The sequence below is a fragment of the Eleutherodactylus coqui genome, chromosome 9, assembly GCF_035609145.1.
Source record: "Eleutherodactylus coqui strain aEleCoq1 chromosome 9, aEleCoq1.hap1, whole genome shotgun sequence".
Taxonomy (NCBI): Eukaryota; Metazoa; Chordata; class Amphibia; order Anura; family Eleutherodactylidae; genus Eleutherodactylus; species Eleutherodactylus coqui.
Genome location: NC_089845.1, coordinates 18,770,260 through 18,842,348, shown reverse-complemented (window position 1 = coordinate 18,842,348; position 72,089 = coordinate 18,770,260).

Below are 72,089 nucleotides of genomic sequence, written 5' to 3'. Positions count from 1 at the left end.
GCGACTGTGGACCTATTAGCGCGGTTTTATTCCGTTGGTTTTCGGAATGTGGCCAGGATTAAGTGGGCTGTGGTGGGGGGATTTCTTATTGTGTCGTTTAAGGTGAAATTCTTGGACTGCCGCCAGACGGACCACTGCGAAAGCATTTGCCAAGAATGTTTCATTGTTGGAGGAGGAGGACGGGGATGTTTTTGAGGCAGTACGTGTCCTATCCCCGTGTCCGTGGTTATATGCACCTTACCAGCCTTACCAGTAACCGCGTTGGTGCGATAGTGGGCGCGACTGTGGACCTATTAGTGCAGTTTTATTCCGTTGGTTTTCGGAATGTGGGCAGGATTAAGTGGGCCGTGGTGGGGGGCTTTCTTATTGTGTCGTTTAAGGTGAAATTCTTGGACTGCCACCAGACGGACCACTGCGAAAGTATTTGCCAAGAATGTTTTCATTGTTGGAGAAGGAGGACAGGGAAGTTTTTGAGGCAGTACGTGTCCTGTCCCGGTGTCCATTGTTATATGCACCTTCCCAGTGACCGCGTCACTGAAACGTTGTCGCGCCTGGGAAACCTAGTAGCGCGGCCTCGCCACCATCATGTCTTTGGGAAGCCTCCATTTCCACTACCCTGTAACATTGCAGTAGCAGCAGTATAGGCCGAGCCGAGAATTAGTAACATTTCAGCGGTAAGAGTATGCACAAACCCCTGTAACATTTCATTGGCAGCAGTGACAACAGACCCCACTAACATTTTATTTGCAGCAGTATGCATAGACCCCAGTAACATTTCAGTAGTATCTGTATAGACAGACCCCAGTAACAGTTCAGTAGTATAAGTCTAGACAGACCTCAGTAACATTTCAGTTCCAGCAGTATTGACAGACCCCAGTAACATTTCAGTAGTATCAGTTGCGACATGCCCCAGTCACATTTCAGTTCCAGCAGTGCAGACAGACTCCAGTAACAGTAACGTAAAAGCAGTATGGGCAAAGCAGCAGATAAACATTTCCCTGGCAGCAGTGTAGGGAGAGCAAAGTATTTGTAACATTTCAGTAGTAGCAGTATAGTCAGACCCCAGTAACAGTAACGTTGAAGCAGTATGGGCAAAGCAGCAGATAAACATTTCCCTGGCAGCAGTGTAGGGAGAGCAAAGTATTTGTAACATTTCAGTAGTAGCAGTATAGTCAGACCCTAGTAACAGTAACGTTGAAGCAGTATGGGCAAAGCAGCAGATAAACATTTCCCTGGCAGCAGTGTAGGGAGAGCAAAGTATTTGTAACATTTCAGTAGTAGCAGTATAGTCAGACCCTAGTAACAGTAACGTTGAAGCAGTATGGGCAAAGCAGCAGATAAACATTTCCCTGGCAGCAGTGTAGGGAGAGCAAAGTATTTGTAACATTTCAGTAGTAGCAGTATAGTCAGACCCCAGTAACATTAACGTAGAAGCAATATGGGCAGAGCCCACTATTAGTTACATTTCTGTTATAGCAGTATAGACCTGCCCCAGTAACATTTCCGTTAAAGCATTATGGGCAGAACCCAGTATTAGTAAAATTACAGTAGTAACAGTATACACCAACCAAGGTAACATTTCAGGAGCAGAAGTATCGGCAGACCGAAGTAACATTTCTGTTGCTGAAGTATAGTCAGACCCCTGTAGCATTACTGTGGCAGAAGTATAGGTAGGCAGAACAGAGTTACATTTCTGTAGCAAAAGTGTAGGCCAACCCCAGACACAGTGGTGTACCATGAGTGCAGGCGCAGCCCATAAAAATTACTTTGATTACATTTTAGGCGAGGGCCCAAAAAATTGGTGTACCGACAGTACAAATGTACCCCAGAAAAATTGCCCATGCCCAACCCAGAGGGCAGGTGAAACCCATTAATCGCTTAGCGTACTGTTGCTTAATTTTTAACTAGGCCTGGAGGCAGCCCAGTCTAAACAACAATTGGTTCAGGTGGAAGTTTCAATGCTTTAATGAGAATTGAAACAGATAAATATTATTTAGAAAAGTTATATGAGCCTTTTGGCCCACAGAAAAATTGCCCATTCGCGGTGATTACGAGAGGTTTCAGGAGGAGGAACCAGAGGAGGAGGACGAATATCATACACAGATTGACAAAGGTCTTTAGGTAGCGCTGCTGTCCGCTGGTGGAGAAGAGAAGTCTGGGGAAATCCAGGCTTTGTTCATCTTTATAAGTGTAAGCCTGTCGGCGCTGTCAGTTGACAGGCGGGTACGCTTGTCCATGATGATTCCCCCAGCCGCACTAAACACCCTCTCTGACAACACGCTAGCCGTAGGGCAAGCCAACACCTCCAGGGCATACAGCGTGAGTTCGGGCCATGTGTCCAGCTTTGACACCCAGTAGTTGAACGGAGCAGAGGCGTCACAGAGGAGGGTGGTATGATCGGCTGCGTACTCCCTCACCATCTTCTTACAGTACTCCCTCCGACTCAGTCTGGACTGGGGAGGTGTGCGACAGTCTTGCTGGGGAGCCATAAAGCTGGCAAAGGCCTTGGAGAGTGTTCCCCTGCCTGCGCTGAACATTCTGCCTGATCTCCGCGCCTCCCCTTCTTCTTGGCCCTCGGAACTGCGCCTTCTGCCACCTTCGCTGTCAGATGGGAAGTTTACCATCAGTTTGTCCACCAGAGCCCTGTGGTTTTACACCACTCTTAAACCCCTTTCCTCTTCGGGAATGAGAGTGGAAAGGTTCTCCTTATACCGTGGGTCAAGCAGTGTGTACACCCAGTTATCCGTAGTGGCCAGAATGCGTCTAACGCGAGGGTCACGAGAAAGGCATGCTAACATAAAGTCAGCCATGTGTGCCAGGGTACCTGTACGCAACATATGGCTGTCCTCACTAGGAAGATCACTTTCAGGATCCTCCTCCTCCTCCTCAGGCCATACACGCTGAATGGATGAGAGGCAAGCAGCATGGGTAACCTCTGCAGTCGGCCCAGCTGTCTCTTCCTCCTCAGGCTCCTCCCCCCTCCTCCTCCTCCACGCATTGAGATATAGACATGAGGGTGCTCTGACTATCCAGCGACATACTGTCTTCCCCCGCCTCCGTTTCCACCCGCAAAGCATCAGCCTTTATGCTTTGCAGGGAACCTCTCAACAGGCATAGCAGGGGAATGGTGACGCTAATGATTGCAGCATCACCGCTCACCATCAGGGTGGACTCCTCAAAGTTTCCAAGGACCTGGCAGATATCTGCCATCCAGGCCCACTCCTCTGTAAAGAATTGAGGAGGCTGACTCCCACTTTGCCGCCCATGTTGGAGTTGGTATTCCACTATTGCTCTACGCTGCTCATACAGCCGGGACAACATGTGAAGCGTAGAGTTCCACCATGTGGGCAGGTCGCAAAGCAGTCGGTGCACTGGCAGATTAAACCGATGTTGCAGGGTGCGCAGGGTGGCAGCGTCCGTGTTGGACTTGCGGAAATGTGCGCTGACCCAGCGCACCTTGCCGAGGAGGTCTGACAAGTGTGGGAAGCCTTTCAGAAACCGTTGAACCACCAAATTAAAGACGTGGGCCAGGCATGGCACGTGCATGAGGCTGCCGAGCTGCAGAGCCGCCACCAGGTTACGGCCGTTGTCACACACGACCATGCCCGGTTGAAGGCTCAGTGGCGCAAGCCAGCGGTCAGTCTGCTCTGTCAGACCGTGCAACAGTTCGTGGGCCGTGTGCCTCTTCTCTCCTAAGCTGAGTAGTTTCAGCATGGCCTGCTGACGCTTGCCCACCGCTGTGCTGCCGCGCGACACCGACTGCTGGTGACGTGCTGCTGGTGACAAGTCTTGATTGCGAGGTAGAGGTTGCGTTGGAGGAGGAGGAGGAGGAGGAGGAGGAGGAGGAAGGTTTAGTGGAGGTGGCATACACCGCCACAGATACCAGCACCGATCTGGGGCTCGCAATTCTGGGGGTGGGTAGTACATGAGCAGTCCCAGGCTCTGACTCGGTCCCAGCCTCCACTAAATTCACCCAATGTGCCGTCAGGGAGATATAGTGGCCCTGCCCGCTTGTGATTATCCACGTGTCTGTTGTTAAGTGGACCTTGCCAGTAACCGAGTTGGTGAGGGCGCGTACGATGTTGCGTGAGACGTGGTCGTGCAGGGCTGGGACGGCACACCGTGAAAAATAGTGGCGACTGGGGACAGAGTAGCGCGGGGCTGCCGCCGCCATCATGTTTTTGAACACCTCAATTTCCACCATCCTGTAGGGGAGCATCTCCAGGCTGATCAATTTGGCTATGTGGACATTTAAAGCTTGAGCGTGCGGACGTGTGGCGGCGTATTTGCACTTTCGCTCTCTCTTAGCGACAGCTGGACGCTGCGTTGAGAGACATTGCTGGATGGGGCCGAGGACAGCGGAGGTGAGGGTGTGGGTCCAGGCCAGGAGATGGTCGTGCCTGTGTCCTGAGAGAGGGGTTGGATCTCAGTGGCAGGTTGGGGCCCAGGGCGAGAGGCAGTGGCGCAAGCTGGAGGCAGTGAACGGCCTTCGTCCCACCTTGTGGGGTGCTTGGTTATCATATGCCTGCGCATGCTGGTGGTGGTGAGGCTGGTGGTGATGGCTCCCCGGGTGATCTTGGCGCGACAAAGGTTGCACACCACTGTTCGTCAGTCGTCCGCCATCTCAGTGAGAAACTGCCACTCCCTAGAGCACCTTGGCCTCTGCACGGTGGCTTGGCGCGAGGGGGTGCTTTGGGAAACAGCTGGTGGATTATTCGCTCTTGCCCTGCCTCTACCCCTGGCCACCCCACTGCCTCTTCCAACCTGTCCTGCTGCTGCAATTGCCTCCCCCTCTGAAGACCTGTCCTCAGTTGGCTTATCACACCAGGTGGGGTCAGTCACCTCATCGTCCAGCGGCCCTTTCTCCAAATCCTCTGTGCGCTCCTCCCTCGGACTTACTGCCCTTACTACTACCTCACTGATAGACAACTGTGTCTCATCGTCATCGTCCTCCTCACCCACTGAAAGCTCTTGAGACAGTTGCCGGAAGTCCCCAGCCTCATCCCCCGGACCCCGGGAACTTTCCAAAGGTTGGACATTGGTCACGATAAACTCCTCTGGTGGGAGAGGAACTATTGCTGCCCAATCTGGGCAGGGGCCCGAGAACAGTTCCTGGGAGTCTGCCTGCTCCTCAGAATGTGTCATTTTCATGGAGTGAGGAGGCTGGGAGGAAGGAGGAGCAGCAGCCAGAGGATTCAGAGTTGCAGCAGTGGACGGCGTAGAAGACTGGATGCACTTTCTGCCATCCACGACAGGACCTGCTCACACTGCTTATTTTTTATTAAAGGTCTACAACGTCGACCCAAAAATTGCGATATCAAGCTGGGGACCCCAGAAACTGTCCTCTCTCCTACTCCCGCAGCACCCAGCTTTGATTCACCTGGACCAGGAACTTGTCCTATGCCCACACCCTCACTTGGGACTCCGTGTCCTCGACCGCGACCGCGTCCACGTCCTCTGACCCTACTCCTTAGCATGCTGGATTAAGAATCGAGCAGACACAGAGCGGTGTAAAAATGTTTGTGAATTATTGCCGCGCAGTTGGTGGCTGCCAGCGGTAATATAACGCTTAAAGGGGTTGTCCCGCGAAACAAAGTTGGGGTATACACTTCTGTATGGCCATATTAATGCACTTTGTAATATACATCGTGCATTAATTATGAGCCATACAGAAGTTATTCACTTACCTGCTCCGTTGCTGGCGTCCCCGTCTCCATGGTGCCGTCTAATTTTCAGCGTCTAATCGCCCGATTAGACGCGCTTGCGCAGTCCGGTCTTCTCCCTTCTGAATGGGGCCGCTCGTGCTGGAGAGCTGCTCCTCGTAGCTCCGCCCCGTCACGTGTGCCGATTCCAGCCAATCAGGAAGCTGGAATCGGCAATGGACCGCACAGAAGATCTGCGGTCCACCGAGGGTGAAGATCCCAGCGGCCATCTTCGCAAGGTAAGTAAGAAGTCACCGGAGCGCGGGGATTCGGGTAAGTACTATCCGTTTTTTTTTTTTTAAACCCCTGCATCGGGTTTGTCTCGCGCCGAACGGGGGGGGGGGGGGCTATTGAAAAAAAAAAAAAACAGTTTCGGCGCAGGACAACCCCTTTAATGAAGCCAGAGATAAATTATAAGGAAGGATGCACGCAGGCTAGGCTGTGAACTATGCAGTTTGGATGGACGTGAAGTCCCACAGGCGACCCAGGCAAATGCACTGGGTAAGCGTTAGCCGTAAAAAGGAATCTTTTTAAAATCTCCTTATTTTACTCTGCAATGCAGGCTGAGGTTATGCAGTGTGTATTGCACTTTCAATCTATAGGCGTCGGGCAGACCGTGAACTTGTGAGACAGCACACGTATAACCGAGCGTTGTAGAAAATGTGTGGTTTCTTGGCGTACACTTAGAGGCACACTGCAGTGAGGCTACGCGAAGTGCGGACAGAAATATGTTTAAATGAAGGCTGCACGCAGGCTAGGCTGTGAACTATGCAGTTTGGATGGGCGTGAAGTCCCACAGGTCACGCAGGCAAATGCACTGGGTCTCCGGTAGCCGTAAAAGGGAATTAAAAAAAAAAATCTCCTTATTTTACACTGCAATGCAGGCTGAGGCTATGCAGTGTGTATTGCACTTTCAATCTATGGGCGTCGGGCAGACCGTGAACTTCTGAGACAGCACACGTATAACACAGAGCGTTGTAGAAAATGTGTGGTTTCTTGGCGTACACTTAGAGGCAGAGTGAACTGAGGCGACCCAAAGTGCGTACAGAAAAATGTTTAAATGAAGGCTGCACGCAGGCTAGGCTGTGCAATACAGAGGTACTACAACTCCCAGCAACCACGGAGTTAAATGCACACGGTCACAGGTTGCCCTAAGAAGAACCGTTGGGGTTCTTGTAGACAGGATTTTACACTACCACTGTCCCTGCCTGACCAATACTGCCCCTATACTCAAGTACAGACTGCAGCCTGAAAGCGCTATAGCCTGCACGCCCGATATACATTAAAAAAAAAATTGTGCAAAACTGCTCCCAGCAGCCACAACAGTAATGCACTAGGTGAGCTGTGGCCCTAAGAAGGACCGTTGTGGTTCTTGAAGACGCTAACACTGTCCCTATAGCAGCAGAAGCATCAGCAGCACTGTCCCTGATCTCTCTTAGCCTGTGTCTGTGGCGAGCCACGGGCGGGGCAGATTTAAATACTCAGGTGTCACCTGATCTCCCCAGCCACTCACTGCAGGGGGGTGGTATAGGGCTGGAACGTCACAGGGGGAAGTTGTAATGCCTTCCCTGTCTTTCTATTGGCCAGAAAAGCGCGCAAATTTCTCAGGGAAGGAAGTGTAATGGAGTCTCGAACACCCTAATGCTCGAACGAGTGTGCTCGCTCATCTCTAGTCATCAACAGGGTTGATATCTATATTGGAAAATGGCTCCTGAGCAACAAAAGTCTGGGAACTTTGAGAATAGTTGCAGAAGCATTCACACAGCGGCTGCCAATGCATTAGCAGATGATCAGTAGAGCTTCCTTTGGCAATACCCTCCGGTGATCAGTGGTCTCAGCAGGATGTGAAATGTGATTGTCCATAAAGAACGTCTCTAACTAAATAATTTTATTACTCAAAACTGTATTTTAAGTGAACAATGATGTTTTCATCTAAGCATACACTACACTTAATTAGCAGCTAGCAAAGTAATAATACTGATATATAATATAAGGTGACAATGACATAAATATTTTTTAATATCATGGACATATTTCAGATTTTGAAGAGATAGAAACATTTCATTTAATCCCCTAAACACAAACATAGAATTTTTATGCGTTATGTAATAATTTTTAATGTGAAGAAACATATGCTTTCAGCTTAATGAGATCTGAATCTTTGCCAACAATCTCATAAAATATCTGTGATAAATGTTGGAGACTGGAGCTGCACATTACATTACTCCTAAAGTTTAACTCTGCTCATTCTACTTGTGTCATATACACATTTTGGTTACACGCTTTAATACGATATCCACTCAAGTCATGAGAGCCTAACAATATCTCTTAGAAGTCCTGAAGGTCAAATACTGCGCCACATTAATATTTTTCATATTGGTTTGACCAAAATACTTTCAGCAAAAGAGTATCAAGTTCAGAGACCTTCTCATATTGTAGTTTAGGTATTTCTAGGCAAAAGCAGAATAGCGAGCTAAGGATAACCAGTTCTTCCTCCCTGCATGCATAGCATGTTATGACTAAAAGCACATTTTAGCCGGAATCACAAGCAGAATGCAAGTTCTGGGTTTTGAAATCTGATGTTGATAAAATGAAGATTGTTGGGGATTTTGTAGTATTGATGTCTGGATTTGCTATAAAGCAAATAGAGACAATTCTTCATTAGGTTTTTGGGCCCAAGTACAAGCACAGGACTTCTTCCCACCACAACCTGGTCTACAGCTAAGCATATGCTGTTTTAGAAAGTCAGGAGAAATAGCGTAAACGTAAAAGGTTTGAAACCATATGTTTGACAGTAAGATAACTTTTTTGTTCAAACATAAGCAAAAAGCACAACTATTTTACTGTGTTTCATGAGAAAGAAATGCTTTCATCGCTGCTGCACACTATCCTCCCCTTCACCTGCAAATGTTGTTTTTTTTCTTTTAGGGATGTTTGTTGACTTATCTTTGTCTGGTTTCCAAAGAACATTATGTATATAATTGAAGGGCACAGTTACTCTATCTCTGATATGAATAAGACACATTCATTCATTTCACAGTCATTCTACATGTATTACATGAAATGTTTACTTACACATTGCATTTTATTGACATGTCTTTTGTACATGCTTTGCTACCTGCTCACTGCCTTATTGCTTTGGTTTTTTTTTGCCTTCCTCTGGATCAACAAGGGTGGGTGGGTGGAAACAGGCTGAACTAGATGGACATTGTCTCATTTCAGCCCAATATATTATGTTACCATGTTATCTCTGACTTGGTGATGTCATTACATTTTTTTATGCATATACTATATGCAGATGTGGCAACTGTCAAACAAATTATTCAGTGCCCTACATTAAGGGCTTCTTCAAATGACTGTGATTTTGTCCCATTTTGTGGCTGTGAAGATCATGGCCGGAAAACGGGATGAAACAAAACCATAGATTTCAATGGTTTCATTTTCATTAGCAGTATTTTCGCAAGTTAATACTACGCAAGAGAAAAGATAGGACTTGCCCTATCTTTCTTGCACTTCGTTTTTCTATTTTTGAGAAAGATAGGGCAGGACCTATTTTCCCACTTTTTTTTTCAAACTAGCGCACAATAGCATTGAGTTTGAATAGTCAACAACCCCCCCAAAAAAAGAAAAACGGGTTCACGAGCTAATATGCTCTGTGGCGGGAAGCATAATAGTGCTTGCACCTTTTTGTTTAAGCCCTAATAGTATAGAGCTCATACCATATTTGGGTGGCCAGACCATTCAAACACTAGGTGAGTGAGTAGCATGCTACACTATTAGTGTAGGTGTGCTGCATTAATTGTACAACCTGCCACACTGGTTGGGTTGGTGGCTGCTTCATCTGTATATGTTGCCTGTACATTACTTTATTGTCGCCTACTGTTCAGTGCTGAAATGTGTACCCTCAATGATCTGATCTCTTTACCATCAAAAACTGTATTTGTTCCTCCAACATCCATATCTTTCTTGGCTTTTTATCTTTCAACTTAAATTCAAAAAGTTATTCTTGCCAAAATGGCATACCAGTGACATATTCTACTGATTAAGGGTGGTTTCACATCTGTACTTGGGAGTTCCGATTTCCTGCTCCGTAATGGGAAGATTTACTAAGTTAAAGAGATTCTGTCAGCTACTTTTAGCCCTGGAAGCTACGTTTAGGAGCTGAAAGTAGGTGACCCACTGAGTTTGGGGGTGTAAGTTTTATACTCACCTTCGCTGTCTTTTCCCTGGTGTGAGCATGGAAAGTCGCTGCTGAATGCATTGAGCAGTGCTGCTAAGTAGTTCGCCGGTTTTAATTTTATATTGCAGCTTTCAGTGCTCACACTTGGGGATGTGGCTTAGAGCAGTCTTAAAATACACCAAAAATTGCTCCAAAATTTTAGCTAAAAAAATTAGTATAAGTAAGAGAAAAATGTTTAAAATAGCTATCAAGATGTGACGAATCTATCCCACTGTGTCCATGTCTGTTATAACGTTGGTGCATCCTCTGTCTGTCTTGTCTTTATTTTAAGACATTATTAATACATTTTCCCCATTGAGTATCAAACATAATTAATTTTGGAAAAGTTGTTAAATTTGACAACCTTGCCTATTTTCTTACCTGACTTCTTTAGGATGGAAAAAGCCACACGAAGCATGTAGAGTACATTGTATAATTCTTGGCCCAGGATGAATACCTTCTTGGCACTCTTTATTATCAGAACTTTGGATTCTTACTGTTTATTGACATATTTGTTAAAGTCTGTGGCAGTGTGGAGAGTGGTGGATGTTCCTCTTTTGAAATATTTGACTAGCAAACCTCTTTAGTTTTCTTATTTATTATTTCAATTGGCTAGGAGAAAGCGGGACTTTGTGGCCTCCACCACTACAACTCAACCACCTCAAAGCTCTAGTTCACATGCAGGTGTACCTATAAGTAGCTGTAGATGTAGAAGTTGTCCCCAGACTACAGCGCCTGAAAAGGTCCCACTGCCATTTAAGAAGATACTAGAATTTTATAATTAGTGTCACATTGAGGAATCTGTAACAGATTTTTCTGCATGGATTCTGCCTCCGAATCCACAGCAGAAATCCACAGCTGAGACGCTGTTTTGTCAGTTTGAGCTTGACTGTCATTTGGTCGTCTTTGACTCTGATGGGTGTGTCGGCTGTTGGTGTACACCTGGGGCAATTAGGGAGGGCTTTTAGTTCCCTCCTGACCTGGATTCTATGCTGGTCAGTTTCAGTGCACTCTCCTTCAGCTGTGGAGTGAGGACATCTCTGGATCTTGTTTCTGTGGTTGTTTTAGTGGCTCTTCAGATAAGTTGTGATATATATTACTGAGATTTATTCTTTAGGATTTTGGTTTACTCTTATGGTTGTTTTTCCTTTGTCATTTATAAGGGTTAGTGAGTGGCACAGGCATGAGGGTGGATGCGTCATTATCAGGGCAGGCCATCCACTAGTAGGCAGGGGTTGTCACCCTCTAGTTCCCCTTAGGGAAAGTTTCCCTCCTTTGTTTTTTCCCTTGTACTGCAAGGGGGTCCCGGTAGAGTGGTGTGAACATTGCCAGAGAGTTAATATTTTTGTTTGCAGTCAAAGATGTGAAAGAAGCTAATTTCTGCTGCAGATTTGCACTTACAGTTTACCGTGGACCCACATGTGGTTTTAACTCTTTTCAATGGGGCAAATCTGAGAGCAGATTTCCCAATGCAGATTTTGTGCAGAGTCACTCGGATTTCAAATCAATGCACTAATATATTTTGTGCTGTATAGACTATGGCAAAGATTTGCATTAGAATGCATTAAATACTGTTGGATGTGGATTTTATTTGCAATGCATGCAGATTCCATGTCAAATCCATGGCTAATCCATCATGCTAACACGGTCTTATTACTTTTTCTGTTCTGTTGCAGTGGCCCTTTTTGCAAAAGTGACAACAGGAATTTCAGACACATTGTTTTCAAACAGATTTAAATGTCTCTGTACGTAAATAAAAAGTAATTGCAAACTTTGGAGATCACTCTAAACTTCTGATTTAACATTTTGTGGACATTCTTTTCATTATGGCTGGGAAAGAAGAAATGTGTTCTATATGTACAGTAAGCAGCATGGGCTCATCACCATCAAAGCTGCTGAACTGGTTGGAAAACAATAGCGCTGAAGTGCTAGAACATTTCTGTTATTGAAAAGTCTGAGTTGTTTGAAATTGTTCTTGTGAGTGACAATCTGCCAAGATGCTTAACATGTCATTTATTTGTGCAGGTACAAGCAAATACATACAAAGTAAAATTATAGACAAATTCTAAGAAGCTGTCGGCCTAAAAAGCTTTGTGAACAGAAATGACTGACCGACGGATAAGGAATACACAAATGCTTCTTGTAATAAGTGGAAATCTTTTCTAATGTTGAATAAATCTATAATCTCATGAATACCTGAGTGAATGTCCACTTGTCTGGTGCTAGATGCTGGGGAATGATTACTTATCAGCTAAGGTCACGAGTACATGTGCTTTCAACACAGATCTGTGGATTTAAGATTAGCTATTGTACAGCACATTCAAAACGTGCCCCTTTAGTCCGACGTGTCGCACTCTCCTTGTGTGCGCAGAAGATTTCGGCTCTAATCCCTGCTAGTTGAAAAGGAATAAATCATTTATTTTGCTTCTTAGTTCTGTTGGACGTTTCAAGCACATTGTAGACTTCATGCAATATTCTAATTGTATCTTCTTGTCTCATCAAAATGTAAAAATTAGGCTGCTTTCACACCAGCGTTAGGCCCCCTGCACACGGGCAGAAATTCCGCAGTGGGATCCGACCCGGCCGTCTGCAGGCGGCCTTAGGGTCAGTTCAGGGTTTCCGCTTTTCTGCTCCATTTTTGTAAGGGAGAAACTGAAATCAAGCTGCGCTAGTGTTCCGTACCAAAAAATGGAAACGCGATGGAAGCCTTTCCTTTTTTTTTGAAACCCACCTTCCATTGGAATCAATCGAGAAATAAAGAGAGCAGAGAGATGGAAAACCTGAACTGGCCCTAAGGCCGCCTGCACATGTCAGAGTCGGATTCCGCACACGGCGACCCAGCGTTACTGTCATTCTTCTTCTTTTCTGTACCACAGATTCCTCTTCTTTTCAGTGCGCAGCACAGATTCTTTTTTAAGCTTCTGCTTTTCCCGCGGAATCTGCGACCTGTCAGCAATGCCAATTGCGGATGGGACGAGGATCGGATGGCTTCCATTGGCTTCAATGGAATCTGTCCATGCAGTCGCCACAGGAGTATGGAGCATGCTGCCATTTTTCTTCCGCGAGCGGAAACCATAGTTGGTTTCTTCTCGTGTGCAGGAAGAATCACTTTTCCATAGCAGTTATGGGCAGTATTTGCTGCAGATTCCGGAGGTGGACACCCGCTGCGAATTCCGCAGTGAAAATTTGGCCCACGGGCAGGCGGCCTACCGCAGGTGTGAAAGCAGCCTCACAACGGTTTCACTCGAGTGTTTTGGAGTGTGTAAAATACACAGAAAATAGCAGCCATTGTTTTCAATGGATTTGTTCACATGCGTGTATTTGGCATGCACATTTTGGTCATGTAAAAAATATGCATTTTCTTTTCTCCTGCACATTTGTACAGGGAAAGAGAACATAAACTAAAGGATTGCTCATATGAACAGTATTTTTCATCAGCATTTTGTGAGCCAAAACCAGAAGTGGAGAGAAAGTTTAATGGAAAGATTTACATTTCTTCCGTATTTTGGACCCGCAACTGGTTTTGGCTCACAAAATACTGATGTATAAAATGCAGTTTGATTAAGCCCTGAGGCTGAAGACCCACTGCTGCGGGCGCAACAACTACGCAGGCAGTACAGAGCATAGCGGCACCTGACCAAGAGCGCAGGAGCTTGAAAAAAGAGGCGGGTAGACAGCGGCAGCCCGATCTTCCCCGCACAATGTGTTTACTACGTCCGGGGAAGATAGGGCAGGAGAGGAATCCCCACACTGAAAACAAAACTGCTGAACTCCTATTGATCAATGCTTTCCTTTTGTACCATTATGCGGCCATGATTATCATGGTGACACATAAGGGGAGAAAAACACATTTGTCTGAAACTGCACTGATTTTTTTTGCGCACAAATCGGCGTATTATACTGCACTTTTTGTGCCCACAAGGTATGTTCGTTATCGCGTAGCAAAGACACAGCGATTGAAATAGCTAATTAGTCTAATGAGTTCCAGTTTCGTTCTTTTTCCTGTGCATTTACTCTGCATTTCACGCATCTCCTAGTATATTGTGCTCACATTTGCGCGCTCCCATTGACTTTTATAGAGCTGGCCGTGTTTTTCTTTTGCATGACCAAAATGCACAGCAAATACACGGGTGTGTAAATGAACCCCTTGAAATCAATGGGTTCTATTCTCTGCATGTTGTGTGTGCATTTACACCCTTGTAAAGGAGGCCTTCAGTGAATTCACACTGACGTATTTATGCGCTTATTTGCGTGCAAAATACGCAGAGAATAGAACGCATTGATTTCATTGGGTTTGTTTTCAATTTTCTTTTTTGCTCACACATTCCATGAGGGCAAAAAGGAAAGGAACTGCTATAATCTTGTGTGCAATTGTGCAGCAAAGCTCCCAATAGACGTCTATGTGAGCTGCCCGAATGCGCATGCCATATGCAAGGGGATGTGCAATAAGCTGCGCAAAACTGCAGGGAAAAGAACACATCTGGACCTCACTAGGCTTTTAAATCAGGACGGGGGGTGCCAGGGCAGGGGCGCACATGTGAACTAGGCCTGCATGCACAAAAACATACAGTACTATGTACAGACAAGTGTGCAAATCAACCTAGTTCACTGTGCAAATACGTTGCTCTGAGGCGAGCATATTTGCGTATACGCTCGTCTGAAGCTGCAAATAGACTACATAAATATGTTATAATAATATGATCGAGCTGTGACATAAATGCTATAGTACGTGTCAGCTGTCTTCCCGCGGTTATTTTCAAACTCCTGTGGTCTGTTTGAAAATTTGCACACCAAAGACCTGCATGCACATCTGCCCACTCGGGTATGCGCTAAATGCAACGCATACCTGAGATCACTGATGCCTTAGGCAAATTAGCCTTTTAAATCAGAGCAGGGTGATTTCCCTGTCTGTGTGAATGAGTGGTGCCTGAATTTGAATTCAATGAATGGCCAAGCACTGTCTGTGATTAGCTGAGCGCTGTGACCAATCATAGGCAGCGCTCAGCTGTCATTCAATTAATGGCTGAGCGCTGCCTATGAGTGGCTTAGCGCTCAGCCAATCAAATACAGCCCTTTCAGCAGGCGGGGATTGGGAGAACATTGCGATCTTCTGCCACAGCTGTCACAGGTGTGGCAGGGGATTCTTTACTCCCTGAGGGGGGTCCCCTTGTCACTGAACACTGTGAGAGTGCTGTCACAGTGTTCAGTGACAAGGAGACTCCCTACGGGGAATATTGATGCGCAGCAGGTACCTATGTGCATGCATGTCCTATCTTTTGCAGGTGTGCACGTTTGCACGCCTGTAAAACACGAATATGCGAACTCTCCATAGTGAACCAATGATTCTAGTAGAGACGTGGTTATGTGCGCACGATTGTACACACATAAACACGCTCATCTGAATGAGCCTGAACTATCACCAAGAAGGCTTCCATTCCTTTGTAAAGTCACAGTCCCACATATGAACTGCAGGACACTGGGGCTTGCCAATCAGCTGACCTGCAACACAGATGAACATATACAGTGCAATACAAATATTCAGTACGTGACATCAGCTATAGGCGCTGGAGCCGTTTCTAGTTAATGCCTGTCTATTTAAAGTCCCATGCAACCATTACAGTTTATAGACAGGTGCAGTCTACAAGCTGCTAAAGGCAGTGTTCAATTTTCACCCCACCACATACGTTTTTCCGAAAACCTACAGTTGAGACACCTTAACCCTTTAAGAACCGGGCTGTTTTATACCTTAAGGACCAGCCACTTTTTAGGGATTTTACCCATGTGGTGTTTTAACTGCCCTATATTTTTCCTTCAGCTACCAAAATAATTTTTGCTGCGTCTTTTTGGATAGATGGGAGAGAAAAACAAAATATCACTGACAGATCCTCCGCATACTTCGGCCAAGTAGAACAATATATGTACTGTATGCGTATATAAGTGAACCAGTTTACTAATTAGTAAAAGGCGTTTCCTATCATAGAATTTTTTTAAGTGCAAATTAATCACATCATGTCTGTGCCTTGTCATATATATGTATGTATGTATATATATATATGCATGCCTCTTCGGATCTGTTTCATTATGCCTGAAAGAAGAACCCTGAGTAGGTTGGAAATCTCACATTAACATCATGTATTTTTGTTGGCCAGTAAAAGGTATAGAACAATCACGTTTTGCATGAACGAAATGCTCAGGAAAAATACGTTCATGTGAAAGAACCCACTGAAATCAATGAGTTCTATTCTCTGCCCATAAATTTTACATCCATGTGCATCTAGCCTGAAGACGGATTCAAATGGCCGTAGGCACAACCACGCTCGGCAGTGCAGAGAGTAGTTGCTCCTGAATGAGTGAGATTTCTTCTCCCTCGCCAGCAATTCAGACTCCTTGTCAGAGCTAAGCTTCCACCCCCTTGTTCGCAGCCAGGAGGGGGTGGAGTGGGGCAGAGCTCAGCTCTGCGCCCCGCCCCTTCCCATTGCAAACAGCCAGAGGGGAGGACAGAATGGGGAGGGAGTTTAGCAGTCACGTTGCTAAACTCTCTCCCACATCCCTTCTCTAGCTGCTGTCATTGGCTCCTATAGGAGTCTATGCAGCTGCCGGGCAGAAAGATAGTTCCAGGACTTTCTCTGCTGTCTGGCGTAAAAGCGCCCGCTGTTATATTGACCTTTAACGCTGCGGGAATACGCCTGTGTGATCTGATGCATTGGAATCCAATGCATCAGATCGTAGCGTATATCGTCCCACTGTGAAAACAGCCGCTGATATACGCTCGTGTAAAGTCCTAAGGGTGGTTTCACACACAGGTTTTTGTGGAAGTTTTTATGTGCATTTATGAAGCAGTTTTTTAAACTAAAGTCAGAAGTGGATTTAAAAGATATGGGAAATGTAAAGGAAAAATTCTTCTTCTGCTGGATCCATTTCAGGCTTTGCTTAAAAAACTGCATTAAAAACTGCCACAAAAACTGGCTTAAAAAAACACCTTTATGTGAAACCACCCTATCTGCAGAAAAGTAGTATATAATACTAAAAGTAAATTGGAATGTGTGTGATATGTAAAATGAGTAATACATGTTATAAATTCCAGCGGATTTTAGAGTAACACAAGGATACGTTACTAAATAGCATTTAAAATCTATCCGCTATGTTGCAGCAATGAAGAGGGAATGGCTGCACAAGCCGCATAATGCCATAAACATCGCATTCAGCCAGGAGTTGGGTGCATTTTCTTTCATAGCTTTATCTTTAGAATAATTTAGGACAGCAGATTATACTGTCAGCTTCAAAGAAGTGAATGTTTATATATTGTAGCAGAGAGCCTATAAGTCACACAGTAAAAATGCTATGTGCTGGCTGCTAATCCTTATGGCACACTATTCACCTGTGATAGGCACTGAGGAATGCTTCTTCATCTTAATATACTGCATGGTCTATGAAATATGGCTTCTGGAAAAAGGCTAAGTAGATTGATTGAGGACTTACTGCGGGCAAAAGATCTATCAGCAGGTTCCAGAAGGAACTTATTAATATTGAAAATAATACAAATAAATTAATAGCCAAAGTTGTGTTTTTCCAGAGTTTCATTTACACCAGTAAAATCCTAAAAACTGCTTATTGCTGAAAAATACATGAATGTAAATATTAGTACTTTACTTTTCAGAATTGCAAGCCTGTATTAATATATTCAGCTTACTGTTCTCTATTGAAGTACATTTTATGTGCATTTCAATATTGATTTGACACTTCAAAGTCTCTTATGAATTAGCACAATATGTTCTGCTGGCCTCATTTTTTTTTATATTTGTACTTTTTTTGTGAGTCACGCCAGACTTCTTTTAAGTGACAGAATTTAATGTAACTTCTACACATCAGATAAGTAAAAATGGTAAATTGTACCTGGACAATCAACAAAGTACAGGTCAAGGCCTTTTACATGGGTCATACCGTGTTAAAAGGGCCCTAATTGACGGACTTACGAGGGAATTGGGTCCGGAATTATTTCAGCCCTAGATCACCAATTAACAGACCAATAGAATAGTGAGAGAGATGTCTCCTTCAGACTCGCATATTTTACCCCTGTTTACTGATTTTGTATCCACAGATAAGCGGATCATTTTTATGCCATAAAATCAGATCACTGGTTTTACTGTAAACCTTAGAAATGTTCACTATGTAGGTTGTCCTATATTGTAAGCAAACTACAGTATCACTGCATGTACAGCATTTACATCTAATCTAAATATGTACCAACCTCAGGTGATGCAAGATCATTGGTTCCTACTAAAGATGAGCGAGCATACTCATTAAGGACAAGTACTTGAGCGAGTATCGTCCTTTTTGAGTATCTGCCTGCTTGTCTGCAAAGATTCGAGTGCTGGCGGGGGTGAGCGGTGGGTTGCGGGAGTGAGTAGGGGGGAGCAGGGGGTAGAGAGAAAGATCTTCCCCCTGTTCCCCCCCGCTCTCCCCGGCCGCCCCCTGCCGGCACCCGAATCTTTGCGGACGAGCAGGCAGATACTTGAAAAGGACGATACTCTCTCGAGTATTCGTCCTTAACGAGTATGCTCGCTCATCTCTAGTTCCTACTAAAACGGTAAAGGGACCATATCACCGAAATGTGTTTATAATTTCTAACTTTTCTCATTTGCTTTAATTTTATGATGGTAGAATTCTTTATTCTGTTTTCTGTACATGACTATGAGGGCGGCCATCTTTCCCGAGCTACATTTAACAGTGCTTAGAGCATTTAGTGATTTGCTTTTACAGCAGCTTCATGGGCCATTTACACAATGAACAGGAGAAGAGCCCTGGAGTCTATAGATTAGTTAAAAAGCAGCACTACTACAGCAGCACTACTACTTGTGCTGCTTGTAAACTAATCTATGTCTGTATTAAGGGTCAAGTGAAGTCCATACCCATTTTGAGTGTGCACAACAGGATTTATTTGGCCCCCTCACCTATGTGGATTTTTTGATTGTGCTGCTGGGAACTGTTTTTTCTGGACACTTGTATGGGAATCTAGTCTAGACATGTAGAGAGGTCATTTTGCAGGGAGGGGAGTAAATAGTAACAGTATATTACCTATTCCAAAGAAAGTAGGATGTGACAGTAGCATACGACACGTGATGTGCAGTGAAAGGAGGCAATGACAGCCAATGCACACCAGCGTGGGGACACAGCATTTGCATACGGCAGAGAAATAAATCGCAGCATGCACTATTTCTCTGCGTTTGATACAAAGCCCTTCTATGGGCTCCATAACGAAATGCTGCCCCAACGCAGGCATTACGAGAGGGCAGCATTTTGAAATGCATCCCCGTTCTGAACAGAGCAGGGAATCTGGAAAAACAAATCCCACTGTCCATGTCCTTGACGTTAGATTCCCAGACATGTGCAGTGCATACTCAGCCAATACACGGTTTCAGATGGCTGTTTGTGATGGAGATCCTGCCCCCCTTGAAGCAATTTATAATGTTGGAGATTTATAAACTATGAGCAGATTTCTCTCATTTCCTATTTTCATGGTGTATGAGTACTTTGAAGTGTAGATTTTGTGAGTTTTTTATACAATTGATGCTAGTACTGTGTATTATACTTCTTCTCTACATATATATATATGATGATTATCCGTCCAGTCACGTAGAACCTTCGGTTACTCTATGGATCAATGTTCTCCACGCGTTTCTGTCTTTTTTACCACATCTTTCAGTTCCATGATTGACATGTTTGTGGTGACCTTGATTGTATCTAGCCATCTTGTTCTTTGTCGTCCTGATCTTCTCTTTCCACTGGCTTTGCCAATCATCAGTTCTGTTTCCAGTGATTTAGTGCCAATATATACATATATTTATTTATTTATATATATACTTTATATTCATGCCATATGTAGTCTTATGGCTTCTTCAGATAGACAGATTTGCTCAAGATTGCATATGCAAAACATAAAGAATAGAACCCATTAATATCAATCGGCGCATTCTCATTTCCCTTTTTGCAAGCGCATTTCTCACACCCACAAGTAAAAAAAGAACCTCATCTGAAGCCGTCCTTAGGCATTTTTTTTCCATTCATTATCTACCCAGTATATGAAAGTCAGCTAGTGTTGCCTTGATTAGTTATTCCTTTCTATCTGAAACTCCTGTCCTCTTTCTCCCCAGATGGTCCTGTGATCTCAATTCTGACCAGCTCAGATGTACGTACGTTTATGCTGTCTAAAGCTAGTCAGCTTCACAGTCTATTAGGGCTCCTGTCCACGGGCGAGTTTTCACTGTGTTCCCCGTGGCGATAATTCGGCAGCGGGGAACGCAGTAAACACTTTCCATAGCATTGCTATGGAAAGGGCAACCCCTGTGTCCACAAGCAGAGAGTCATAGCAATTCTCCACTCGCAGCCGGCAAATCACAGCATGCTGCAAATTGCCGTGATTCTCAGTGGTGAGCCTATCTGTCAGATAGGCTCACCGCGGAGATCCATCAGCTGGCTCCTGCTCCCCGGAGGCGGCTCCTGCAGCAGGGATCTGCCACGGGATATCGTAATGCCCGTGGACAGGCAGCCTTATACTGTTGCATGGTATGTATGACAGAAACGTCCTAAAGCGGGACACAAACATTCCTGTCACAGTTATGATGATGATCACACAGCTTCTGTTATACAGTTATAATAAGGACTAAGTCACACGGGCGCATCCGCCGGCAGAAAGAACACACGACCAGCTCCATTGCCGGTCATGTGTTCTTTTCACTGGCGCTGCAGAGAGTCGTCTGCACTGCAGGTGCGGCCGTCTTCTTCGTGCAGGAAGACAGGTGCATCGGAGCCCGGATGCGCCCGTGTGACTAAGCCCTAAAGGAGATCACAGCTAAGCCTCCTGACTGGATACTTAGCTTATTAATGGTCTGTAGCTTATTTAGGTGAATATAGAAGGTAATGATAATTAAACTGCTCCCCAGCAGGCAGAAATAATACAGCGTTTAGCTAATCTGTGCTGGTGCATCATGTGATTGACTTAAAACTGAAAGTAAAAAATCTGTCTGGTGACTGATAAGCATCAGACAGGAGGCTATACTGCATGAAAGTTTGTGCAATACGGGGGATATCTCCAGAGTGTGACAGACAATCAGGTGAGGGGAGCAGGGATGGCAGAATGTGTTTTGGCTGGAGTGGCCCTTTAAAAGAACTCAAAACTCAAAAAACATTGATTTTCTTAGTAAACATAGTAAAATAATAACCAGATTCTGTAATTAACCTTGAGCACACATATAACTGAAATGCTTGGCTATGATCTCCAGCCACATTGAAGTCGGAGAACAAGTTCTACAATAATTAGCTGTGATTTATCTTTCAGTTTCTGGTACATTTCTGACTGGTAATTAAGACTTTGAACTCTGTTGCTGTTTCTGTTAAGGCTGTGATCACACTGCTGCTATTCATTTTCTGTCAGAGATTCTGGCATTTTTCACAGTAAGACTAGTGTAGGCTATTCTTACCGGTGTAAGTGCCCGGACCCCGATGGACATCTGATGGAAACCATTTTGAGTCAATGTGATTTTCAGATTTGTTTGGAATTGGTTCAAAAATCCAACATAGCTGTCATCTCTCCATTGAAAATGGAAGGCATGTCACTGGTAGGAACAGAACGTAACCCTGTGGGTACTTTCCAATGAGGGAACCAGGTAACAAAACATGGATCTGACCTTTTTGAATACAGTACATGGCTACTTAACATTTGTTCTTTTTTGCATGTACGGTGAATTATCACTCATTGTTATAATATTAGTCAGAGAACTCGTATGCATATCCATTTTTGAGTAGACTAATTGGATATCACCTTTAACCCAAACACAAGGTGTGGTCAAAAAGACTAATTCAGCGCTGTATCTCAATACTGGTGTCCTATATTGAAATAACAATAGCATACTTGAATAGGAAGACATGGATGAGCTACATGATGGCATGGCACAGGGGCCCGGGACATGGATTTAGGTTTTGTGTTGTGGCCCCTGTCATAGAGAGAGTAGTAGCCAATTGCAAAGTTGAAGAGTAGCGAGAAGCAGAAATCCGCTTCCCAAGTCTCTGTAAGTTCTGTGGAACCACTGCTATGACTGAAGTAAGGAAAGCTTACTCAAAGTGACCTCCTTCTACGACAATACATACATGGAGCCATTCACAGTGCAGTCCAAGGCTGACGCTACATTACGGGACCGTGTTAGTGAATTCAGTGCCGATGCAATGCACATTACCAGTAAGAGCAGGAGCCAATCAGAAGACAATGCTTTTTTTTGTGTGAATGGATGGATTTGTACCTGATTCTCCTGCAGACAATGGTGGATGAATTCCTGAATTTTCTATCCCTATTGTAGCAGAAGGAGGCAACTTTGAGTCACAGCAACAGTCCCCTGCGACTAAGAGAGGCGTGGAAAGCAGAATTCTGCTCCTCACATCCTACTTTTCAACTTTGATATTGGATCTTAAGGCCCTTTTAGACCCAACGATTTTCACTCAGAAATCGCTCAAAGCCATCTTTTGAGCAATAATTGTTGTGTCTAACTGCACTGACATCACTCAGTTTTTGTTAAGCCGTTGCTGATCTTTCAGCATGCTGAAAGATGCGTGATCAGTTATCAGGAATTCACAGCAGGATACAGCTAATACTATTGTTTCAGTTGTATCCGGCTCCCTGAAGACAGGCGGGGTATGAAGAACAAAGAGGTTCAGCTGTGTTCTTCATACCCCGCTCGGAGCGCTCGGCTGTATAACAACCGGGCGCTCCAAGCAGAGAACAGCTGGATGCAGAAGACATGCGGCCCCACTTGTCTTCTGCATCCCCCGGTCAGAGCACTCAGTTGTATAACAGCCGGGCGCTCTGAGCAGGGAAAAGCTGGATGCAGAAGACAAGCGGCCCCGCTTGTCTTCTGCATCCTCAGCTCGGAGCGCAAGGTGATTGCTCAACGTTTGAACTATCATCTTGCGCTGTAAAAAAGCACACAACGATTATCGCTCAAACATAGCCCAACAAATTTTTTGAATGATAATCGTTGTGTCCAAACCAGGCTTAACTCTCTCTCTCTCCTTAGGAGCCACAACACAAGATTGAAATCCATGTTCTGGGGTCTCCAGGGGCCTGTGCACCATACCATTGTGTAGTGCATCCATGTCTACCTATTCAAGTATGCTATTATTTTAATATAGCACACCTGTATTGAGATATAGTGCTGGATCCTGCTTTTTGACTAGCCTGTATATGGATTTCATGGGATGGGTTTGTCTTTAAATGATTTAAAGGGGAGTTTTTGTCATATATTGGTTTGTCAACATGTATACTGTATGTTTATTTAATGGTGTATGGTGTGTACTTATCCATAGTATGATATTTATGGTTATAACTGTGTATAGTGTATGTTCAATAAAGTATTATTAGTCTATGATAAGTAACATTTCTTAGTTAACATTTCTTATCAAGGGGCCACCTGATGCCACCATTCCTCCAAGTACAACTAAAATGACAGATATTGTAAAAGTGACAAGTAACAAGCAGGGTTTCTAATATAAAGTTGCTTGTGATAAAACTCCATATAAAGTAGGCACCAATCAAGAATCCATCCATGAAATTCAAAATGAAATGCTCCGGCTCTCCCCTTCTGTACAAGACTGTACAATATGTCTATACTTACCGGAGTTTGTAATCAGAGCGAAGGAGGCATTTTAAATTCATAAGGTATGGAGGGAAGATCACTCAACTGCTCCAATACTTACATGGAATACTTTCACTAATGACAGGGTATTAGAGTTGTCAACTCCAGACATACTGGGAAAGATTGTAACTAACTTTAATCTGAGGATGAGGATTGGGGATTCGTTAAGCATTCAACCTCATAGAACTTCTTGTTCCTCATCTTTTCTCAATAATCACTTCAGGAAAGAGAGGATGTCAAGTTATACCATAGCACTCCATTCTCATTAGATATATATACCGTAAGCTGTCTACATAGTCTTCATTACCTCATCATCAGTATGATCGTTAGCATCGTCAAGCACTCTGTAGGCACACCTGACAACTATGCTCTAATTGGATGTCTCTCCTGCCTTGTCCTTGCATAATATAAAAAGGAGGTAAGTATGTAATAGTATAATTTTGCTGGCATCTTTGTTTAACATCTTAATGACCAAGCTTGGTTGGGTCTCAATGACTTGTTTTTTGCCTCTTCACATTTTGGCAGCCATAACTTACTTTCTCCAGGGGCTCCACAGAACACACATTCATGACCCTAAAATCGTGCCAACATAGAATAAGGCCAACTAATGACTGCTGTAAAAAGGTGTATTAGCAGTCAATAAGGGTTTAAAAAGTTTCTAGATATTTCACCAATGATTAAAAGTGTGTACAACTTTCATTGAATACTTTTTAGTGCACTAAAACTCCTGTAATATATTTGGCATCTGAAGCTTAGAGACTGAATGAGACATCAGTGGATGATACTCTGAGGAGCATCTCTGAGTAGGGTACTCTTGGGGTGTCTGGGGTCATGGCACTGTGTTACCAAATCTGTGACTGATATGGTGATAGAGATGTCTGAGGCACTTAGAGTTTTGGCTCTTAGATCTTCAAGTGCTGGAAGGTATGAAAATGGTCAGGTCTTTGTACTAGGTCCACTAACTTTTTAAAACAGCTCTGAGAAAGGGGTCTCAGTTCTAAACATTAGCATGCTCTAGTAGGGCATAACACCATTTATGCTTTTCCAAAGCATAGGGGCATTTATCTGCAAGGACACAGTAGTTATATGTTAAACTGGTAATTATTAGGGAATTTTAGTACCAGTGTTTCTGGTGGTACAATGCTCAACACAGCTCTGCAACATTCACATCACACACACAGCTCTGCTACATGCATGCCAAACACAGCTCTGCTACATGAACGTCACACACACACAGAGCTCTCCTATGTTGCTTTCGCATATGAGCTGCACAGGATTTACGAGCTTAAGCTGCTCGCTGAGGAGACATGTTTACTTGTAGCTTTCGCATATCTTCTGCACGCGATCTACAAAGTTCAGCTGGTGACTGAGGTGAAATCGTGACAGTCATGTAAGTTGCATTAGCTTCATTGCAGTGTTGAACGCTCAGTGGTGACTTGTTTGCATGACAGTGATGGTTTGTTCCAACACTGGACAATGGTAGACGATTAGATAAAGGCTATACTGGTGTTGGCGACATTAGCACAAGAGATGACATGATATCACATTCAGGAGATGTGAAGATAGTGGGGAAGAACTATGCATCAATGTTGTTGGTCAATATGCACTGCGAGCTATGTATGTGGATATTTGTGAGGTGTCATTTATTGGAGTCTCCACACAGGTGTGCAGCTGTCTAACAAACAAACTGCCAGACTGAGTACTGCTGTATCCATAGCAAGTGAGGCCACGGTGGTTTGTAAGGAATGAAGTCCGCCCATAATCCCTCATTCAGCTCAGAGACCATGTGACTGATCATAAGACAGTGACATCCTCATAGGTGCTAAAAATAATATAAAGGAGTGGCAGCATAGACAGTAAAAACTAGATAAAAGAATAACCTTTATTACTTCATGGTCTTTAAAAAGGCAAGCTATGTTTCGGCCTATAAAAAAGGCCTTTTAAGCTTCCATGTACATACACAGTATAACACTTAAATAACAAAACACAAGTTACATTTCAGAAATCACAGAAAAGTATACGCCCACCATAACCAATACACAATTACATGCAGCTGTAAACCAATGCCACATACCACATATGGTCTGATATTATGTCCAGGGTGGCATACGATGTCTCCTCTGCCACGTCATATGCCATAGCGTCCAAAAAATGCCAGTGCACATGCACGAAATCAAGTAGTTATCGCGATGTATCCATACACCAGCTATTGATGCCTAGCGCACATACGCCCTCAACCCAGCAACCAAAGGATGCCGGAAGAATACCGGAGGAACAAGATGCGGGCAAATGAAACCATCATCACGGGACCAAAGCTGTCACATGATGTATATATAGTGAAGGGTAACAACACCATCTCATGGTGTGGAGCCTCTACTAATGTTCACAAAAAAGGCATATATAGTAAGGAGCGGGCTGATCCGCGGGTGCAAAATATACATTAATTGCCAAGTGTACACAGTAGAGGATGCACAGAATCTGGCAGAATTGAACAAAGCACATAATGTTAACAATCAGGAGTATATGTCACCCTACCCAAGAATATGCAATATAATAAAAAAGATCACATAATAACAAAATCATCATATGCTAGGGGTGTATGCACATACCACTAGAGATGAGCGAACGTACTCGTCCGAGCTTGATGCTCGTTCGAGTATTAGGGTGTTCGAGATGCTCGTTACTAGAGACGAGCACCACGCGATGTTCGAGTTACTTTCACTTTCAGCTCTGAGACGTTAGCGCGCTTTTCTGGCCAATAGAAAGACAGGGAAGGCATTACAACTTCCTCCTGTGATGTTCCAGCCCTATACCACCCCCCTGCAGTGAGTGGCTGGCGAGATCAGGTGTCACCCGAGTATATAAATCGGCCCCTCCCGCGGCTCGCCACAGATGCATTCTGACAGAGATCAGGGACAGTGCTGCTGGTGCCGGAGCTGCTATATGGAGAGCGTTAGGAGTTATTTTAGGCTTCAAGAACCCCAACGGTCCTTCTTAGTGCCACATCTGACCGTGTGCAGTACTGTTAAGGCTGCTGTGAGCAGTGTTGCACATTTTTTTTTTGTATATCGGGCGTGCAGAGCATTGCGTCCTCAGTCTGCAGTAATCTTACATAGTATAGGGCCAGTAGTGGTGAGGCAGGGACAGTGGGAAAGGTGAAAGAGATATACTGTCTATATAGGCAGTGGGCTTTTTCAAACAAATTTGGGAAAAATACTATCTTTGGGCTGCCTGTGACCGTCTTGAGTGTACTGCGTCTCTGCTGGGGGTAGTAGTCCTAATTAATACGCAGCTAAGTGTTACACCAGGCTTGCACAAAATTCTTTCCTGGCTCTGCATTGCCCGTTACATCACCACCGTCATCCCGTCCAGAGGGAAACAGTATACATATATACGCTGCCTACAGTATCGTCTGCTGTCTCAGCTCAGCCTTTAAAAAAATAGAAGCAAAATACTTAAGGCCTACTAGTGGCCTTTGGACACTTGACTCCTTCTGCGCTCTGATTCCACTAGCTCAGTCATACGCACCTACGTCTCACTACAGGCTTGCGCAAAATTCTTTCCTGGCTCTGCTGTGCGTTCCGTAAGCGAAGTCAGCCTTCAACCACAGGCCAATAAGCGGCACATTTAATTACAGCGTTCTGTTTCTGCACTACTGGTAATACACCATGCTGAGGGGTAGGGGTAGGCCTAGAGGACGTGGACGCAGGCGAGGACGCGGAGGCCCAAGTCAGGGTGTGGGCACAGGCCGAGCTCCTGATCCAGGTGTATTGCAGCCGACTGCTGTGGGATTAGGAGAGAGGCACGTTTCTGGCGTCCCCAGATTAATCTCACAATTAATGGGTCCACGAGGTAGACCTTTATTAGAAAATGAGCAGTGTGAGCAGGTCCTGTCGTGGATGGCAGAAAGTGCATCCAGCAATCTATCGACCACCCAGAGTTCTACGCCGTCCACTGCTGCAACTCTGAATCCTCTGGCTGCTGCTCCTCCTTCCTCCCAGCCTCCTCACTCCATTACAATGACACATTCTGAGGAGCAGGCAGACTCCCAGGAACTGTTCTCGGGCCCCTGCCCAGAATGGGCAGCAATGGTTCCTCTCCCACCGCAGGAGTTTGTTGTGACCGATGCCCAACCTTTGGAAAGTTCCCGGGTCCGGGGGATGAGGCTGGGGACTTCCGGCAACTGTCTCAAGAGCTTTCAGTGGGTGAGGAGGACGATGACGATGAGACACAGTTGTCTATCAGTCAGGTAGTAGTAATTGCAGTAAGTCCGAGGGAGGAGCGCACAGAGGATTCGGAGGAAGAGCAGCTGGACGATGAGGTGACTGACCCCACCTGGTTTGCTAAGCCTACTGAGGACAGGTCTTCAGAGGGGGAGGCAAGTGCAGCAGCAGGGCAGGTTGGAAGAGGCAGTGCGGTGGCCAGGGGTAGAGGCAGGGCCAGACCGAATAATCCACCAACTGTTTCCCAAAGCGCCCCCTCGCGCCATGCCACCCTGCAGAGGCCGAGGTGCTCAAAGGTCTGGCAGTTTTTCACTGAGAGTGCAGACGACCGACGAACTGTGGTGTGCAAGGTTTGTCGCGCCAAGATCAGCCCGGGAGCCACCACCACCAGCCTCACCACCACCAGCATGCGCAGGCATATGATGGCCAAGCACCCCACAAGGTGGAACGAGGGAATGGCTTATATGTAAAGTCCTTCCCTGAAAAAGAATTCAGGTGTGCCAGCGGACCATTGTCTTCAATGGAGTCGCCGGCAGCAGCAGCAGCTCCATTGAAGAGAATGCCTGCATTTTTATTCTTTTTTACACTAAAATCTTTCTTTTTCAGGTAAGGGCTTATATATTTAAGCCCTTCCCGACAATTCATCCCGCGATCGCCGGCAGCCCATTGCTTTCAATGGAGCCGGCTGTATTGCTGGCTCCATTGAATTCAATGGTCAGTGCTCGTTTAATCGAGACGAGTACCGCGTGGTGCTCGTCTCGAGTAACGAGCATCTCGAGCACCCTAATACTCGAACGAGCATCAAGCTCGGACGAGTATGCTGGCTCATCTCTAATATTTAATATGCCATGTAATGTATTAGAAATTTTTTAACGTTTTTAAGTGGAGTGAAAAAAACTAAATTCTGCAAACTTTGGGAAGGTTTTGTTTCTACGGTGTACACATTGCAACAAAGATGACATGATAACTTTAGTCAATGGGTCAGTACGATTACTACGATGCCAAATTTATTTAGGTTTTTTTGCTGTACTACTTTTATTTTTCCAAAGATATATATTAAAGATGAGCGAACACCAAAATGTTCGGGTTCGCGTTATTCGAAACGAACTTCCCGCGATGTTCGGGTGTTCGTTTCGAATAACGAACCCCATTGAAGTCAATGGGCGACCGGAACATTTTTGTATTTCGCCGATGCTCGCTAAGGTTTTCATGTATGAAAATCTTGGCAATTCAAGAAAATGATGGGAACGACACAGCAACGGATAGGGCAGGCGAGGGGCTAGATGTTGGGCTGCATCTCAAGTTCACAGGTCCCACTATTAAGCCACAATAGCGGCAAGAGTGAGATCCCCCCCCCCACTGTCAGCATAACGATCGTTCTCCTCTGCCACAGCAGAGAAGAACGATGTTAGCCGTCAATACAGCCGACTCCACTGAATGCAATGGGCTGCCGGCGATCGCGGGATGAATTGTCGGAAAGGGCTTCCCTGCTGCCCCTGAGCCAATCAGAGGCAGCCCTCACTCACCCATTCATGAATTCATGAATGGGTGTGAGTGAGGGCTGGCCTCTGATTGGTCAGGCTGTGACCAATCAGAGGCATCTTATTCAGCAGGCGGGGATTTTAAATCCCCGGCTGCTGAATACTACTCACAGCTGTTCAGAGCAGTTCAGGAGAACTGCAGCCTGCCGCGCTGAACTCCGTCTGCCGGCACCAGGTGAGTATATATATATTTTTTATTTTTACACATTTCTGGATGAATTGCAGGGAAGGGCTTATATATTTAAGCCCTTTCCGACAATTCATCCCGCGATCGCCGGCAGCCCATTGCATTCAGTGGAGTCGGCTGTATTGCCGGTTCCATTGAATTCAATGGGCAAACATCGTTCTTCTCTGTCACAGCTGTTACAGCTGTGGCAGAGAAGAAGGATTTGTCTTCTATATGTTCTCAATGGGGTTGGCGCTGCTGTCGCCGGCCCCATTGAGCGCATATAGAAAAGATTTCTCAGGGAAGAAAGTTAAAGTAACCCGAACATCCGAACATCGTGTGGTGTTCGTTACGAATAACGAACATCCCGAACACCCTAATATTCGCCCGAGCATCAAGCTCGGACGAGTACGTTCGCTCATCTCTAATATATATATATATATATATAATTAAAAATCTGCTGCCCATCAACATAGTAGTGCGAGGGCTTATTTTTGGGGGGACATCCTATAGTTTCTATTGGTACCATCTTGGAGCACATACAACGTTTTAATCGTGTTTCAATCCATATTTTCTTGCTGACAGGGTGACCAAAAAAGCACAATTCTGAGGCTGTTCATTTTGTTTTTGTGACGACCTTCACCATGAGGGGTAAATAAAGTGTTACGTTGATAGATCGGAGTTTTACAGACTCAGCAATACCAAATATGTTTTTGAGTTTTATTTTTTAGATTCTTTTATTATAAATTTGGCAAAATGTTTTTTTTTTTTACTTTTATTACCTTTTACTTTTTTTTATTAATTAATTAAACTTTTTAAAACTAATTTTATATTTTTTTTAGTCCGCAGAGGGGACAAGAACTTGCGATGCTTTGATCACTCCTGCAGTATGATGCAATGCCATAGCATTACACTATACTGCGATCAGACAGAGAATCTATTAAGCCATGCCACATGCACAGCTTGATAGGCAATCTCCAATGGCAGCCCTGGGGCCTTTCAGAAGGCCCCCAGCTGCCATGACAACTGCACAGTAACCTGCGATTTCATCAATTGGGGCATTTAAAGCATTAACAGCTCCAATCAGCGGTGCTGCGTGTCAGAGCTGTTACGGGCAAGTGTCAGCTGTAAGGAACTGCCAGTACCCGCATTATATAGAGTGGGATCGACCCCCAATCCTCCTCCATACAAAACCCAAACCTCTAGGATGTAACTGTACATCCTGCAATGTTAAAGGGGTTAAATAGACAAATTATATAAAAACACCCCACAATTGTGTTTGTGGTGTCACATTATTTATAATTGACAACGGCAGCTCATTGAAAATTCCCTGTTTTCATTACACAATAATTTCCTGGTAATTTTAATGTTTTCATAGATATTAACAGCAAAGTGAGACTCGCTTGACCCCAAATGTCACCAAGTTATGTTGAATATTTTTTCAGGCTCCTCTTTAATTAAGATTTGTCATTTGCCTGACTGCTGTATGCAGCACATAATTCAAGGCAGAAATCTCTGTCAGATGTGTTCTGTTCATTGCCGTGTCAATACTTAAAATTTACATCGGCATCTTGCTGTCAAAGCCAAGTAAAATCGAGAATGATTAGTTACCTGTGGATTTTTTTACTTTCAGCAAATTGAATGCCGTAATGAAATTTATTCTCATTGTGAACTGTAAATATATGGTAATGTCATGCAGATTGCAACAAATCCTTTTCCTTTTTCATTGTTTGACTCTATTGTGATACATTTTCTTGATAGCACTTACGAAAGGACAAACTTACATTTCTAAGGAGCGTTCAAAACATAGTCATTGTGTAAAAGGTTATAAAATTGTCAATGCAAATGATCTATAATGAGTAATATCTATAAAAAAACCTTTATTCCTCATAATAAGCAACTTTATTTATATAGCGCATGCATTTATTGAGGAGAAGGAGGAGGAGGAAGTTGGAGCATGGTGGCTCAGTGGCTAGTATGGATGCCTTGGAGTACTGTGGCCCTGAGTTCAAATCTGACCAAGAACAACATCTGTAAGGAGTTTGTATGCACTTCCTATGTTTGTGAGTTTCCTTCTGTAAGTATGAATTCATTTTTTATGGTTTCAAGATTCCAATTAATAGGTAACTTTTATCAAACATGAACCAGGAGTGTATGAGAGTCCAAATGTAAGGGAATATTGCCTAGGATTGGTATGCACATACAGTCTCTGTCATCAATGGCCGAAGACGCAAACACAAGCCTTGAAAATCAAGGAGCACCTTGTGGATTTTGGGGCCTCCTTTTCACTGCGCCAATTTTTTATTGGCGATAGGCCCTGCCCCCTCTGGTTCAGTACCTGGTTGGGAGGGGGAGCAGAGAGATAGCAGATCGGCACTCACCAGCACCAGCCTGACAGTGCCTTTAGCACTGTTTCAGAGGCTTCCCTCCACCAACCAGAGCCATGACTGGGTAGGGGAGGCATGGAGGAGAGTTCAGGTGCATGTTGGCGCCATGTTATTGAGTACCGGGAGACATCATTTTGTCATAGCCTCAGCGAGGTTGAAAAGAATGGGTTCCGCTTTCAATGTTGATACGGGGTGTGACGTGAATAGCGTGTCACCACTGAGAGGACTTGGCCCAGGATAGAGATTAGTGCGGGAGAGATTTTGACACCATAGGTGCCCCAATAAAGGGTTGCTGACCTGCATTACAGTGTAAAGAAGGCACAGGCTGAGGAAAAAGGCACAGACACAGCAGAGCTAGCATAGGGCATCTGAGGACGTAGCAACAGCCCTACCAGGTGCAGAGGAGTGATGTGAATGCTGTCCCAAGGTTGCACTGGAGCAAGATCGTAGGCAGCAGAGATGGAAGACTTTGAGAATAGAACGTTGCTTAACCCCTTCCTCTCCCTGAAACTGGAGGTTTTACAGTGCAGATTACAATTTAGCAATTGGGATGGCTGTGGCCGCCTTGGAGTCACAGTCCCGGGGCTGTTGCCCTAATCGCCCCTGTTAGGACACTCTAAGGCTAGTTTCCCATGGGCGAGAGCGATGTCAGGCTGTGAATCACAGCCCAATATTGCCCTCACCATCCATGTGAAAGTCCTAGAGATGCAAAGCGTTTTCATCCTGGCATCACTGTGGGCATTCCCTTCATTCCTGCCGCGGCTGTCTAAGCCGCTGCAGATGATTGCGGAGCTCACCCATTGTTTTCAATGGGGCCGGCGCTGCTGTTATGCCGACCACTGGTTCTATGCATTCATTTACTCAGTACAGCCTGTCTGGACACTGCTACAGTGGTGAGTAGAGCGGGCCACATTTGTCTATCACAGGATTGACCAAAATGTGCTTGTCGGAGCCCATGATAATCGCTAGTGGAGCCCCAAGAGCTCTGCAGAGAACACTTTGGGAAACCCTGATCTAGACCTCACTATTTTATTTAAATCCCGGAGTCCTTTGTGCATGCAATGTTAAGATTTGATCAAATTTTAGTAAACTACTGATCTTTTATTTCACTTTGTTATTGTTCATGTATTGATTATTCATATGTTCTTATTTTGTGCTTTATTTGATTTATTGTTTATTCTTATATCTTTATTTTATGCTATTAATACTATTAGTGTTTTTGTGTTTACATTTTTTATTCATTACAATCTCTGAATCCACTATTATATGCCTCCACACACCAAAAACATACTAATAGATGAATACAGATTGTGAGCCCCAATGGTGACAGAAAATATTGAGTGTTGTAAAGAGCTGTGTAATATGTATATGCTAAAAAGTAAATGTCATTATTATGAAACACAGGGAGAACATACGAACTCCATGGAGAAGTTGTCTTGATTTGAACCTAGGACTCCAGAGTTGTAATGCAACGATGCTAACTGCTGAGCACCACCGGCTTCTTTTAGTGGGTTCAGCCGGTATAAGCTGCCCAAGGTGCGCTCCAAACTGAACTTATAACAAATTCTTCCCGAAATTGGATTTGAAAAGTTTGGATCGCTCAACACTAGTCATTGATGATGAACGAGGGTTCATTAGGACTCTGGTTCACCCAATCATTGACCTATTTAAACAGGGCAACGATCAGTCGACAAATGAGAAAACACTTATTTTCGGTTGATTTAATTTTTTAGGCAGCCTAAAAATAATTGTTCTCGACATCCCATTTAAGCATATTTACAGGAGATTAAAGTGAATGGGGGACAAATGATCATATGATCATTTATCCTTCAATAGCGTTTAATCAGCCTGTGCAAAGGCTGAGGGAAATGAGAGCGAGTCTTGATAATCGGTGCTCGTTAACATCAATAGACAGCCTGTGCAAAAGGGGTATAAGTTAACATGCAAATATCATATAAGACCTCTGGGGGTCCTTCACTTTGTCTTTTTCTTTTTTCAATTTCATACTTTACTACTGCTGCTGAGGCATCCATAGGAAAACATCCTTCTGTAGTGGCCAAGCTGATCTGGGTCTGTTAGGACAAAGCTCTGCTGTGACAGAGGGCAGCCGTCAGTCATGTGATCGCCGGGTCGCATAGTGGAAGTAATACTTCTAATTTCACTTTTTAGTACATAGTGCTGATTGAGTGCTATGTAGCCCAGAAAGCAGAAGGGAGAATCTGTTAAAAACCGCTTCTCCTCCGGGTTTTCGGCTGTGTCTGACAACAAAGGACCTGACCTGCTTGATTGCAGGAGCAGAGGCTTTAATCCCACACCGTACTTTTGCTATTGGCCGGGAGTAAAGCTCAGGACCAAGCACCACATATTTACTGCGTTTGGTCCCTAAGGGGTTACATTATTTTTAGCATTTTTATTTAATTGAAAAGCTATTCTAAACTGATGCCCATATACCAGGTTCAGCCGCAGTTACATAATTAACCCTGTATTACATAGTAGTATTTAACTGTATTACACTGATCAATGACCTTGCAAACCATAACCATTTTTGTTTGCTTGATTTGAAAATAAAATATGTCTTTACTAACCTTCCTTCTGCTTCAGCATGCAACGAAGGAATAGGCTACACTCTGCCAAGACATAAGCCTTTGCACTTAGGCCAAGTCTCTGTAAAATGATATCTGTAATAAATAGGCTGCATTAAGTCAGTGTTTTTGGCTGAACCTCAATCGTCCTATGAACGCTTCTGTAATCTCCCTTTTCAGACAGTTCACAAGCATTTTTTCTCCTTTTTTAAAATGGTCGTTATTATAATTCTCTCTTTGCCATTGGGAAGATTTCCAGGACTGGAACATTTACAGAATCTTCTATTTACCACTGTGAAGAAAAAAACATTTTATTGCTCATAAAAAAGATTAATGTCTGTACGATTATGAACTCTTCCTTACCTACTATTGCGGATAATTTCCCATTACTGTTTAATAAATCCAGTACATTTTCTAACATGCATTCTGCATAGACTTATCATATTATGGGCCAACAGAAAAATGTCTTGAGTTTTAGCTGGAAATTATATATTTCACATTTCCCCAAAGTATTTCATAAAGTAACGAAATTTTACTACCAAATTTTGTGTAAAAGTGTTCCAGCTTTTTGCTGCAATTGAAATGCAGCGACTGGCACAGTGCAGAGGCGTCTGAGTAATGGCTGGATAGGAAAATGACCCTAGCTGCCGCATTTAGTATGGATTGGAGTGGAGCGAGTCTGGTGTGGGGAAGGCCGATGAGTAACGAGTTGCAGTAGTCAAGTCGGGAGTGGTTGAGGGCGACCACGAGTGTCTTTAGCGTGTCCATGGTGAGGAACAGCCATATTATAGCAATATTTCTAAGGTGCATGTGGCATGTTTGGGCCAGAGATTAGATATGGGGGGTAAAGGAGAGATCAGAGTCCAGTGTGACCCCAAGGCAGAGGGCATGCTGTCTGGGGGTTATGATGGTGCCAGACACTGGAATGGAGATGTTGTGGAGGAGTTGGAAGGTGGAAAGACCAGGAGGTCAGTTTTTGAGAGGTTACATTTGAGAAAAAGGGAGGACATAGTGTTACAGACTGCGGACAAACAGTTGGTGATATATTGGAGGAATGGTCCAGAGATCTCAGGAGAGGTGGTGTATAGTTGGGTGTCATCAGCGTAGAGATGGTATTGGAGACCAAATTTGTGGAGGGTTTGTCCAATTGGGGTAGTATAGATAGAAAAGAGAAAGGGACTAAGGACCGAGCCCTGGGGTACCTCAACAGCGGGAGGAAGTGGAGAGAAGATAGAACCAGCAAAGGAGACACTGAAAGAGCGGTCAAAGAGGTAGAAGGAGAACCAGGCGAGAGCAGTGTCCTTAAGACCAATAGTGAGGAGCATAGTGAGAAGGAGGTCATGGTCGACAGTGTCAAATGCAGCAGACAGGTCAAGAAGGATTAGTAGGGAGTAGTCTCCTCTCGACTTTGCCATCATCAGGTCATTTGATACTTTTGTGAGGGCAGTTTCGGTCGAGTGCAGAGAGCGGAAACCAGACTGGAGGGGGTCGAGCAGGGAGTTTGTAGAGGGAAAGCGTGTGAGGTGGGAGTAGATCAGGCGTTCTAGTAATTTGGAGATGAAGGGGAGGTTTGAGACGGGTCAGTAGTTGGCAGCATCAGTCGGGTCCAGGGTTGGTTTTTTTAAGCAGAGGGGATATGATGGAGTGTTTAAATGAGGAGGGGAAGGTATAAGAGGTTAGAGAGAGGTTGCAGATTGTGGTGAGGTAAGTAATGAGAGCTGGGGAAAGGGACCGGAGGAGGTGAGAGGGGAGAGGGTCACTAACGCAGGTGGTGGGGCGAGCAGCAGGAAGGAGCCTGGAGAATTCTTCCTCTGTCATTGGTTCTAACATAGAAAGTGAGTAAGTGCTGGAGGCAGTGCTGAGGAAACTGGGATCGGGGCTAGCAATGCATTTTCAGAAATTTCTTTTCGGATGTTGTCGATTTTTTCTTTGAAATCGGCAGCTAGTTCTCCAGCAGTCAGGTCTGTCACAGGGGCCTGTTCTTTGGGGCTGAGGAGGGAGTGGAAAGTTTCAAAGAGTTGTTTGGGGTTGTGGGATAGTAAGGAAACAAGGGAGGTGAAATAAGCTTGTTTGGCATGGTGAAGGGCTAGGTTATAAGTTTTAAGCATGAATTTGAAGTGGAGGAAGTCTGCAGGCAGCTTTGATTTTCTCCATAGCCGCTCAGCACACCTAGAGCATCGCCGGATGAAGCATGTTTGGGACATGAGCCAAGGTTGCCGTGGTCTGTGGTTGACGGCACGGGTAACAGGCGGTGCTGCTTCATTCAGGGCATGGCTGAGGGGGGTGTGGTAGTGTTCGGCTGCCAGGTTAGGGCAGGGGAGGAGAGAGATAGGGGACAGGGAGGACTGAATGGTCTCGGTGAACTGTTTGGTGTGGACGGACTGGAGGTTCCTAGAGGTGTGATAGATAGGAGGGTCAGGGAAGATGCTAGGGTGCCTGATGGCGAAAGAGAGGAGATTGTGATCTGAGAGTGGAAGGGGGAGTTAGTAAAGTGAGAGGCAGAGCAGAGACAGAGGAAGACTAAATCTAGAGTGTTGCCATCTCTGTAAGTGGGGGAGTCAGAGATTAGTGATAAGCCGAGGGAGGAGGTAAGCGTTAAAAGCCGTGAGGCAGATGAAGAGCTGGGGTCGTTAGTAAGGATGTTGAAATCATCAAGGATGAGGGTTGGGATTTTTGTAGGATTGGAAGTGGGGGAGCCAGGTGGCGAAGTGGTGTAGGAACAGGCAGGTGGGACTTGGGGGCCAGTAAATAACTGCAACACGCAGGGGCAGTGGGCAGAAGAGTCGCAGGGTGTGGACTTCAAAAGACTGTAAGGTAAGCGAGGGAGCTGAGGGAATGACCTGGAAGGTACAGTTAGGCGAGAGGATGATGCCCACTCCTCCGCCGCACGACTACTGTATCCAGGTTTCGGTGAGAACGAGCAGGTTAAAGTGTTTGGTGGCGAAGAGGTCATAGATAGTTGGGAGTTTGTCGCATGCGAATTGAGAGTTCCATAGGGCACATTTGAATGGGGCCCAGGGGGCATTTTGGTAGAGAGCAGTATGGGGTGAATGATTGCCACTCAATAGTTATCATGTAGCACTTTAGAGACCAAATTGAGTATGGCTAACTTAGAAAAGCCTGCCTTGGACACCATGAGAACTTGCCTTGCCTCTACTAATGTATACTGCTAAAGAGAATTTCAAAACGTCTCCATGAATACCCAGCAGATACAGGTTATTTTTTGACTACTGTAAATGCTAAACATTGAAAGTTTAACAAATAGTTTAATATATAAACAAGAGTTTTTTTTGTTTGTAGCCTTAACCTAAAACTTCCTGGTATTGTGTAGCTCTACGGCAGCTATTCGTAGAAACAAAAAAGCGGAAAAAGACCACTCGTTCCATCTAGTATTCTTTTGTATTATTCTATCTTATTATATTTTCTTATACCAAATACTAGATTCTGATTGGTTGACGTGAGGCCCAGTGTCTATATAAGAACACTGTCAGAACACTGGATCTGGGAGTTTTGTTGTGCAAATACAACTGAACAGATCCTTCTCAAAGGTTGTCTCTAGCAGATATGGGGCAAGAGAAGGTTTGGGTAGTTGGATTTCAACACACCCTATCATTTTGTTGCCAATTAGAGATAAGCCCGCACCAGAGGAGTTCAGTAGAGGAATCTCATAGTGGTATACTTTCCTCTTACCATTGAGAACACATGCACACTCAGACAAGCAGAAGATGCATGTGTATGGGGGGATAGTGAGGAATAGCTGTCGGGTGAACAAGCATTCAATTAACTGCTGTCTAATGCATATTGCCCACATAATGGCACTTTTACATGGGCCAGGAATCTCATGATTCTTGTTTGCCCAATGGAACGAGCTGGTGACATTATCCCCAGGTTGTTCACGCTTGGGCAGCTCATTTAGTCTGCATGATTCTTATTGAGAATCATGCAATTCCTATGTCAAGACACTGAATCATCAAACCGCACAAACGGTTCAAACAGATTAGTATGGATTACGCCGTACACCGATGTCTGAATAGTATTTAGTTATACAGTACAGTACAATAGTCAGGCATAATTGGTTTGAACCTAGCATGTGTATAAGGCCTAACAGGTTTAACCCCTTAGTGACGGTCAATATGCCTTGATAAAGGGGGGATGGCGCAGTCCTAACCACCAAATATACATTGCAGAATCACCCCTTGTTTTATCCATCCATTTTTTATACTTGTTTTATTTATTTTAATTTATTTTATTGTGTTTTATAATTTTATTGTGTTTTTATTGCTGTAATCTCTAATAAACATGTTTTCAAGATTCTACCGCTTTTATTGTCAGTTCTGGTTACTTCAAACCACATTATTTGAGTACTACCTTTCAAGACACAGGCAGTTGACAGAGGTCCGCATGGGGTGATGGTTTTTTTGTTCCTGGTGAAGTAAGTTACTTACCATTTAGTTTTTATCAGTTTGTTCTTAAGCACTTTTTTTTTTTTTTTTACTTGGGCGCTGTTCTTTTTCATATATTTATTTGTCCATTTCTGGAAGAGACAGGGCTCAGCTGTATATTGACAGCTAAACTCTCTCCAACAGCCAAGAGCGGAGAAATGTGTTATCATTTAACCCCTTATACACCAGAGTACATAGCAATTGCAGCATTGAAGTGGTTCCCATGTCTCCTTCTATTATCCATTGGCACCCTGTGATGCAATAGCCTGACAAAGGCATGCCTGTCATTTATTCCAGTTTGTCAGGGCCTAATGGGCTGCTATCATAGGTAAAATACACTGCCTTACGCAAGTTGCGCAGGACCTCTATCAAGCAGCTGTTCCCGAGGTAGTGCACTCATGTACTGAGCTGATTTCATCATGAAGTAGGCAGCTCCATTCTCACCGCAGCGGCCTGGCTTGGTATTACAGGCTTTGAAATGAATGGGAACCTGACCTTCAATACCAAGTCTGGCCACTACAGTAAGGACAGAGCTGTCTATATCCTGCAGAAAAGAGCTCAGTGCACGAGTGTGCTGGCACAAGCAAACAGCATTTCAGTGGAGTTCGTAGACAACCAATCCCAGCAGACAGGCCATAAGTAGTTTACAAATGGGCAACTTCTTTAAAATAAAACATCAAAATTTCTATTTTTCATCCGTCTCACAAGAAATGCAATAAAAAGTGATCCAAAAGTCACATGATCCCCAAAATGGTACCAATAAAAACTACAACTCTTCCCGCAAATAACAACACTTTTAGTTGGCAGAAAGATAAAAAGGTTGAGACTTAGAAGGCTGTGATAGAAATTCCATTTTATTTTTGTTATAGTGTGCTGCTGCTGCCCATCCGCTCGCCTCAAGTAGTAAAAAAAGAAAAAAAGACAAAAAAATTTATATTGCCAAAATCATATAGAATGAACACCATAAAAGTAGTTATGCGTATTAAAACTATAGAAATTTGGCATCAGTGCAATATTGCTGATCCAAGGAAAAAAGATATTGTGTTATTTTAACTACACAAAACGACATTGTAAATACTGCAAAAACAAAAATACCCCCAAAACAATTTCTGGGTTTTTTTTTATCCCTTCCAAAAAATGTATTAACAGGTTTACAATCCATTATACATACCCATAGGTAATGCCATGAAATAATACAACACGTCCTCCAAAAAACAGGCCCTCATTTGGCCATGTTGACAAAAAAGTTTAAAACTTATGGCTCTTAAATTGCAATGATGAAAAAAGAAAACTGAGAAAATTGTTTGGTTAGTTAAGCGCAAAATAGGCCTAAGTGATTAGTGTAAAAATAATTGTATGTGGGCTACAGTGGACAACAAAGTTAGCACTAATAAATGTAAATGCATCAGTTGTTAATTTATTGGCCCTTAGAGCTGAAAAGGCGTAAAAGAAGAAAAGAAAAATGTCATCTCCAAACAATAATTTTAAATGAAGCAGAGGAATTTATATTCCCGACAATATGGACTTACAAATAAACATGGTTATTGTGTACCAGAATAATATTTGTATTAAGTTTAATCATTTTCCTTCTTCATGGCGCACTAAGCCTACATGTATTGTCATGTCAGTTAGCAAGTCTACTTAGTTATCATGAAGTACTAAACTGCACACATTTTCAATGTCCGGTTTGACTAATGGAAAGCATAACAGGAATAATTTAAACACTGCTGAATAAGCTAAATAGCCCTTTAAATGAATTTAAAACCCATTATGTGTCAAGCTTTCCTTTCACATTTACATAATCACATTATGTTGCACTAATTAAATTTCCTTCTTGCCAATACAAAATATCAACCTAATGTGTTATAATATTTATATAAACAATACATAATAGCTTAGGATTTTAAGTAATTGATAGTTAGAAAGTGAAGGATTTCTTTTCTTGCCGAAGACAAATTTAATTATTTTCAAACTGCTACTTACAGGAGCTTAATTTTATTTTTTATAGAAATATATTATCCTTACGACAATCTTTTATGCCGAAAAAAAGAACACAAAATAAAATGTAGATTAAAGTTCTTTTTTTTTTGGCACAATCTAGCTTTCCTAATGAGAAAAACACTGTCACATAACAGAACTTTTAGCCTTTTAATGTCATTCATGGAGCATTACGAATGTTACATGTTACATATGTTTCAATGGAATTTGTGCCTAGTAAAGATCGCTTTCACTTAGGGCTTCTAACAGATTTGCTAAGAAATCCTTCACGCCAACTGAGCATCATAACATAGTATGCTAGGCTGAAAAACGACATATGTCCATCTAGTTCAGCCTATACCCCCCTCCTCAATGTTGATCCAGGGAATAGCAAAAGAACCCCAATGATGTAGAAGACAATTTCCTTATTTAAGGGAAAAAAAACATTTCTCTCTATTAATTGCCTCTATCGATTAATTCACCATGTGGTGAAATCCAGAACACTTAAGTATGGAGTGTCTGGCAAAAGTATTCATCCCTTTGTGTTTTTTCTGTTCTGCTGCATTATAACCAGGAATTAAACACCTACCGTATATACTCGAGTATTAGCAGACCCGAATATAAGCCGAGACAATAATTTCACCACAAAAACTGGGAAAGCTTATTGACTCAAGTATAAGCCAAGCTATACTCGAGTATATACTGGGTAAAAAAAAACCCTCCATACTCACCTCCCAGTCTGTGCAACAAGCTGCTTGAATTTTCCCCGCTGTCATTCCCCGCCGTCCTCTCTGTTTGGCTCTATCAGTGCTGTGTAAGTAAGCGCTGTGATTGGATTGAGTGTCAGCCAATCACAGCCGGCACTCGATCCAATCACAGCACTTATTTACAACGCTGATGGCAGGGCATTTGAAAGCTGAGCAGGGAGATGACAGTGGGGAGAATTCTAAAGCAGCTTAATTGGCTGTGGATGATTGAGTGCCGGCTGTGATTGGCTGGCGCTCGATCCAATCACAGCTCTTACTTACACAGCGCTGACGGGGGGGATGACAGAGCCGAGCAGAGGGGATGGTGGGGGATGACAGCGGAGAGAATTTAAGCAGACACAAATGCCGGCTGGGAGGTGAGCATGGAGGTTTTTTTTTTAACCTTTCCCTGACTTGAGTATAAGCCGAGGGGGGTTTTTTCAGCACAAAAAAATGTGCTGAAAAACTAGGCTTATTCTCAAGTATATACAGTATATAAAGTACACATAACATACAGATGATTGTAAAAGATCTAGATTTTACTGAGCACAAAAATATAAAATACATTAAAGTTATTCAGGAATCGTAAAAACTCACGTGGAGTAGTAAAGTCATGGCAGTCACTTTCAGCTGAGTTCCGATGAACAGTCAAATGGTATTATTTTGTTTCTTTTGTTGAGAACAATCACATTTCCCTTCTTCGTCAGTAACATCATTACTGAGGGTCTGGCTGTTGGCTCATTATAATAACTAAGCCAGACTCTCTTTCAATCTCTGCATTGGCCATGATAGGAAGGAACTGTCTTAGTTATTATAATGAGCCTACAGCCAGACCCTCAGCAATGGAGTGGTCACGATATTACATGACCACTCATCGTAACTCAGGCAGAAGTTGCTGTTCCATCTGCACTACACTTTTTCCAAGCCCTGGGTAGCGCCTTTAAAAACACAGAGCTACAGTTATGATAAAACCCAGTTTCAGGTTGAACTTTGCTAAAAGTTTGGTTTGGTAAGAGCACAAACCTTGGGCAGTTCATCTCAGCGGAACCTGCTGTAAGAAGAAGGAAAAAGAAGGCAAAAAAAGAAGAAGAAGGAAAAAGAAGAAACAGGAAGTAGAAAAAATAAAAGGAAGCAGAAGAAGGAAGAAAGAAAGAAAGAAAAACAATCTTCTTCCTTCCCCCCCCCCTTGATTTGCCTTCTTTTTCTTTCTACTTCTTTTTTCCTTCTTCCTTTTCTTTTTTCTTCTTTTTTGTCATTAACTTTAACTTAAAACATCTAAAAAGTACTTAGATATACTCCTAGGTGACCTAAGAGTGTTATACGCGGCTTTTATGGCTCTTAAACAGTGTTATCCTTCAATTTTAGGGGTATTGGCGAAGTTTCAGTTCTGTTCAAACTTATTCGGACTGAACTTTTTACTGAAAATCAGCAAACTGGCCAAACTTAACTTTTTAAAAGTTCACTCTTCACTAAATGCTATATTGCATATTAAATTTCTGCTGGCAAAATGCTAAAACACTGTTCATACAGACCTAGTGAAAAATGCACACCACATTGGGTCAGTATACACACATTAGATTTTTTATCCTGCCTCTTTTTTTTCTTTATACAAGCCCGCAAACCTAAGAATATTAGCGAACTGGAGGGCATTACCCATGAGGAATAGGCTAAAATTCCTCAGGAACACTGTTAAAAGCTAGATTCTGGGTGTGCATCACGTTTGCAACAGGTTATAAGAACAGAAGGGTGCTCTACTAAGTACTAAATATAAATTCCAAAACACATAACGCAACATTATGTTCATCTGGTTAGTAGGAAGTATTTACCCCAGTTTAGCCTGAATGTTTTCAGGTGCTCAGGCTGACCATATGTCAAACAAATTAAATAGCAACACCACAGGGAAAAAAACGCTCCTTAAAAGCACTTTTTTCTTCTTCTTAATTCCAGAAAATCCATAAAATTACAAATCGGACGTGTTGACATATGACAGCGCCTTGTATCAAATTTACAACTTACAAGATAGGTTAACACTCACCTGGTATATAGTAGAAATTCCCAAAATGGGACTCCACCGGTACCCAGTGTCCTGATCGGCGTGTCGTGTTGTTCCTTGTCCTTTATCCAGACTCTCTGGAGAGGTGTCTTGGAGGATAAAGGCTGCTGGGGTCCAGGAGGCTTTGAATCGAAGCCAAATGGGGAAGAAAAGTGAAAAATCTCCGCACTCCAGCTTCTAAAGGTTAAATTAATTATATTTTGTTTATATCTTACATATCTCTGCAACGCGTTTCGGCGCTTATGAGCACCCTTTTCAAGCTCTTAAGTGTCGAAAAGTGATGTAGAGATATCTAAAATATAAATAAAATCTGGTTATTTTAACCACTAGACCCTTGGGTCTCTACAATTTCCTTAAAGGGGTTGTCTCGCGCCGAAACGTTTTTTTTTTTTCCATAGGCCCCCCGTTCGGCGCAGGACAACCCCAATGGATGTGTTAAAAAAAAAAAACATATTACTTACCCGAATCCCAGCTCTGCGACGTCTTCCTTCTTCCTACTTCTTCCTTCACCAAGATGGCCGCCGGGATCTTCACCCACGATGCACCGCGGGTCCTTTCCCATGGTGCACCGTGGGCTCTGTGCGGTCCATTGCCGATTCCAGCCTCCTGATTGGCTGGAATCGGCACACGTGACGGGGCGGAGCTACGATGACCAGCTCTCCGGCACGAGCGGCCCCATTCACCAGGAAGAAGACCGCACAGCGCAAGCGCGTCTAAAAACGCCAGAAGACAGCGAAATTAGACGGATCCATGGCGACGGGGACGCTAGCAACGGAGCAGGTAAGTGAATAACTTCTGTATGGCTCATATTTAATGCACGATGTATATTACAAAGTGCATTAATATGGCCATACAGAAGTGTATAACCCCACTTGATTTCGGAGACAACCCCTTTAAGTCCTGGAGTGCAGAGTTTTTTCACTTTTCTTCCCCATTTGGATAAAAATTACAAATGGTAGGTACCAGGTGACACCATGTCTACTATTTGTAATTTTATTGATTTTTCGGAATAAAAGAAGAATAAAGAAGTGTTTTTAAGGAGCTGGATTTTCTCCTTTGTAAGTACTAAATATGTTTGTCATGAAGAGATTGGATAATTCTGTGATTGCTTTAGCTATTAAAAGTGGTATTATGTGCTGAATTCGCAGAAATCACTTGTTATATTGTCAGGATCAGTTGATGTGGACCCTCTATGCCACTCACTAGTTAAAATTTGGACTACGTCAACAGGCAGCACCTTGGTTTTCACCCTTCACTCCACCACCTGGGATCTGGGCTTTGTTGCTTGGCTCCCAGGCTTTTACATAGGAAATGTTCCACGTTATGTGGCAACTGATGGTACAATAGATCAGGGCACGATACTTTAGCATGTGAACAAAGATGTGGTCAGAGGATTCTAAGTCCAGACAGGTGATGTAATTTCAATATGTGTGACAAGCCAGAGGTTATGGCACACAGAACAGTTTCTGTATAGTACAACAAGCCAGGAGTCACAACAGGCAACATACAGGAAAATCATCAATACATCAAGGTCAGGAGTGCAGAATGTAGTGGTCAGGAATAGCCAGAGTTAGAAAACCGGGAAGTCAGCAGAAACAAATAGCATCTTCAACTAGACCAGGAAGACCAAACACTTAGGCATTTTAATCAGGGGGAATGTGCCTGATGTAACCAGAGGTGCTTTATGCATGACTGAGGACCAATTAGGAAAGTGCATGCTGGCCCTTTAAGAAAACAAGCATTTGTGTGCATGCATGCTCTTTGAGCAGGACAGATGAGAGGGATGCTGGGGGGCAGATGCCTGCTAAGGAGGTAAAGGGAATGCACACCATAATGGTTAGCGAGTTAAAGAGAGATGAGATAAGCCATTGGCCGAAGTTACGACTCATAACATATATTAGTTGCATTGAGCTATTTAATTTGTTCTTGTTTTATTGGATTTTGCAAATATCTGAAAACTTGTCAATTTGGAAAATTAACCTAATTTGCAATAGGAAAAACAGATAAAAAAAATCACAGAAAGCAACCATATACTTACCAATGTACTGGTATAAGAGGGCAGGTAGAAGCACCACATCCATCAACATACAGACGGGCAAACTACTAAATGGAGGAGCATTGCACAGGTGAAGGTACTGATGAACAACCACTCATACACTTTCCTTATACTGCCTTACGTGGCTTACTAATAGGTTGTAAGCTTGCATAGTGCACTATACTATGTGGCCGGACACCCTTGCTATAACTTATCTGTGTGCAAGTATAGTACTAATCATAGAGTGTTAAGGCAGCAGAAATGCAGTCCTAAATTCTCACTCATGACCTGAAGGTTGCAGGTTCAATTCCCCTGTGGTTCAGGTAGCCGGCTCAAGGTTGACTCAGCCTTCTGAGGTTGGTAAAATGAGTACCCAACTTGCTGGGAAAGGCAACGGCAAATCACCCCGCAAAAAACGTCATGATGTGACGTCAACCTAGGAGTCAGTTATGGCTCGGTGCTTGCACCAGGGGACTATACCTTTACCAATATAAAGAAGGTGTGTGAGTGGCTGTTCATCAGTGCCTTCACCTGTGCAGTGACTCCACCATATAGCAGTTTGGTTGTCTACATGTTGAGGGATGTGGTGCTTCCACTTACCCTCTTGTATCAGTACATTGGTAAGTATATGGCACTTTCTGTGATCTTTAATTTACGATAGGGGTAGAATAATTTTGGGTGCAACTTTATATGTCTGAGTGATAAAAGGTTACAAAACCACCTATTTGGTCTGATCCTGTAGTAATGTCAAAATCCATCTTTCTCCTGCCATCGCTCTTGCTAACCTACCAAATGTATGTAATTAAAAATAATGGAAAGATAGAAATGAACATTACTACAGGATCCGGTTACACAGGGTTTGTTAGTAGTCAGGTTTGAATATAGTTTGCATGCATGAAGCAATGGGAGATTCCTAATGATTAGTAGAACTGATATTTAGGACCGTGGGAACCTTTATCATGTAGCTGCTTCTAATATGGCAACAAATGTAATATGTGAAATAGACTTCAAAATTAGGAAGTGATAGCAAAAAATACAGCTAAAGTTTGATTTTTCTGAATATTTTACATCTATGTATCAGATCTGCTGGCTTAGAAATCTCTTGTATTTTAACATCAGACTGTGAAACTGGAATACATAAAACACTGGATAAAAAGTCAAGATGAAAATTGGCTTTTTAAAGCCATTCAGCGCACAGCACATACTGTGCCTGTTCACACACTCCATCAGAGCATACAGTCTTTTCTTAAAATTGCAGATTATTGTATAAAAGCTTATGAAAGCTAGTGTCATGGCCAAGAGAAGCGGCACTTTAAGTGTAACAACTCTGTTTGGTGTTATTTTAACTTAAGGAACTTCAGAACTTATATGAGATTTTTGATATGGACAAACCAGTATGAGATTTTTCATTATATACTTTCCGATACCATGCTAATAAAGCCTTAACTATTGGGTCATTGCTTTCAACATGTATCATTAATACTTAGATGTGATATATTGTTGTGCTTTATATATTCAATTTATGATTCAATTTCTCCCATCATAAAAATGAATCCCAGTCTCTAGAAAACTCATCAGTGCAAGTGAATACTAAAAAATATAACCGTGTTTGACTTTTTCATGATCTGATAGAAAATTGATCATCGTTTACCACTTCTGGGGGTTATCCCCCCACTATTCACTGTTGGTCAGCATAATCATATATGGCCCAGTGAATGTGTGTTTTGTTGCCGTGTTATGGTCTTTCCTGTTGGTTGTTGTCTGCCTGTGTCTACCATGGGGTGTGCTGGTAGTAGCGGTGTGTGCGTTTGTCACAGTGGATGCTGTGTGCCCTTGAACTTTCTGTGATGTCATGATGTTGATAGACAGGAAATGAATACCTGCAGAGTGTGGCATCCTGGGAAGTCATTTCTGTATCACAAGAGGCAGCACATAGGGGAGCTAATAAAGTAGGGGAGAAAGCTGGGCAGAGCCATCGCATTGGTTTACCGAGTGTTACATTGATTGGCTGAGCAGAACTCGTAGAACCAATCAGAGCCATCACTTTGTGGAGGCGGGATTTATGAATCTCATAACCAGGAAGTGATATTCTGTGGGTGGCTGAGGACTGTAGGAACCGCACTGGGGCTCTGGAGAGCATTGGAAGGGACCTCGACTGAGCCTGCTAGTTAAGTAAAATAAAACCTAGTGCCTCTTTTGGGGCAAAAATTAATAGAGGAAAGTGTCTTATTTTCGGGAAAACATGGTAGCTGTTAGTAGCTCCCAGACATTTGGTGTTTATCTCCGTTAATTTTAGTCACAATCAATATTTCAATGAGAAGCCATAATTTACTTCATTAGGATGAAAAAGGAGTTTATTATTTGCTTTTTGACAATCTGTATGTATTGAAAAGTTTACCTTGTACCTATCAAGGAGACACAGTTGAATTGTGAAATGCAATCGATTGTGTTGTAGAGGCTTGATTGTCGTCTTATAGGGGCATTAACACTTTGGTTGTATAACATAGACTGAATATACCAAAAGGCTAGCCTAGATAGAAGCCACATTGTTGTGACCAATGGACTGACTTGCACACCCTAGGTGCAACTATTCTTGTGCTTCGCTACCCCAAGGTAGAAAATGGCTCCAATAAAACGTAACAGTTAGCTGCTGCAGTGGCCTCTGAATGTGCAGACAAATCTTGGTTTGGATGTAAAGAGTATACTCCTTACCCTTGGGGATTTTGTAAGGTTTTATGTAGTACTCACAGTGATTTGCAAAGGCATAAAAGGCACCCAGTCGCACTGAAGGGTTCAGATGCAGCCTCTCCTATAATGACTTTCCTGGGGTCAGTGTCCTGGTTTGATACAAGTTTTGTTGTGATACAGTAAATTATTATTTTGTAAAGAAGAGTGTTGTCTGCTTTTTCTCGCCCACCCCAATAAGCTCTGCATGCACATACTGCATACTTAACCTGTCTATCTATAAAACACTTAGGGGACTGCAGTATGCTTCATGCATAAAAAAGATTATTTCAGAGGTGGAAGTTTTAAACATGGTCATAAATTTTCATTTTCTGGATGACCCAGCTGTTCAAAACACTCTTGTGATTCTTGGCATGGATCATTAGCTGTCATATATTCTGAACAATCTGTGGACTGGCCAAACATTAAAGATGCATTTACACAAAGATGATTGCTCACAAGATGGCTTTTGAGCGATCATTTAGCATAACCTACTAATGCCTATTAGTACCAATTAATAGCATGTGAGCCGCCTGGAGCTGTAATCAGAGAACAGACCACCCACTGTTCTCTGAATAAATCCCCTTTGTTCTGCCATGGGGCTGATAGCTGAGACAATCTAAATAGAAAAGTAACCAGCAGCACAGAAATAACCCCATGAGGGTAGGACTCCCAGAGGTGCATACACCACCAGAACACGGACCACGTCCAGAGAACTTTAACCCAAGAAAGAAGTGTCAGCATTAAAGGGGTTGTCCCGCGAAAGCAAGTGGGTCTATACACTTCTGTATGGCCATATTAATGCACTTTGTAATGTACATTGTGCATTAATTATGAGCCATACAGAAGTTATCAGAAGTTTTTCACTTACCTGCTCCGTTGCTAGCGTCCTCGTTTCCATGGAGCCGTCTAATTTTCAGCGTCTAATCGCCAAATTAGACGCGCTTGCGCAGTCCGGGTCTTCTTCTTTTCTCAATGGGGCTCCGTGTAGCTCCGTGTAGCTCCGCCCCATCACGTGCCGATTCCAGCCAATCAGGAGGCTGGAATCGGCAATGGACCGCACAGAAGCCCTGCGGTCCACCGAGGGAGAAGATCCCGGCGCCCATCTTCAGCAGGTAAGTAAGAAGTCACCGGAGCGCGGGGATTCAGGTAAGCGCTGTCCGGTGTTCTTGTTTAACCCCTGCATCGGGGTTGTCTCGCGCCGAACGGGGGGGCTGTTGAAAAAAAAAAAAAACCGTTTCGGCGTGGGACAACCCCTTTAAGTGGTGCAAAAATTTCTCCCATGACAAAGTTACAGCGACATTTTTGACCTGCCAGTAGATCTTTGGCAAGCTCCAAAGACCTAATTGCAGGTCAAAACGTCGCTGTAACTTTGGAGAAATTTTGGCACCACTTAATGCTGCCACTTCATTCTTCCTTGAGCTGAGACAATGTAATCAGCGCTGTCTGGGAGGAACACAGCGTGCGGTTCTTCTTATCAGCTGTTCTGCGGAATGATGGATTTCAGGCCAAACTGAAATTCATCATTTGGCAGAAAAGTGAAAGATGGGCACATTTACACACAACGTTTATCGCTTAAAAGATGGCTTTTGAGCAAATTTTGAGCGATAATTGTTGTGTCTAAATGGGCCTTCAAGCTAAAGTCAACAGGATTGACCAATATATATGGGGGTTTCTCAACTGTCCCTCGATGGGAGATGGAGGACTGGGTGTTTTAGATTATAACATGCCTAAGCCTGTTTTCAAGCTGGAGATAAGCAGTTGCCAGAGGTGTCTAGCAGCCTTTTCCCCATCTACCCATTAAAAAAGACCTGAAAAAATACTTGACAAAGCTTTTTGCTTGAATTTGCAGTTAATTGTTACAGTGACTACAAACACTAGAGACATTTTATGGGAGATTTAAGAGAATTAAACATCTTTATATGATTTGCGTAAAATACATGTTATTTTTTATTGTACAGGTACATTGTTGCATTAGGTTTTCTCCTGAAATAGCATTTGCAAATTAACATATTTTCAGGAAATTAAATGCACTCCCTTTGCTAAAAATTGTGCAGCAACCTGTTTATGTATCTTAGGCCTTATTCACACGACTGTATGTACGTAGCTATTTAGCTGCATCTAAAAATAGGACAAAAATCGCGTCCATCTGAAGCATTGGATTCCAATGTATTCATTCTGATGAGTGGCACCATAAATAGCACATCAGCGACCGTTTTCAGTCATCGCTTTTATACTCCTATGGGAGCTGAAAAAAAAGGAAGGGCAGGGAGTTTAGCTGCATCCAATTCTGGGAAAAGACAGCTGCCTCTATTTAACCCCTTAGTGATCAAGCCTGTTATGCCTTAATGACCAGGCCAAATTTTGGAAATCTGACATGCGTCGTTCAACATAGAATAACTTGTAAAGGTTCTGCTTATCCAAGTGATTCTGACATTGTTTTTTCGCCACATGTTGGACTTCATTTAGGTGGAAAAAATAGACCAATAAGATTTGCGTATATTTATTAAAAGCGACAAAATTGGGAAAATTTGTCATTGTTATTTTTTCCCCATTTTTAACTGCAATGTCTCAAATATGTGCAGACATAAGGCTCAGTCACACGGGCGCATCGGCGCCCGTGTGACTGCAGGAAGGAGGCGACCGTACCTCAAGACGGACGTCTCTGCAGCGTCGGGAGAAAGAACATGTGATGGGCTTTATTGCCGTTCTTGTGTTCTTTCTTCAGTGCTGCAGAGAGATGTCCGTCTTGAGGTACGGCCATCTTCCTCCTGCAGTGAGGGCTCAGTCACACGGGTGCATCTGCGCCTGTGTACGGGTGCCGATGTGCCCGTGTGACTGAGCCCATACTGGACAAATTTTTGATGAGTTATATATTTCCATCAGTTTACTCTATTCTGGACACACTGGAAAGACTGTAGTTTTTTTAACCATTTAGACGTACAAATTTAACATTGCTTATTAACATTTTGAGGAACAGTTTGTTTTCCTGCACCAAGTCAAGATTGCAAAGGCTCATAGGTGTCAGAATGATAGATACCCCCACAAATGACCTCATTTTAAAAAAAATACACATTTGAATGTATTTACTGAGGGGAATCAGGAGTATTTTGACCCCACAGTCAAATTTCCTATTTTCTGGAATTAATGCAATTTAGAGGAAAATAAAATGTCATATTTTTGCAAATATGTCATTTAAAAGACAGAAATTTTTGCTGTAGTGCACATGAAAATGAGGATTTGCACTCAAAATGGATTGTCCTGTGTTCAGAGACATGTCCATTGGGGCCCAAACCCAAAGGAGCAGCCGGTGATTTTCAGAACAGATATTTTGCTTGAAGCTGATTTAGGCCCCATTGCACACTTGTAGAGCCCTTGAGCAGCTAAAACAATGGAGAAACCCCACAAATGACCCCATTTTGAAAACTAGACCCCTTAACGCATTTATCTAGAGGTGTACTGCGTATTTTTACCCCGCAGTTTTTGAATGAATCTGAGCAAAGCAGAAGGAAAAAATTACAATTTTCATTTTTTGGCAATTGTGTCATTTTAAAAACGTTTTTTTGTACAGCACACATAGGAATGAAAATTTCCACCTCAGAATGGATACCCCTGTTTGTCCCGTGTTCAGAAACATACCCATTGTGGCCCTAATATTATGTCTGTATGCACAACGGGGCTCAAACCGAAAGGAGCATAACATTTTAACTGTGTTTTAACTTTTACATAATCACCATTATCCATTGGATAACGGTGATCACACGACCGGAGATCGCTCACTGCAGCCCCCTGTGAAATCTCCAGGCTCTTGGATACGTTTGGTAAACAGGAGCAGGGAGATTTTACCCAGGCAATCCACGGCTTTTGAACATGCATCCACCATTTTTGCATTGGGCATGTGCGCAGAAGCCGTGGTGAGATCTCCGGATAAATTCAGGGGCCTAACATACGAAATTTCATCTCCCCTAATGGATATGATCCGTAGGGAAGATGAAACTCAATCTATTTATTTTTTTTACTATTTTTTACTTTTTTTAACTTTACATTAGAGATGAGCGAGCACCAAAATGCTCGAGTGCTCGTTGCTCGACTCGAACTTTCCGCGATCCTCGAGGGTTCGTTTCGAGTAACGAACCCCATTGAAGTCAATGGGCGACTCAAGCATTTTTGTATATGGCCGATGCTCGCAAAAGTTTTCATTTGTGAAAAACTTCAAAACCTACGAAAGTGATGGAAACAACACAGAAACGGATAGGGCAGGCGAGGGCCAACATACAGGGCTGCATCTCAGGTTCCCAGGTCCCACTATTAAGCCACAATAGCGGCAAGAGTGCCCCCCCCCCCTAACAATTTTTACTTCGGACAAACCCTCATTAGCAAGGCACACCTTAGCTAAGCACCACACTACCTCCAACCAAGCACAATCACTGCCTGCGGGACACACCGCTGCCTCTTCTCCTGGGTTACATGCTGCCCAATCCCCCCGCACGACCCTGCATCTGCAGCGCTCATAAAAGTGCCCCTGTGCAGCCTTCAGCTGCCCTCATGCCACACGCTGGCCTCATAGCCACACCACCCTCATGTCTATTTATAAGTGCGTCTGCCATGAGGAGGAACCGGAGGCACACACTGCAGAGGGTTGGCAGGGCCAGGCAGCGACCCTCCTTGAAAGTGTGGGTGATAGCCCACAATGCTGTTGAGAATTGATAATAGATTGACATTCGATCTGCATCCCAATCCTTTGCCACCTCAGTCAGGAGCTGAAAACGTGGGCATAAAGGGGACTCCGGTGCCAGCCCAGCACTTCTACACATCTCCACAATGCAGCAATACTCGGTGTGGGAAGTATGTGAGCGGGCCCTGGGTCAGCCTCTGTCCCAGCAAACACCCTGAGTGGCCCAAGGTGCTGCGAGTGACATAGCAATGGGGACTCCATGTGTCCACACACTACTCATTCTGTTTGGGTGTCGGATACCTCATCGACAACGCAAGGAGTAAACCATCTGCACTCTGCACCCTACCCAAGTCTGTCAGTGTTTTGGGGACAGACAGGTACAACTCCGCTACGGCAAGTCTGTGTGCAGCTACAGCATGGGTGGCTAGCAGGAACACATAGACGGTACAGAAAGAAATCCCATTGCAGTGCCCCGGATAGCTGAGGTTACGTGAGAGGAAATACATGTTGGCTGCGGCCCAGACACTATGCCCTAGACATTCTGTTTTTTTTTTAAAGTGCCAGGCAGGTACAAATCCGCTATGGCAAGTCTGTGTGCATCCGCAGCATGGGTGGCTAGCAGAGATGAGCGAATATACACGTTTCGAGTAATTACTCGATCGAGCACTGTGATTTTCGAGTACTTCCGTACTCGGGTGAAAAGATTCGGGGGGCGCCGGGGGGTGGGGGGAGGCGTGGCGGACCGGGGGGTAGCAGCGGGAACAGGGGGAGCCCTCTCTCTCTCCCTCTCCCCCCCACTCCCCACTGCAACCCCCCCCCAATCACCCACAACGCCCCCCGAATCTTTTCACCCGGGTACGGAAGTACTCGAAAATCGCAGCGCTCGGGCGAAAAAGGGGCGTGGCCGAGTAGTTTCGCTCATCTCTAGTGGCTAGCAGGAACACACAGACGGTACAGAAAGAAATCCCATTGAAGTGCCCCGGATAGCTGAGGTTACGTGAGAGGAAATACAGGTTGGCTGCGGCCCACACGCCATGCCCTAGACATTCTGTTTTTTTTTTAAGTGCCAGGCAGGTACAACTCTGCTATGGCACACACAAAGCGGTGTAAAAAAATATGCAATTATTGGCCTGCAGTTGGAGGCTGACAGCGGTTATGTAACGCACACTGCAGTCCCCCAAAAAATAATACGCAAGGCTGCAAAAAGACCTAGCTTGGTAATAGTGAGGCAACTCCCAGCAGCCACACAGTACAATGCACACGGTCACAGGTAGCCCTAAGAAGGAGCTTTTTTGGGGTTCTTGTAGACAGGATTCTACACTACCACTGTCCCTGCCTGACCAGTACTGCTCCTATACTCTGTATAACTGGCTGCAGACTAAGAACGCAATAGTCTGCACAGCCTGAGATGAAAAAAAAAAATTGTGCACAACTCTAACTTTAGCAGGAACAGCACTCTCCCTAATCTCTGCCAGCGTGTGTCTGAGGCGAGCCGCGGGCAGGACCGCTTCAAGTACTCGGCGGTCACTTGATCTCACCAGCCACTCACTGCAGGGGAGTGGGATAGGGTTGGAACGTCACAGGAGGAAGTTGTAATGCCTTCCTCGCATGTCTATTGGCCAGTAAATGGCGCAAAACATGCAGGGAAGGAAATGGAATTGACTCGAGTACCGCGTGGTGCTCGTCTCGAGTAATGAGCATCTCGAGTACCCTAATACTCGAGCGAGCATCAAGCTCGGACGAGTACGTTCGCTCATCTCTGCTTTACATGATCGCTGTTATCCATTGGATAGCAGCGATCATGGGAACGGGAACCATCTACAGCACTCTCGGTGATCTCCCTCTGCTCTGGACTACATGTCAGCCGGGAGCCAGAGTGATTTTACATTTCCCGGGCTGTGCGCACTTCTGTGCATACGCCCGATGTATGATGTCTGGCGCACATGTGCAGAAGGTGCCGTCTGGACATTGTGGAGGACAGGGGTGAGTATTTTCAGTTGCCCTGATGGATCGGATGCATCAGGACAGCTGAATCTTTAACTTTTATTTACTTTTCATTGAGTTTCATATGATCGCCGACATTCCGTAAATGCCAGCGATCATGTGACTGGGGTGTGGAGGGGGAAAAGTCCCGCGGCCCTGGATGACAGCTTGACAGCTCCAGGTTGTCGGTCACCTCCGGTAACCGGCAGCTTGAAGCTGTCATGTTCACAGCTTGCAGTGTTTTAATCCCCGTAGAGAGCATATTTTTTCATCCCTGGGGATTAAAGCCCAGCAATCCAGGAGGTAAAAACACTATGGTGGTGGTGGGGGGGGGGGGGGGGAGGGGTCACTAAGGGGTTAAAGCATTGGCAGTCATTCTGAGGATTTCTGGTGATCGAGCCAAGAGCCATAACATTCCAAATGCATGTAGTAGGAAGCTAAAGAATCGGAACTCTGTGTGTTTCTACCATTAACGCAGTATAGTTCATACTGCTGTTAGGATCATGGCCACAAGATGAAAAATGGAGTCTAACGCAGCTATGTTAAAACTGGCAAAAACCCTCCTGCAAATGTCACTTTTTTATTGTAGATTTTGAATTTATATCTCATGTGAATAAAGTTAGCACATAACTCATTCATCCTAAGTCCATTTGTAACCCCTTCGTGACGTACCAGTAAATCATTTCCCCTTTTGTGTTACAGCAGCCTCAATTTTTTTTTTTTTGGTCAATGCAGTTGTTTGAGACCTTGTATTTTGTGAGGCGAGTTTTAGTTTTTATAGAAACCAGTTTCAGTTACATATAATGCATTGAATAACTTTTAGCAGCTTTTCCTGGGGAGCAATGGAAAAAACAAACAATTTCAAAATTGTTTTTGCTGATTTAGGGCTCAGTCACGCCGATGCGCCCGTGTTATTGCATGACGAAGGCGGCAACACTGCAGGTGCGGACGATTCTCTGCACCGCCGGAAGAAAGAACATATGACCGGCAATGGAGCTGGTTATGTGTTCTTTCTTCCAGCGGTGCGGAGAGTCGTCCACAACTGCAGTGCGTCTGTCTTATTGTACAGGAACATGGGCGCATCGGCGCCCGTGTGACTGAGCCCTTATTTTTATGGCCATATTATGTGAAGTATTTTCTACAGGTCATTAAAATGATGACAACACCAAATTTATAAAGGTTTTATTATGTTTTACTACTTTGGCACAATATTAACACTTTACTTTACAAAAAACCTTTTGAAACCTCAAATAAATTTATACCTTGAATGCCTTTCTCCTAACCCAGTGTGAAATCATGAGATTAATACTAAAACTTTGTAACTATAGAAAAAATCTGAGCGATTGCCATGATTTAATCTGATATAATAGGTTGGATTCAAAGAATGTAAAAAAACAAAAATCAAACTTTATAACTTATGCTTATTTTTCATCCTATTATAAAGTACAGCACAGTGCTAATATGTTTAAATGAGAGTCAACAATAGTCTCTCTGTCACTGTTTTAAGTAATTTGTTATCCCATCAAACCATAATTGCAGTGGTGTGATAAATTTCCTGTAGCATACTGTATATCGCAGGCCGTATACATAAATCTAGTAGGGCAATAAGTAAAACAATACATTGCTGTGAAATAGGTATAAAGGCCCTCTTACATGCAACGAATATCCCTCAAAATTCGTTCAAACAGACAAAGCAAGCTGTAATCATTACATGTAAACGCGGGCAGTCGTGCACTATTTGTTCAATTATCTTTAGCCAAGGTTTTTAGACTGCAATAAAATCCATCGTTTGACCCCTGGAAATTCTTTCAGTTTAAATGCAATTTGTTCAGTGTTTCCAGCACAGTGTTTACACAGCCGCAAGGAACTGCAAGGAGAACAATGCAATGTGCCCACCAGATGGTTGCTCAGCAATAACAATCACCTAAACACACGCCCAGCTGAGCAAACAACTCATAGGGGGGAATGCAGGAGATTACAGCCATTAACTGCACGTGTTATTTTATGCAAAAAGGTCGGGAGTTCGATCAGTCGTTCTGTAGTTTAAGTGATTATCTTTGCATGTAAAGGAGTCTTAACAAAGCACCTCACGATATGTTCATTTCACTTCTCTAGTAACATTTACAAGTCCCTGCATTTATTCCAGGATTTAATGAAGTGCAAGTTGTGCTTTAAGACACATCCCTAAATATTATCCACTTTTATTTTAATTATTGGTATCTAAACATACAAAACAATTATACAATACAATGCAAAGGCAGAGCTAGCATTCAAACTTTGAATGTACCTAAAAGATGTCAAAAGTAAAAGCAAGCAAAATTCTGATTTTCCAAATACTACATAGCTCTACTGTTTGGTTATCCAAAGCATCATTAGCTGCGCCAAGAGAATAGTTAGTGAATGTTATTATGCATGGCAAGTATAGTGCTTTAAATTAGTTTAGATCAGATAAGTGCACTCTAGTGACTGACATCTCTTTATATTCCATCTGAAGTGTTCAAATTCACTGAAAAGTGACCAAACTATAGAATCATATTCCACTTAACTAATCATAAGGGTGAATTACTCCAGTCAAATATTCAAGTTATTCTGATCAAGCAACTTTCATAAGTTTTTTTTTTTTTATTATGGAGGCTTATTGCAATCATTGGGTAGTGTAAACACGTTTATTTCTATCTATCTATCTATCTATCTATCTATCTATCTATCTATCTATCTATCTATCTATCTATCTATCTATCTATCTATCTATCTATCTATCTATCTATCCCATATCTATCTATCTATCTCATATCTATATATCTATCTATCTCATATCTATCTATCTCTTTATTTATCTATCTCATATCTATCTATTAGAGATGAGCGAACCTACTCGGCCACGCCCCTTTTTCACCCGAGCGCCGCGATTTTCGAGTACTTCCGTACTCAGGCGAAAAGATCCAGGGGGCGCCGTGGGTGAGTGGGGGGTTGCAGCGGGGAGTGGGGGGGAGAGGGAGATAGGGCTCCCCCCTGTTCCCCGCTGCTACCCCCCCGCTCTGCCACGCCTCCCCCGCCCCCCGGCGCCCCCCAAATCTTTTCACCCGAGTAGTGAAATACTCGAAAATCGCGGTGCTCGATCGAGTAATTACTCGAAACGAGTACGTTCGCTCATCTCTACTATCTATCTATCTATCTCATATCTATCTCCTATCGGTCTATCTATCTCATATCTATCTATCTATCTATCTATCTGCTATCTATCTATCTATCTGCTATCTATCTATCTATCTATCTATCTATCTCATATCTATCTATTTATCTATCTATCTCATATCTATCTATCTATCTATCTATCTCATATCTATCTATCTATCTATCTCCTATCTATCCATCTATCTATCTCATATCTATCTATCTACCTATCTATCTCCTATCTATCTATCTCATATCTATCTCCTATCGGTCTATCTATCTCATATCTATCTATCTATCTGCTATCTATCTATCTATCTGCTATCTATCTATCTATCTATCTATCTATCTATCTCATATCTATCTATCTATCTATCTATCTCATATCTATCTATCTATCTATCTATCTATCTATCTATCTATCTATCTATCTATCTCCTATCTATCCATCTATCTATCTCATATCTATCTATCTACCTATCTCTCTATCTATCTATCTATCTATCTATCTATCTATCTATCTATCTATCTATCTCATATCTATCTACCTATCTATCTATCTATCTATCTATCTATCTATCTATCTATCTATCTATCTATCTATCTAATATCTATCTGTCCATTTTCCATGCCTTGCAAAACTATTCACTCGTTAGTGTTTTTTTCATGTTTTGTTGCTTTATTGATGCAAATTATAATGGATTTTCTCCTACTACTGTGAATTTATTAAATATTTTTGACTGTGACACAAACAATAATTAAGACAAAAAACAGAGAAATGTAATGTGCATAAGTATTCAACACATAGTAGAACCACCTTTTTTTGCAATTACAAATGTAAATTTCTTGGAGTACACCTCTATTAGGTTACCACATCTAGACAAACTGCTTCAGCTCCTACAAGTTAGATGGGTTATGTTTAGAGATGAGCGAACGTACTCGTCCGAGCTTGATGCTCGTTCGAGTATTAGCGTGTTCGAGATGCTCGTTACTCGAGACGAGTACCACGCGATGTTCGAGTTACTTTCACTTTCATCTCTGAGACGTTAGCGCACTTTTCTGGCCAATAGAAAGACAGGGAAGGCATTACAACTTCCCCCTGCGACGTTCCAGCCCTATACCACCCCCCTGCAGGGAGTGACTGGCGAGATCAGGTGTCACCCGAGTATTTAAATCTGCCCCGCCCGCGGCTCGCCACAGATGCATTCTGACAGAGATCAGGGACAGGGCTGCAGATGCTGTAGCTGCTATAGGGAGAGCGTTAGGAGTTATTTTAGGCTTGAAGAACCCCAACGGTCCTTCTTAGGGCCACATCTGACCGTGTGCAGTACTGTTGAGGCTGCTTTTAGCAGTGTTGCACTTTTTTTTTTTTTTGTATATCGGGCGTGCAGAGCATTGCGTCCTCAGTCTGCAGTCCTTGTACATAGTATAGGGCCAGTACTGGTGAGGCAGGGAAAGAGATATACTGTCTATATAGGCAGTGAGCTTTTTCAAACAAATTTGGGAAAAATACTATCTTTGGGCTGCCTGTGATCGTCTTGAGTGTACTGCATCTCTGCTGGGGGTAGTAGTCCTAATTATTACGCAGCTAAGTGTTACAGCAGGCTTGCGCAAAATTCTTTCCTGGCTCTGCGTTGACCGTTACATCACCGCCGTCATCCCGTCCAGAGGAAAACAGTCTGCAGTCCTTATACATGGTATAGGGCCAGTACTGGTGAGGCAGGGAAAGTGATATACTGTTGATAGGGGTCAATCATATTTTTAATAACCTAACATAAGAAAGATAAGGAAACAGTGTAATAAATGTGACATTAGTTATTTGGTTATATAATGTTATGTATTATAGAAATGAAAAATATGTTAAACATTCCGGAAGTTGCTAATAGAATTTGGATATAGAATCATATGTCAAAAGGTATATTCAAGCGTTTATTTGGATGATGACTTTAAAATACTAAATGTATGATTAATTAGATTTTATTCAGCTATCTTGAATACAAGTCTGAACTCTTGACCAGGTGCTGAATACTAAGTAGGTGGCTGAACCAGTTTCTATGTGTAAACTAGAAACAATGCCCCCTCTTTTGATGTGCAAATTGTTGAAGATTACATTCTGGTTTGGGAAGAAGTGTAATTAAGAATGTACTCAGACAGTATGGAGTCATCTATATGTAACTGTTTTATGTCCACTTCAAACAGTTTTGCTGATACCTTTTGTTTAGAAGGCTTTTGATTTACAGCCATATTGTAATCTGTTGGAATGTAGACTTGGTCACCAAAGTAGATTGAAACTAAGTATCAGGTAACATTTGGAAACGCCTTCTTTCCATCCTGCATAAAAACTAGCAAATGTTCAAAAATAAACTAGAATTCATACTGATATCACTAGACTGTGTATGTGTAGTGGCTTCTTATGGTTCTCATCTACGAGTACTCGATATAATATTTCCTCTTAATTTGGACTCAGGCAACATTCGCACTAGTCTGCGTTGACAGACCCCCAACAGTTTATTTGGCGTCCGAATGTGGGGCAGAGGCTAACTCCTTACCTGCAGCCGATACCTGACGACACTACCTGCCGACCAGCCGGACCAGAGGCCACGGGACCCCAGATCTACAAAACACCAGTGTACGGTAAGCCCTTGACTTACCACTTCAGCTCTGGGCTCTCCTGATTTCATTCAGTCTCGTGTCGACAGGGGGTGAGTTGCTGCATGTTATATAGGACGCTTCTGCCTGTTATTTACGGTGTTCTTAGTAACCGTGCTAGACGGAAGAACCCTTGTGTGTATATTGCCATGTTGCCTGTAGTAATTGTTGAAATCTTTACGTTGATAGTCTATGTCATGTCTGTGCCATAATTTGCTTTTACTGAATCTGTTATAATATCACCAGAAGTTCCCTTAGAAGAGAGGTCTGGTCTCCCCTAAACACCCCCTAAGTAGTCTAAGAGACTGCTGTAGTAGTTCCGTAAAACTATTCCAGGACCAGGGGACTAAGTGTCCTTAGTGTACTGTGTGGTATAAGGTCCTGTATACTTAGTGATGAATAGTGGGAGATAAGTTAGCTTCGTGCTTGAAAAAAAAAAATAATAATAATAAAAAATAATATAAAAAAAAAATATTGTAGCAAATAGGGGTCTGTGTGACAAATAGAAGTCTGTGTGACAAATAGGGGTCTGTGTGACAAATAGGGGTCTGTGTGAGAAATAAGGGGTCTGTGTGACAAATAAGGGTACAAATAGGGGTCTGTGTGACAAATAGGGGTCTGTGTGACAAATAAAAGGTCTGTGTGACCGCCAGATTTACCAGAGGAAGCTGTGTGCAAAGCTGTGTGCATCCTCAATACTGTGTGATAGTGGTAAATCAAGAGGTAAGTCCATAAGCTGTGTGAGAAAGGGAAGGGGGAGACGTATGCAGACAAGCGTATAAAATATAGAAAGATAGGACTTAGAAAAGCGGGAACCTTTAACTATGAGTTCTGGTAACAGTACGGGAAAAAGCATGAAAGATATCAGAGACGCTGGTTTAGATAAAGGAACAGACAATATGGGAAGCGTACAGGGCAAGGAGTATGCCTATATGGAAATCAGCTAGAGAAATAGTAAAAGACAAAGAAGGCACGTTAGCTGTGGGAAGAAGAATGTAGTAAGGTGTTTAGAATTTTGGGAGTCTTAGACCAGCAAGCTTGGGAAAGATTCAGAGATAGTCAAAAGGTTGGATAAAGGTATGTAAACTAATCTTTGTTGTACGTCTTAGTCTATTTCATATAAATGTAAGAAAGTTATACCCCATTCACATCTGTAGGGGCTTTTAAGGATATAAGGGTTAAAAATGCAGAAAATGTTGCGCTGTTAGAAGCGCTTAGCAGGTTTTCTTTTCTATGTGTTTAACTATTCGTATCCTCAGAGAAGTATATGTCTTGTAATTACTAATGATTAATGTTGTTTAAAGTCTGAATGTTCTGGCTACTTATTAATATCTTAGCTATTGTTCTGTTTTATAGAGAGATAAAATTCAGTGTCATAGAAAGGAAGACAGACGCTGATGAAATAAGAAACTTGTAATGAATTACGTGAATTATACGGTCTTAAAAATAGAAAACATATAGAGATTTTTTTTTTTTAAGGTATATTTTTGCTTTTTGGGTAAAATGTCAGTTCTGTGATTGGTTGGACGTCTGTATCACTGCTAAATGCTGTTAGTATTGTACTGTCGCTGAGAGAATGTTCTGTAGGAGGGACATGCAAATGACCAGCATCAAAGGGGTGGAGCTAGATGATGTAAAAGTACGTAATGTTTCATCCCTCTTTTGTCTACAAAGGAGGGGGTGAGGAGCTTGGGCAGTTAGGAAAAGTTTTTTTTTCTCAAATTTGAGGAGACATTGCAGGCAGGATCAGATTAACAATGAATTTGCTTAAAGAATATCATATTTCAATGTGGATAAATGTTTGTGGATTACTCTGCCTTGTTGTAATTCATGTCTCTGTTATTTAAACTAATATCTTACAAGCCTTATCTGCATCCATCAAATTCTCACCAGATGGATCCATACGGGTCGAGACCTCAAGTGACAGTTCAGAAGAGGTTTGTAAACTAACTGCTCTCTTGATGGATCCGGCTCATGTGTTTTGTCTTGATAGCTACTGCAGAAACTCAGCTTTCCGCAGGTCCTGACAAATAGTAAGCCACCTCCAAGACAAACTCCAATTCCTGGGCAACATTCGCACTGGTCTGCGTTGACAGACCCCCAACACTGTCTATATAGGCAGTGGGCTTTTTCAAACAAATTTGGGAAAAATACTATCTTTGGGCTGCCTGTGATCGTCTTGAGTGTACTGCGTCTCTGTTGGGGGTAGTAGTCCTAATTATTACGCAGCTAAGGGCGAGCACCCACTGGCGTTTGCGTTCTCCGCGGGAAAAAAACGCAGCGTTTTCGCCGCGTTTCTCGCGTTTTTTCCGTGCGTTTTTCGCGGCGTTTTTCACGGCGTTTTCGCTGCGTTTTGCGTTAATTTCCATTGACATTCATGGGTGCATTAGGAGAAAAATAGGGACACATATGCAACTGACAGTTCCTATGTTAAAAACGCAAACGCAACGCAAAAAAAACGCCAGTGGACAGGAACACATGTTATCTCTATGCCTGTGCAGGAAAAAGGCAAAACGCAAAACGCAAAACGCAGGTAAAAAAACGCCAGTGGGTGCTCGCCCTAAGTGTTACAGCAGGCTTGTGCAAAATTCTTTCCTGGCTCTGCGTTGCCCGTTACATCACCGCCGTCATCCCGTCCAGAGGGAAACAGTATACATATATACGCTGCCTACAGTATCGTCTGCTGTCTCAGCTCAGCCTTTAGAAAAATAGAAGCAAAATACTTAAGACCTACTAGTGGCCTTTGAACACTTGACTGCTTCTGCGCTGTGAATTCCACTAGCTCAGTCATATGCACCTACGTCTCACTACAGGCTTGCGCAAAATTCTTTCCTGGCTCTGCTGTGCATTCCGTAAGCGAAGTCAGCCTCCAACCACAGGCCAATAAGCGGCACATTTAATTACAGCGTTCTGTTTCTGCGCTACTGGTAATACACTATGCTGAGGGGTAGGGGTAGGCCTAGAGGACGTGGACGCGGGCAAGGACGCGGAGGCCCAAGTCAGTGTGTGGGCGCAGGCCGAGCTCCTTGTCCAGGTGTATCGCAGCCGACTGCTGCGGGATTAGGAGAGAGGCACGTTTCTGGCGTCCCCAGATTAATCTCACAATTAATGGGTCCACGAGGTAGACCTTTATTAGAAAATGAGCAGTGTGAGCAGGTCCTGTCGTTGATGGCAGAAAGAGCATCCAGCAATCTATCGACCACCCAGAGTTCTACGCCGTCCACTGCTGCAACTCTGAATCCTCTGGCTGCTGCTCCTCCTTCCTCCCAGCCTCCTCACTCCATTACAATGACACACTCTGAGGAGCAGGCAGACTCCCAGGAACTGTTCTCGGGCCCCTGCCCAGAATGGGCAGCAATGGTTCCTCTCCCACCGGAGGAGTTTGTCGTGACCGATGCCCAACCTTTGGAAAGTTCCCGGTGTCCGGGGAAAGAGGCTGGGGACTTCCGGCAACTGTCTTAAGAGCTTTCAGTGGGTGAGGAGGACGACGATGATGAGACACAGTTGTCTATCACTCGGGTAGTAGTAATTGCAGTAAGTCCGAGGGAGGAGCGCACATAGGATTCGGAGGAAGAGCAGCAGGACGATGAGGTGACTGACCCCACCTGGTTTGCTAAGCCTACTGAGGACAGGTCTTCAGAGGGGGAGGCAAGTGCAGCAGCAGGGCAGGTTGGAAGAGGCAGTGCGGTGGCCAGGGGTAGAGGCAGGGCCAGACTGAATAATCCACCAACTGTTTCCCAAAGCGCGCCCTCGCGCCATGCCACCCTGCAGAGGCCGAGGTGCTCAAAGGTGTGGCAGTTTTTCACTGAGAGTGCAGATGACCGACGAAGTGTGGTGTGCAAGGTTTGTCGCGCCAAGATCAGCCGTGGAGCCACCACCACCAGCCTCACCACCACCAGCATGCGCAGGCATATGATGGCCAAGCACCCCACAAGGTGGGACGAAGGCCGTTCACCGCCTCTGGTTTGCACCACTGCCTCTCCCCCTGTGCCCCAACCTGCCACTGAGATCCAACCCCCCTCTCAGGACACAGGCACGACCGTCTCCTGGCCTGCACCCACACCCTCACCTCCGCTGTCCTCGGCCCCATTCACCAATGTCTCTCAGCGCACCGTTCAGCCGTCGCTAGCGCAAGTGTTTGAGTGCAAGCGCAAGTACGCAGCCACGCACCTGCACGCTCAAGCGTTAAACGTGCACATAGCCAAATTGATCAGCCTGGAGATGCTGCCGTATAGGTTTGTGGAAACGGAGGCTTTCAAAAACATGATGGCGGCGACGGCCCGCGCTACTCGGTTCCCAGTCGCCACTACTTTTCCCGATGTGCCGTCCCAGCCCTGCACGACCACGTCTCCCGCAACATTGTACGCGCCCTGACCAACGCGGTTACTGGCAAGGTCCATTTAACAACGGACACGTGGACAAGCACAGGCGGGCAGGGCCACTATATCTCCCTGACGGCACATTGGGTGAATTTAGAGGAGGCTGGGACAGAGTCAGAGCCTGGGACCGCTCACGTCCTACCCACCCCCAGAATTGCAGGCCCCAGCTCGGTGCTGGTATCTGCGGCGGTGTATGCTTCCTCCACTAAACCACCCTCCTCCTCCTCCTCCTCCTCCTCCTCCAACGCAACCTCTGTCTCGCAATCAAGATGTGTCAGCAGCAGCACGTCGCCAGCAGTCGGTGTGGCGCGGCGTGGCAGCACAGCGGTGGGCAAGCGTCAGCAGGCCGTGCTGAAACTACTCAGCTTAGGAGAGAAGAGGCACACGGCCCACGAACTGCTGCAGGGTCTGACAGAGCAGACCGACCGCTGGCTTTCGCCACTGAGCCTCCAACCGGGCATGGTCGTATGTGACAACGGCCGTAACCTGGTGGCGGCTCTGCAGCTCGGCAGCCTGACGCACGTGCCATGCCTGGCCCACGTCTTTAATTTGGTGGTTCAGCGCTTTCTGAAAAGCTACCCACGCTTGTCAGACCTGCTCGGAAAGGTGCGCCGGCTCAGCGCACATTTCCACAAGTCCAACACGGACGCTACCACCCTGCGGACCCTGCAACATCGGTTTAATCTGCCAGTGCATCGACTGCTGTGCGACATGCCCACAAGGTGGAACTCTACGCTCCACATGTTGGCCAGGCTCTATGAGCAGCGTAGAGCTATAGTGGAATACCAACTCCAACATGGGCGGCGTAGTGGGAGTCAGCCTCCTAAATTCTTTACAGAAGAGTGGGCCTGGTTGGCAGACATCTGCCAGGTCCTTGGAAACTTTGAGGAGTCCACCCAGATGGTGAGCGGCGATGCTGCAATCATTAGCGTCACCATCCCTCTGCTATGCCTCTAGAGAAGTTCCCTGCAAAGCATAAAGGCAGACGCTTTGCGCTCGGAAACGGAGGCGGGGGAAGACAGTATGTCGCTCCATAGTCAGAGCACCCTCATGTCTATATCTCAGCGCGTTGAGGAGGAGGAGGAGGAGCATGAAGAGGATGAGGAGGAGGGGGAGGAGCATGAGGAGGAGGGGGAAGAGACAGCTTGGCCCACTGCTGAGGGTACCCATGCTGCTTGCCTGTCATCCTTTCAGCGTGTATGGCCTGAGGAGGAGGAGGAGGAGGATCCTGAAAGTGACCTTTGAGTGAGGACAGCCATGTGTTGCGTACAGGTACCCTGGCACACATGGCTGACTTCATGCTAGGATGCCTTTCTCGTGACCCTCGCGTTTCACGCATTCTGGCCACTACGGATTACTGGGTGTACACACTGCTCGACCCACGGTATAAGGAGAACCTTTCCACTCTCATACCTGAAGAGGAAAGGGGTTCGAGAGTGAGGCTATACCACAGGACCCTGGCGGACAAACTGATGGTAAAATTCCCATCCGACAGCGCTAGTGGCAGAAGGCGCATTTCCGAGGGCCAGGTAGCAGGGGAGGCGCGGAGATCAGGCAGCATGTACAGCACAGGCAGGGGAACACTGTCCAAGGCCTTTGACAGCTTTATGGCTCCCCAGCAAGACTGTGTCACCGCTCTCCAGTCAAGGCTGAGTCGGCGGGAGCACTGTAAAAGGATGGTGAGGGAGTACATAGCCGATCGCACGACCGTCCTCCGTGACGCCTCTGCCCCCTACAACTACTGGGTGTCGAAGCTGGACACGTGCCCTGAACTCGCGCTGTATGCCCTGGAGGTCCTTGCTTGTCCTGCGGCTAGTGTCTTGTCAGAGAGGGTGTTTAGTGCGGCTGGGGGAATCATCACGGATAAGCGTACCCACCTGTCAACCGACAGTGCCGACAGGCTTACAATCATAAAGATGAACAAAGTTTGGATGTCCCCAGAGTTCTCTTCTCCACCAGCGGACAGCAGCGATACATAGGCTGCACCCTAAAGAATACATAGGCTGCACCCGCGGATGGAAGCATCGTTCTCTATCACCATCAAAAACGGGGACCTTTTATCTTCATCAATCTGTGTATAATATTCCTCCTCCTCCTCCTGCTCCTCCTCCTGAAACCTCACATAATCACGCCGAACGGGCAATTTTTCTTAGGCCCACAAGGCTCAGTCATATAACTTTTGTAAACAATGTTTATACGTTTCAATTCTCAATTCAATAAAGCGTTGAAACTTGCACCTGAACCAATTTTTATTTGAACTGGGCTGCCTACAGGCCTAGTTACAAGTTAAGCCACATTAACCAAAGCGATTAATGGGATTCACCCACCCTCTTGGGTGGGCATGGGCAATTTTTCTGTTGGTACACCAATTTTTTGGGCCCTCGCCTACAGTGTAATCCTACTAATTTTTAGCCCACCTGCATTAAAGCTGACGTTACCTCAGCTGTTATGGGCACTGCAATGGGATATATTTATGTACCGCCGGTGGGTTCCAGGGAGCCACCCATGCTGTCGGTCCACATGGAGTTGTAACTCCATGTGTCCACTTCTAAAGAACCCCAGTCAGACTGGGGCATGCAGTGTGGGCCGAAGCCCACCTGCATTAAACCTGACGTTACCTCAGCTGTGTTGAGCACTGCAATGGGATATATTTATGTACCGCCGGTGGGTTCCAGGGAGCCACCCATGCTGTGGGTCCACAGAGACTTCACATTAGGGATTTGTACCTGCCAGTGTCTATGTATTAAAAACCCCGGTCAGACTGGGGCATGCAGTGTGGGCCGAAGCCCACCTGCATTAAACCTGACGTTACCTCAGCTGTGATGGGCATTGCAATGGGATATATTTATGTACCGCCGGTGGGTTCCAGGGAACCACCCATGCTGTCGGTCCACACGGAGTTGTAACTCCATGTGTCCACTTCTAAAGAACCCCAGTCTGACTGGGGCATGCAGTGTGGGCCGAAGCCCACCTGCATTAAACCTGACGTTACCTCAGCTGTGATGGGCAATGCAATGGGATATATTTATGTACCGCCGGTGGCTTCCTGGCACCCACCCATGCTGTCGGTCCACACGGAGTTGTAACTCCATGTGTCCACTTCTAAAGAACCCCAGTCTGACTGGGGCATGCAGTTTGGGCCGAAGCCCACCTGCATTAAACCTGATGTTACCTCAGCTGTGATGGGCAATGCAATGGGATTTATTTATGTACCGTCGGTGGGTTCCAGGGAGCCACCCATGCTGTTTGTCCACAGGGACTTCACATTAGGGATTTGTACCTGCCAGTGTCTATGTTTTAAAAACCCCGGTCAGACTGGGGAATGCAGTGTGGGCCGAAGACCACCTGCATTTAATCGGACGTTACCTCAGCTGTGGTGGGCACTGCAATGGGATACATTTATGTACAGCTGGTGGGTTCCAGGGAGCCACCCATGCTGTGGGTGCACACGGAATTCCCATTGCGGAGTTGTACCTGCCTGTGACTATTTATGAAAAACCCCGGTCTGACTGGGGCATGCAGACACTTTGACAGAATGAATAGTGTGTGGCACATGGGTTCCCCATTGCTATGCCCACGTGTGCAGCTCCTGATGGAGGTGGCACAGGATTGGATGTCTCATTGCTTCTGTACAGCATTATGGGCTATCGCCCCGCCCCTTTTAAAGAGGGTCGCTGCCTGGCCGTGCCAACCCTCTGCAGTGTGTGCCTGCGGTTCCTCCTCATGGCAGACGCGCTTATAAATAGACATGAGGGTGGTGTGGCATGAGGGCAGCTGAAGGCTGCGCAGGGACACTTTGGTGTGCGCTGTGGACACTGGGTCGTGCGGGGGGGGGGGGGGGGGTTGGGCAGCATGTTACCCAGGAGAAGTGGCAGCGGAGTGTCATGCAGTCAGTGATTGTGCTTTGTTGGAGGTAGTGTGGTGCTTAGCTAAGTTATGCCTTGCTAATGAGGTTTTTTCAGAAGTAAAAATTGTTGGGAGGGGGGGGGGCACTCTTGCCGCTATTGTGGCTTAATAGTGGGACCTGGGAACTTGAGATGCAGCCCAACATGTAGCCCCTCGCCTGCCCTATCCGTTTCTGTGTCGTTCCCATCACTTTCTTGAATTGCCCAGATTTTCACAAATAAAAACCTTAGCGAGCATCGGCGATATACAAAAATGCTCGAGTCGCCCATTGACTTCAATGGGGTTCGTTACTCGAAAAGAACCCTCGAGCATTGCGAAAAGTTCGTCTCGAGTAACAAGCACCCGAGCATTTTGGTGCTCGCTCATCTCTAGTTATGTTGGTGTACAGCAGTCTTCACTCAAGCAACAAATTCTATATTGGATTGAAGTTTGGTCTTTGGCTTTGCTATTTCAAAATGTTTAGATGTTTCCCCTTAACCCCTTAGAGACCAACGTATTTCATGCCTTACGGACCAAGCCATTTTCATTATTGCATTGTAAGAGCCATAACTCGTTGACATAGCCATATGAGGGCTTGTTTTTTAGGGACAAGTTGTATTTTTAATACCACCACTCTGGGGTACATGTAATGTGTTATATAACTTTTAGTACCTTTTTTAGCAGGCAGATGGGAAAAACATCTAGAAATTCTGCCATTGTTTTGGGGTTTTCTTTTCACAGTGCTCCCTATATGGTGAAAATAACATGCTTTCTTATCTTGATCAGCACAATTATTTCACTGCCAAGTTTATGTAATTATTTTTTTATTTCTTTCTGTTTTGACACAATAAAAACATGTTTTTAAAGAAAAGCAGTTGAGTCATCATCACATTCTAAGACACACAACATTTTTATTTTTCTGACAGCAGAGCTCTGTGAAGGCTTGTTTTTTGTGGGAGAAGTTGTAGTTTTATTGGTACCATATTGAAGGATACATGACTTTTGGTCAGCTTTTTATTCCATTTTTTGTGAGGCAGACAAAAGAAAAATAGCAATTCTGGCATTACTTTAAAAAAAATATTTTTTCAGTGTTAACTATGCAAAATAAACTACAAAATATTTTCATTGTTTTGGTCTTTGTGAATGTGGCAATACCCATAGTGTTTTGATTTAATCTTTTTTTTGTATTTTATCCATTTACAGGTTTATGTGGGAAAAAATTATAGAACACACTAGTACCTTATGATCACACTGTGGGATGCTAATGTGTGACAGAAAGGGCTCCTTCCCCCTGTCATTTGCTTACCTGCTGCAGTTGCTATTGATTGTAGCATGTAAGAGGTTAAACTGACAGGATATGAGGTTTCTTTATTGCTGGCTGTTAGAGCAGGAGCCTGGCTGTCAGTAGTCCTCTAAGCCATCGCCTTAAAAAGCTGTATGTGCACCTTTATAGCCCTTTAGTGAATGCAGTAAAAAGGCATATTGGTAGTCATTAAGAGGGTAAACCACTCATGTGTGGCTTTATCAGTATATTTAGAGTCATTGTCCTGCTGGAAGGTGAACCTCTGTACCAATCTAAAACCTCAAACACACTGAATCAGATTTTCCCCATTTATTTAATGCCCTGTATTTACTGCCATGCATCTTTCCAGTTTTTCTATCCCTGGAGATGAAAAGCATCACCACAGCATGATGCGGCCACTGCCATGCTTCATTGTCTTCTTTCAGCCTAACATACATATGTTACTGTGGGAATGGTGTTCTTGGGGATATGGGAAGTTTTGGGTTTGCACCACACATAGCATTTCCCATGGTGATTACAAAGTTAAGCTTTAGTCTCATCTAACCAGAGAACCTTCTGCCATAGAAGAATAGAAAAAAGATGTCAGAAAAACACTTAATTTTTAAATTAAATTAAATTAAAAATATAACACACCAAGCCAAAACCCATGAACTCTTACAGACATTCTGAGACACTCTAAGACTCCCGAAATTATCGGAGGAAGATATCAATGAGAAGAGCCCAGGTTTAAATGGCTTATCCATATTATATTACAAAAAATTTGCAGAGATTCTCCTCACACTTTTTACTAAATTATGCAACTCCATTCTTGGGGGCGCTTCACTCCCAAAACAATCACTTGAGGCGTTCATAACCCTATTCCAGATGTGGTCCAGATTCCATTTGTTTCGAAATCTGTGACATGATGTTTGATAAATTTCAAATGTGATTTCTTATGACAATGGTTGTTTGGCCGATGTTCCATAAAGCCCAACATGTGTAATGGGCTTAAAGGTTTATTGTGGTCCAATGGACAGTTACTTTCATCTTCACTGGATCTCTGGAGCTCCATCGGAGTGATGTCTTTGTTGAATCTCTGATTAGTGCCATCCTTGCCCACTCTGGGAGTTTTCGTGGGCGGCATTCTTCTGCCAGGTTTGCAGTTGTGCCATATTCTTTTCATTTTGCCTATAATGGTGCTCTGTGGGTTGTTCAAAGTTTGGTATTTTTTTTAATAACCCAACTATAATCTATACTTCACAGCTTTGTCTCTAACCTGCTTGGAGAGCTCCTCATCATGTTGTTTGCTAAGTAGAGTCGCTGACCTCATGTGAGAGATCATGTGACACTATGGGTACACACAGAAAGACTTTATTCACCTAATTATGTGACATAATATTAATTTATAGAAGGAATTTATAGCAAAAAGGTTGAACATATACTCAAATCACATATACACCAATATTCATTATTTAAACAAGGTATTTTTTTCATTACACTGTAACGATTTGGAATATTTTGTCAGGTCCATTACCTAAAATCTAAATTAAAATCTATTTAATTCCAAAACCACAAACAGGGTA